The sequence below is a fragment of the Cornus florida genome, unplaced genomic scaffold (genome assembly GCF_030987335.1).
Source record: "Cornus florida cultivar Cherokee Brave unplaced genomic scaffold, ASM3098733v1 CherokeeBrave_3.0.0_Hap2_Chr11, whole genome shotgun sequence".
Lineage (NCBI taxonomy): Eukaryota > Viridiplantae > Streptophyta > Magnoliopsida > Cornales > Cornaceae > Cornus > Cornus florida.
In genome coordinates, this window is record NW_026775581.1 from 74,414,872 (window position 1) to 74,486,960 (window position 72,089).

Here is a 72,089-nt window from a genome sequence, read left to right on the forward strand (position 1 = left end):
TGGAGGAAGCAATGTCCTGGCATTCATCAAATATACGCTCCGCTTCGGTGGGTTCTGGGTCGACATAGACCCCCAGAGGTTCGATCCCCAAATCCTTGTCTACCTCATCCGGAGTGGAGCTGGTCTGTCCCTCATCCGGAACCCGGTCGGCGAAACCTTCCCGGAATCCTTGAGCATACCTAAGAGCACCGACCCTTGAGAACCGAGCGTGAAAGGCCAGCATCCCACCACCTACTCTGCTGATCGCGTCGATCAGAGCGGTACGCTCGTCCAGAGCTCTTTTTTCAAAGGCCATCCGAGCAGACTGTTCATCAGCTAGAAGGCGCTGGAGTTCTGCCTTCTCTTCTCTAATTGATTCCCGCTCGGTCTGCCAGACGCTCTTCTCAAGCTGGAGGGCGTCCTTCTCATCCTGAAGGGAATCATTCTCCTTCTTCAGGACATCTCTCTCCTGCTCGGTTTTGTCAAGCCGAGCCAGTACCTCGGTATTCTTCATGGCGAGGAGGTCATTTTCTTTATTAGCCACCTCCAGGCTGTCAGAAAACTTACGGGCCCTGGCGTTCCCCATCTCCACCTGCTTCTGCATGGCCATCATTCCGAACAATGTCTGCATAGGTGCACATTAAAAACGGTTAAGCCAATAGTCAGGTCGGGCGAAGGCAAGACCAAATAATATGAGAGAATGCATGAGTTAGAAAATAAAAGTCACCTCCATAGCAGATTGGGGAAAGCGGCTGAACACATCCTTCTGGGAAAGGCCCTTTGCCGCCTCAAGGTCCTTCGGAGTCCACATGCTCCTGTAGTAGGCCATAGCGGTCTGGCCATCCTTCAGCATGGTCTCGTTCGGTTTCATGAACGTCCCATCCGTTCGGGTGTACCGAGGGGCCCATGGCGGTAAGGTGGGGATAGAAGAGGGGCCTGAAGCAGAAGCAGAGCCACCTGCTGCAGCAGGCCCAGAGGGAGCAGGAGCTCTGACCGCTCGGTGCAAGAGAGCACCCGGCCCGGAGACCCGGGTCCTTCTAATGAGAGGCTCCTCCTTAGGATCGACTTCACTATCAGGATGAGGCCTTTTGCCTCGTTCTTTGTCCCGACCGCCCCCCGCAGCAGCAGGAGCTATGGTAGCTGGGGGGGACGCGTTCTGGTTGGCAGCAGGGGCGCTGGCAACAGGGTTAATAGCCACTGCGCTCGGGACAGTGTCAGATATGGTGGCTGAGGAAGAAGCTGACGCTGGAGAGGAGGTCGCCCCAGCAGCAGGAGTGGCTGCGGGAGTATTCTTCTTCCTGCCAAAAGAAGGAATCTGAAGTCTGCTCATGTTGTAGCCGAGTGATGAGAGCGCTAAGAGGTTGTCTGAAGTGAGGAGATCTGAGCAGGAAGGAATATCGTTCAGAACGTATTTCTTCAAGTAGTTACTCCTATCCCTGCAAACACTATAGCTCAAGTCATCACAAGGTATTCCCAAGGAACGGCATAAGAAAGTGCAAAAACGAGGAACGCATGTTTCGCAGGGGCAGTCATGTTTATGAGATTTGAATTTTTTATAGGAGGAGACAGAACAGACACCAAAGGCGCTCGGGATTGGGTAATCCTCTGCAGCCGGCGAAGACCAAGCCCCACTAATGCCCACTATGCTATCCCTCCAACCCTTCTCAGATTTTATTGTGTCAGTACATATGGACATCTTCTTGAACGGGTAGAGGTGGTAGAAGGGTTCGTTAGTACGGATCTTACTGACCTTATAGCACAGAAGGAGGTCTATGAGGTCGAGGTCCAGATTTCTGTCACGCATCAACAAGAGCATAACAGATATGATTATAAAGAAGTTGGGGTTGACCTGCAGAGGGGATATCCCCAATCTATTGAAGACATAACTAAAGAAAGGATGCAGAGGGAACCTAACAACATTCAATTGAAGGTTCGTGAATAAGATTTCGCCGGGCAGGAGGCCGGCGCCGGTCATAATGTTAACATCCTGAGGGCAAACCCTAACTTCGATGTTGTCAGGAAGTCTAAGTCTCATACGAAGAACATCCAGATCTACAACCATGGTGGAAGTGCTAGAAGAATCTAAAAGGGGGTAAATGGAAGCCTGACGAAAGTAAAAAGAACGAAACTAACCTCGGAGGACTGCAAGATCGCTGGAAGAATGACTCTTGAAGGATTTCACCAGAAAAAGCTTAGCACTGTTCTAGAAAGAGAGAGACTTGGCTGATGATGGAGACGGTAAAGGGAAGTGAAGTGGAATTCTAGAGCATTATAAAGGCGAGGGGGCCCGAGGGCCGAAGCGTCGGGAAGGCGAGAAATTCCTCGAGCCCCGGAACATTGATTCTGGATCTGACCGTCCGCTCCCCCACGTGGTTATCTCGAGCCGTCAACATCATGATGAGACGCCATCAATAATTACCCCTTATTAAATAGGGGGCAATTATGGGGGCAGTTGAGGAGGCCCCGGACGACATGGGCCAGATCCGACTCGCAAACACAACATTCAGTTCGTACAGCTGGGTCAGCCCATATAAAGACACTGCCATATGGGCCGAACGGGAGTAAGCCCATCAAAGGTGACCAGGGCTTATGGAGGAATAGGCCCAGATCCAGCAATCAGTAAATATCTTGTAAATATCTTGTAAATAGGATATGGAATGAAAAGGAGAGGATCTTTTTTGGGGTTGAGGAGTAAGAATTCTAGAGAGAGAAAGAGGAGAAGGAATTTCTTGCATCCTCACATGTATATGTATATTTGTATACTAGAACATTCCCTTTCGCATTTAATTTGGAGACCTTATTATAAGAAGGGGAAAATAATAATAATAAAGACATAGTACAATTCCCTGCATGAAGGGGCAACAGCACAGTTACTGGGTGGGGGACATCTTCCATTAGAAATCCAGAGGGTGAGCCGTTGGGTAATTAATGAGTTGGGTGGAGGGAGTTGGGATTGTTTTATGCGAACATATATACGCGGGCTACAATCAACTAGTCCATTTGTGTCACTATTTATTTATTTTTCTTATGAGATAAAATACAATTTGTTTTATATTCTATTCAGTATGTAAAAATTGAGATTAAACAAAGAAGTGTATAAGATAGGTGTAATGGAGCCCTCCCCTATCCAAATTTGATGGGTGACAATTATTTGGCTTATAATTTCTATTATTATTGGATTTTTTAAAATTATTTTATTATGATAATTTCTTGACAAAAGTCTTGAATTGAAATGGTAATACTGCCTACTAAAGAATTGAGCACGGGACTCTATATATAAATAGTCATTTAGGATTAAGGTATGAGTAGAAGAAACATGTAGCCCGGCAATTTATAAATTGTAACTTCTACTACTCATCATTATGGTGGATCAAAGTACGAGACCCATGTATAGTTGCGTGTAAGACCGGTGTGCTATTATTTTGTGGGATCTTCATCAGTATAGTAAAATGTTCTTATTGTTGACGCGGATTAGTTTCTGGTAGAATTACGGGTCCAACTTCTGTAGATTCACGTTATTGCACAATAACTCATAGCATTCTAAGAATTAGATAGGTGGACATTTTTCGAACCGGTCCAACTTCAATAGATTCGTGTTTTCCACCAATATGAGGTAATTTGCTCTACCTTAATTTCTGTCTTTTGATAAGCCTACCCACTGGCATGTACATATACTGTCATTTTAAAAATAATTTTAAGATTTGCTTAAATTTAAAAAATATAAATATAAATTTTTTGCCCTTTTTTCTTTTTCTAAATTACTTCAAGGTTTTTCGATATAAATAATTCTTAGTTTTGAAATTTTTGTCCATTCTCCTAAAAATATTTTGTGACACATCAAATGACAAAGGTGATCTGATACAATGACAATCAAATTTGGGACCGACCAAAGATTAACAACATTGTATTTAAGAATTGTAAGTTTGGCTAGAAACTCTACATATTGGAATGGGTATGGGCCTGAAGATTATTTGACAAAATTGACTGAAACCATGCCAATCTTGTTTGGAACATTTTACATTTCATTAATTATGATGTAAAATAATATTTTGAACGCTTGGACCAAGATACAAATAATTTGGGTATAAGATCAAATTAGTGAATAAATGGTGAACAAAATATAGTGCTTACAACAATTTCTAGAAAATAAAAACAAATTAAATTTGAATTATTTGGAATATGAGAGGGACACTTTAATTTATTTTAAATATATGTTGTTTAACTGAGCGTATTTGACGACCACCATTTTAGAGTGATTGTTAGGATTCAAATTCGAGTGAAAGAAAATTATATTTGTTGCCTATTGATGAATGTGCCACATTACCTGCTTGCGTGGCACCACCCCCTCTAAAAAATACACACATGGCCAGAACCTGTCTAGCGTGTCACTGAGAAAGGTTGGACGTACCCCTCTCCAGTCAGATTAGTCCCTCCGCCTTCCTTTTTTTTTTTCCATAATTTGTCCCTCCTCCTTTCTTTATTACCACTTAAGGTTCCTTCCTACAGGTGGGACCTCGAGTGCATTTCACCTTTTTCACCTCGAGTCCCCTATGCTCAAGGAGACCTTGAAGACCGAAATCTTTCGATCTCAAATTCCCCACCTTGAGTTTGAGGGGAACTTAAAAATCAAGATTTACTTGTCCCGAGCTCTTCCCACCTTGAATTCGAAGAGATCTCGAGGGCCAAGTCCAGAGTGGGATCTCGCAGGACTAAGAAGGCAGTACCCCGGGGAGACCCATTCCCCATCTTCGAGTTCGGGAGTCTAAGAAAATGTGGACAGGTGGCTGGGACTCAAGGGTTCGCCTCCTTCTTTCGGAGGCCAACACAAAGGGGAAATGATATTGATACCCAAGGTCGAGCTCTAAATAGGTCTAAAGAGATGCATTAATTGCGAAAGACAACTGACATGACCCGTATTAATTAGGAGCACCATTTCCCCTTCGAACTGAAGGGCAAAAGTGCCTCCGCCCACTGGGTAATGTCCCATCTATTAAAAAGAGGGGTCCTCGATCCTATGGACAAAAGGAAGCTCACCTCTATGACTGATGGGTATTATCCTTTCGAAAGCATTATAAATAGGAGGAGTTAATCAGCCTTAAAGGCAGAGTTAAGAAATTCTAACAACCAATTACCATCGAGCTCGAGTTTACCTGGGTACTATTAAATACTGCCTTCCCTTTCTTAATCTTTGAAATCTAAGAGTCTTTTGTGTTGCTTGGGTCCCCACTTGGATACTGATCCCAGCACTCCCGGCTTACATGGAATACATTCCTCATTCTATAAAGAATGACTATCAACATTTTGGCAACTCCGCTAGGAAGGAATATTTCACGATGTCAAATGTGCAAGATTTCAGCCCAATTGCTCAAGAGGGAGTCTCCCTGGGAGAAGAGTATGATGGGACTGCGAGCAGTGTCCCGAGAGCGCGCTACCCGGGAAGAACGATCCTCTTTCCCGATGCTTTGGTCGAAGCCCACAACTCGCTCTCATACCGAATGGAGAAGCTGGAGGACACCCAGGGCAAAGTAATCGCCCTGCTTCGAGACATCGCCAACAATAGAATACCTCGACGAGCAGTAAATCAGTGTAGCGGGTTCATTTGTGAACTTGACGAAAGTCAAATGCCAAATCATCCAACGCACCGAGTACATCCGTCGTCCTCAGAGGGAAGGCGGTTCATTAGCTCGCGTAGACGGTCGTGGGACGCACCCACTGGGGCTCGACGAGCTCTATTCAACACTCCCCTTACCGCACCTGCCAGATTAGACAAGCCCAACTCTGGTTACAGAGGGACCGTTCATAGGGAAAGGGCCCTCGACAGCACTCAACACCCACAGGAGCCGACCCAGCATTCACCGTACGTGACCTTGGCGGACCTGCAAACGCTGTTTCGAAACGAGAGGTCCATATATACTCAGAGATAAGAGGCCTGTAGGAAAGATGTGGAATGAGCTTTTAGGGTCGTACAGATTATGTGGGCAATAACGCAAGGATCAGTGCGTTTTTTTGGATAAGGGGACTTGTGTCTTATAATGAAAACGTACATCATCTTTCATAACATGATCATTGAAGATGAACGCCGTGCCAATGTTGGAAGATGGACTTCGCCACTGGAGGATTGAAACATTCTCGATTCCCACTTTAATTCAAAATCCATTTGTCTTAGCAGCATACATCTACTCTCGCCAAGTCCAAATTCTCAACAAAGAGATAAATACGCGATTGAGGAAAGATTTAATTGAAAATTTGTAGGTACGCTTTGGTGAAGAAAATGTTTACTTTATGTTGCATTTATTTATTTTTAAATTGTTATGAAGCTTATGTAATGGAATATTTATTGTGTAATGTTTTATTTTTGAAATAAATAACTAAATTGCTTGTTGATTAAATTATTTAGCAAATATGTATGAAATATTGTAAACAATACAATATCTAATATAATTTGATTTATTAATTTATAGAGGTATAAACAAGGACACAATTTTTTTAATAAAAAAAATCATATTTTAAAATAAATTTCATTTTGTTAAGGAGAACAAATAAAAAAATTTGTTTGGTTAGCTAATAAGCCGTTAAGACACTATTCGAATCAGCCAAACAGTACCTAAAACAACTATAATGTTAATAAGAACATTGAAAATTTTGAAAAAGAAAAAAAACCATTTTTTTTCAATTTTTAAAATTTTTTTTGCCCAAAAGAATCTTTAAAAAATTATTTGTGTCAATTAACTAGTACCTTAACGACTCTTTAGTCCAATTAAGCTCGACTATGTGACCTTAATACTTTGAGCGACTACAAGTTCTTCACTGTTAATTCGGCCATCAACATTGGTGCAGGAGAGGGAGACCGGTGTAAAACAGAGGATGACTCTGGCAAGATGAGATAACCTTATCTATGGGGGTGAAAAAAAAAAAAAAAAAAAAAACTTATCTATTGGGTGAGTTGTCACACTTCCATTGGTTGTTTTATATTTTACTGCCACGTCAGCAACACAAGAAGCTAAAGTTCAAAACTACGGCCTTCCTATAAAAGAGGGTCAGTCAGATGGTGTTTTACTTTTTCGGGTGAATCAATAAAGAGTTTTTTTCATTTTACCTAAAAAACAAATTATTTTCCTTTATTATTAAGCCTCAACGAATATAGAAATTTAATAGTAGGCTATAAGATTTCTATCCTTTCTCATTTTTTTTTTTTTTGGAACTAAATTTTTTTATTTTTTTTATATATTATAACCTCCTTAGCAATTTTATTTTCTTATATTATTTAATGTCCTTAATAGATTCTATCATTTCTCTTCTTTGTTTTTTTTATATTAAAATCTCTCTAAAAATTTTATTTCATTCTATTAATTATTAGGTCTAGATCAACACAGAGATTTAATGGTGAGCCCAAAATATTTCTATCATTGTCTCACCCTTTTTTTTTTTTTCCTTACACCAGCCCTAATATTAAAAAAATAGGAGATTTATTAGTAAAATATGGTCCAATTTGATTTAGTGATTTTAATTTTTCTAAACAATGAAAACTCTAGGCTTTTATTTTTTTATTATTACATATTATGTTGTCTTTTGTGTATTCAAAAAATTTAGATAGAGTATTTTGTTTTTGTCGCAAGTTGATTAGTTCAAATTATAGCATAAGCCAATTAGAAAATTAGAGATTAAAAAAATCTTAATGCTAAGTTTAAAATTAATGAAACTAATGAGCATGTTACTAACAAATATATGGATATATTCTATTAAAAAGTTAATTTATTATTATTATTATTATTATTATTATTATTATTATTTCCCTAAAACCCTAAATTATATTGAGCCTTCTTTGAGAACAGCTCTGGAGTGCGTGTATTTTGATTCAAATCCAATTGATTTTAATAATGATGTAGTAGCTACGCAATAAATTATTGAGATGATAATGTGGCAACAAGATAGAATTTGAAATTTTATTTTTATTTTTGAACTTCTACTTAGTGCATACTTGGAAAGAAAGAAACTGCACAGCATAAATTGCCTATGCACACACCCTTATTTATTTATTTATTGTTATTATTATTATTATTTTGGGTAAATAAATTTTATTCAACCAAAATGGAACTGTACCATAGCCAGAAGCCAAACACAATCCCAAAGGCAAGAAACAACAAAAACACCTAAGAAACTGTTGCAACAACTACACACAGAGTCTACACGTACAGTACAAGCGGCGACAGAGCCCAGAGCGGAGGAGAGAAAACATAGCATATACTTATTTGTACAGATATCTTATTAAAACTTCCCAGCCAAAATAGTCTAAGCCAAATTAACCACGCCGAAGTTTAATGGAAATAACACAACATACGATCACCTGCTTGAACTAAGCCAGCAGATCAATAAGGGCCACTAGAGTCCGTGTTAGAGTGAGCGAAAGGAGCGCACCAGGTGCAGCTGTTGAAATACTTGCCCATGGATTGTTGAAATAGGTATGCCTCAACTTTGCTTTGGCTTTATTCCAACATTTTCCACAATGGTGGTTCACCTTTTCGCACACATGTGAGTAATGGAAAGATGATCCCATCATTACTCCATCACCCAGCTTGTTAAACAAACAAGCCATCTCCTTCTCATCACCCAACATGTTGTCCATAATTCCGCGCTGACGAAGTACATTCACATCTTTTTCCGAGTTGATAAGCATATCCATGAGCCAAATGTAATATGTGAAATATCTGTAAGCAAAAAATTAATAATCTAACAATAATTAATTAATATTTAGTTATACATATATTTGAATGAATAGTCACTTATATATTTAAGAGTTGTGTTACTTTGTTGAAGAGTCACATATGAAGAGTTGTGTTGGTTGATAGAACCAACAAACCTCTTAACGTCTATTGGAACGGTCTCAACCCTCATATATATATATATGCGTAAAAATCTGAAATCCATTATGTGGAATGCAGTAAAAGGATAAGAGGGTTAAAGGTCGTCTCTTATATGATATAAGTAATGTTTCCGCTGTATTCCCTCCAAACTAGGTTTCTATATACAGGTATGTCTTTTATTAGATTTATGCATTGGATCTATGAATCCTATTTATATTAAAATTTCTTACATGTGGTATTAGAGCCAACAGGAACTCTGATGCATAAATTTGATTTATTTGTTAACAATACATTGTTAATAGTATACTGTGAAATTTATATGCAATACATGTTTGAGATGAAAAACAACACATATATATATATGTATTTATATATTCTGTTTTTCATGTACATGCATATATACACACTATGTATGCGTGAAAGTATCAAATATTTTAGTACAATTATATTGTATTACAAACATGTATGCCCAAAATCTTCAAAATTTATGTGCATGCAAAGATATATATATATATATACATATATATATATATATATACGTTATTATTTTGGGACAAACATTTGTATAATAAGATAGTGCATATACATGTACTGAATATGAAATACATGAATAGTTTTTTTACAATTGTTATCATAGTTGTCTTAACGTGGATGTGTTAGACAATAACGTGAATGTAATTTTGGATATTCATGTCTCTATAAGAGTGTCACGTGTTGGACAAGAACTGTGACAGACATGAACACATTCTTGAAAGAACTGTCGCTTCTCTACATTAGGCGGCAACATGAATTTCTAACATTCATGTACCAGTGTTTACGTACTGTCAATAATATCAAGTGGTCACGACTGTTTATGACAATGGTAAGTAAAACAGTACCACTTATACAACCACGTATCTTGGCATGTTTTAGTTTGGGTCACAAATATTCATTATATATATATATATATATATATATATATATATATATATATATTGTCATGTTTTTTGAATTTCAATCAATAGTCATGTCTTTGTACAAAGTCATGCATGCACCCATAAGTAGGCTTTGTGGTCTCTGCACGAAGAGTCATGCATATGGTATTTTGATTCATTCGGGAAAATTGAATCATTTTGCAATCCTAAGCACAATGCCGTTAAGTTTGATTGAGTGTTTAGTCAAAGTGACACACTCATTAAATGCCATTTTTGTTAAGTTATCATCACTAGTTGAATGCTTTATATTTTTAATGATATACATGGCATAATTAATGATTAAATACTTGGTCTCATAGCATATATGAATTGTGTAATTATACATGCTATTGAAATTATATACATAATTATGCATGTGCCTCATGTTTCATATTATTTCATAATATGTATATGGTATTTTGATTCATTCGGGAAAATTGAATTATTTTGCAATCCTAAGCACAATGCCGTTAAGTTTGATTGAGTGTTTAGTCACCAAAGTGGCACACTTATGAAAATTTTAATGGTATTTGTAGTTAGTGGTAAAATTATTATTTTGCTAAAGTTGAAGGATTGTGTTGGCGTTTAGTAGAGACAAGCAATGATCAAGCCCAAAGGTGGGTCATTGATTTTGTCCAACTAAGCGGATTGGGGTAATTAATATGGAATACATAATTGATGACTTATTACACCCAAAAAAGTATAAGTTGTTATTATGTTTTTTTTTAATTTTTTTTTAATTTTTATAATTAATTAGCTTCAATGATGAAAGTTATTTCATCAGTGGGAGACTAATATATGATAATTTTGGCCCAAATGAAATATTCTTATATGTTATGTTGATCTCATTTATAGTTAATTATTTTGAGGCATTATTTAATTAACTCTGAAAAGTTTAGTTGACCCTCCTATTAATTAAACTGTAAATGTGTGGCTTTAGTTATTTTCAAAGTCAGTGGGAGTAAAATTCATTTTTGTGTTAAATGTAAATGATAGTTGTGGCATTATTTTATATGAGATTAAACAATTTGTCTCAAACATTTGAGATGAATGTGTTGGTGAAACCTCTTTATTGGCATTAAGTTTCACCTAAATAAATCTGGTGAAATTTTTGATTGTCACAAAGAACCTATTTAGATAAAGTTCTGAAAGTATTTGACATATAACACTATAGAAGTAGAATTGCACCCATTGTAAAAGTTGAGAAATTTGGTAATCCAATTACCAAGAAAATATCAATAACTATATTAGGTAAAACACATTTCCTACGCCTTTAGGAACTGATCGACGGATCGATTATAATTATAAATCAACCCATTTTTGCAATAGCACAAATCATTGTAAAATAGGGCTATTGGTCAGGTAGGTCGAACCACTGGAATTACTAGTTTATGGCAACCAAAGTCTTTGAATGATAAAAGGGGGATATAGAGTTTTGTTGGTTTGTCACTTAGTCACTAAAATTGAAATGTGCTTAAAGCAATAAATGTAAAGAATTTAAGAGGAAGAAATCTAGAAAGAGAGGTCTAGGGAAGTGAATTCATCATCAACTATGTAAACATGCTTGCTTACAATTAACTTAGGGGACAAAATATACATGTAACCATGATATGTAGAAATGCAAGACAACTACAATATCTTCGAGAAGTTCACACATTCAAGAATTAAGTATAATTCATCAAAGGTTGGTATAATTCATCTATCTAAACTAGGGTATAGCATGAAATATCCTTCCTAAGTTATAAACTATCAAAGTCCTCAATTTGTATGGTAAGTGCACATGAAATCAAGAGTTAAGAATAATCCATCAAAAGGGGAGACCCTAAGCTTGGATTATCAAACCTTCCATACAACATGCCATTAAAATCATTTCATATTCTCATCTCCATTCTCACTATGGAGATGTAAGCCCTATAATCATGAAAACATACAATCTAAGACGAGATAATACATTTAACACCATCATTTATTGAATTGAAGAACATTTACAACATGTGTAAGTCTCTAGAATATGAAAAGATTACACACACACTTCATTCCCCAAATCAAAACAAGATTATAGCATGCTTACAAAGAATGGCTTCATCACCTCCCTAGGATAGGGAGTTAGTTGTTCATGGATGCAAGAGAGGAAGGAGAAAAGATGAAAGCCCCCTCCATTTTCATGCTTGGAAGACCCAAGACACCCAAACCCTCTTGCTCACAATATTTCTCTCTCTAAAACCTTGCAAAATGAGAGATATCTTTTTACATGATACAAGCCACCAAATATATCCTAAAAATCTTATGTATCTCCCCCAATTCGTGGCTTAGAAATCCCTAGAAGGAAGCCTAGCCATTCATTTAGTCAAAGGGGACAAATTTGACCAAAAATCATAGAGTAGGTGAGCAGATCTCTGCAAATCGGCGGGCGCCCGCAAGCGCACGAGCTCGCTGCCCATTTTGGCGGGCGCCCGCGGATGTTCTTCAACTTTGCGCACCTTTGGTAAAAAGGCCATAACTCCCTGCTCCGAACTCCAAATGACAAACTGTTTGATGATTTGGAAAGCTAACTCAAAGCTATAAGTACGTCATGTTTTAATAGAAGTCTAATTCTCAAGTTTGGTGGGTCAAAAATGAAGAGCAAAGTCAAACTTCACTGCTGCCAGGTTGTTCTGCGCATCTTTGGTAAAAAGGCCATAACTCTCTGCTCTGAACTCCAAATGAACAACAGCTTGATGATTTGGAAAGCTAATTCAAGGTTCTAAGTATGCTATGCTTTAATAGAAGTCCAATTCTCAAGTTTGTTGGGTCAAAAATGATGAGCAAAGTCAAACTCCACTGCTGACAGGCTGTAAACTTTAGCATTGCACACTTTGATATTCAAGAACTCATCAAAACATCATTTTTATTCCTTTTTGGGAAACAAACCTGAAAATATATAAAAACATGCAAATAAAGATAATCTATATAAAATAATCAAATAATGGACTTAACTACTGCAAATAAGGGCACTTGAATATGCAATATTCGGCGCTTATCACACCCCCAAACTTACATTTTGCTAGTCTCTTAGCAAAACTAGAATTAAAACACTTATTGAAATGACGACAAATCTCCTCTTTCATGAGAACGACGGTTGCATTTAGCATATGCAACAAGCCTAGGCGTCCCTAGAGGACGAGTGAAGTCTCATGATGGTTTAACAGGAATGTTACCCACAAACATCAAACATGGTGCATGAAGATGCACAAAGCTCATTTTCAAACTTGGAACATAGAGAACATTGGAGATAGAATCATTATGAAGACTTCCTTATGTATATGAAGCATTAGTAGAACAAAATGGCTAATTATATTTCAACTCTCATGTATTAACATCATAGTCTATATAAATATTTCAATTGTCATATCTATAATAGAAATCATCTCAAGTTTCAGTTAAAGTGAACCGGATTCCCAATATGCAGCTTTTACCTTCTTTCTCCAATTTCAAAACACAAGTTTTCAAATCATTGTATTTCCCTTTTAAATGAGGTCTTTAAAGCATGATTTATTTAAAATACACACACATTTTTTATTTTTATTTTTTATTTTTTTTATTTACATACATATTATGGTCGTGCAATGCCGAAGTCCCTCAAGCTTTCTAACTAACCCATGTAGCAAATGTTAGGCCAGCAACTCCCAAACCAGATGGCTTTAGGGTGCAAAGTGTAAAGATACTCCTAGGGCTTAATAACTCGAGTCAGTAAGGCTACAAACTCCAACGAACCATATTTATTTATTTTAATCTCTGTGAATGACCGTGCAATGCCTAAGTTCCTTAACCTTTTTAACTAACCTATGTAACAAGTGTTAGGCCAACAACTCCTAAACCAAATGGCTTTAGGGTGCTAAGTGTAAAGACACTCCAAGGGCTTAATAACTTGAATCAGCAAGGTTACGAACTTGAACTAGTCTTTTTCATTATTCAACTTTTCTTTTCTATATATATATATATATATTTTTTTTTTAGTTCATGCCAAAGATATCCATTCATTAGGGTCATCAATTCAAATCAACTGACTCATAGTCATGGTCAAGGTCAATCAGGTTACATGCCTCATAATTAAGTTTCCGGTGTGCATCTGTGCAGTGTGAAGCATAGAAGAGTATGATACTCGAAAATAATTTAATTGAAGCATTTATACAAACCTTTTTGAATCCATATGTTCAATAGATTTTCCTCAATTCAAAATTATCATTTATATCTATACACAAAGTATTCAACACATGCTTCAATCTCCAACAAATTCCAAAATTCTAAAATCATTACTTCCATTTTTTAAAAATTTTCAGTTTTATACAAATCTATTTGAACAAAATAATAAATGCAAACACCCTACAATACACAATACCATACACTATACCCCCAAACTTGAATGACACATTGTCCTCAATGTGTGAGACAAAGATGTATAAATAAAGAGCATAGGGGATAAAAGGAACAATAATACCAAGTAATTGAGGTAACTCCGACATTGTGGCCGCATGCAATCCCGTGAAGAGATGCCAAGATAATCTTCCCCCAAACTTGGACATAAGAACCTATCAAAACAACACTAAAGCACACAATTATAAAAGCATAGGCACACAGAAACAAACTGAAAATTGGCAAAGGAAACTAAACTATGCATATCCACAAGTTCATGAAATCAAATAAAAAATTGTCTAGTAAAATCAAAACATCTAAAAATTAAAATGAAATAAGATAAAATCTAAAATAAAATAAAATAAAATCTAACTACGAATCTCAAAGTAGGTTTTACCCTACACCAAGTCTCTCTAAAGAGTTATGTTTCCCCAAATAAGAAAGTTCTTTTAAAAGTGGAGGAAAAAGAGCTTAAAGATAAGGTTTGAAAAGAGGTAACGGAAAGACCTCAACCCACTCTTCATCCTCAATGAAGAACTTTGGACCATAGGGTTGCTTTGGATTATAGAAAGGTGGATCAAGTGAGGGCACATTAAGCAAAAACTTGTGAAGGGTCATATTTAGCGCGGGAATTTCCGGGAAAATATCATTCACACTTTCAACATCCTCCTTACACTTATCCGGTGGTTCGGGCTCAACAGTTTGTGATAACTCAAGAGAGGGAATGGAAGGAGATGTAAGCTCCCAAGAAAGAGATACATTTGATGTTGCCCAATGAAGAGAGTGAATGGGGGAAGGAATATCAAGCAAAGAATTTACTTCCCAAATAGAATTGTCAACATCAAAATCCTCACAATTGAAATGAGCCAATCCTCACAATTTAGAGGATCCTCCGTTGAAGGAGGTGTATCACGCGAAGGATTCTTTATGGGCTGTTTTGGATTTTTAAAGGAGACAATCTCTTCATCATTATTTTCCTCATTTTGAACCACAAATTCTTCAATTTTTTGTGTGGCAACAATTTGATCTTCAACCATAATTTCTTCATTTTCACATGTGGTAATCATTTGATCATTCTCATGATGAAAGTTACTAGGAGTAAGCTCATCATTCATAGAATTTTCTTTTGGATTGGCCACAAGTTCAATGGGAAATCCTTCTTCCTTTTCATGATTTAGAGCATTAACCATTTGTTGAATTTGAGCAATTTGGTCATCTAACTCAACTCTAGATTGGGAATGAGAATAGGTGGTGGATTGCATGCTAACAGTGTCATCCAACATTTGCTTGTTGGAATCCATCATTTGCTTGTTGATAGACTCAATCATTTGTTTGTTGGCAGCAATGAACTCATCCAATTGAGATGGTGGAAAAAGAGAAGAGGGCTGGAAATAATGATCATTGGGTTGAAAATTGGCGTAAAAATGCTGCCCATTAGATTGTGGGGCTGAATTTCCTATGTCATGCCACAAGAAATTTTGATGATCTCCCCAACTCGAATCATAACCATTGAAATATGGATCATTACCCGGTTCAAAGAAATTTTCAGTTGGTTGCTCTAGATAAAAATCTGAGAATTGTCCCGGTGGAAGACAATTTCTTGTATGATGTGTATGACTCGAACAAAATGCACAAAACTCATGTGGTGTGAAAAATTGAGTTGAAGGAAAATTTTCCTCCATTTAGGACTAATTCAACCTCTTGTTGGGATACATAAAAAAAAAAATTTCACACAACATATATACAACACAAACAAGATACACAACAACCTTTCACCAAAACATCTACATGCAAAGATCCCTTTCTCCTCAACTATCAACAAGATAGAAAATAAATGGCCACGACAAGGACCAATGCTTTGCAAAATAGTAAAACAGGAATAGCCTCGACAAGGGCTACACAATCAAAAATCACTAATTTAAACACATGCAAAATATTCACAATCTTGAGACTAAAACTTTGAAAAACTTACCGAAAGTCCTTAAGATTTCAGATTTTCAACTTCTCCTTAGCGAGTTTTGAGTTCCTAGGATCACACAGAAACATACAAAACACAAAAACTATACACAAAACAAAATATTCATAATTAAACTAAAGATAATTTTTAAAACCTCGGTTATAAAACCGTTTGCAATCCCTGACAACAGCGCCAAAAATTGATCGACGAATCGATTACAATTATAAATCAACCCATTTTTGTAATAGCACAAATCATTGTAAAATAGGGCTATTGGTCGGGTAGGTCGAACCATTGGGATTGCTAGTTTATGGCAACCAAGGTCTTTGAAATCACTTTTAGAATGATAAAAGGGGGATATAGAGTTTTGTTGGTTTGTCACTTAGTCACTAGAATTGAAATGTGCTTAAAGCAATAAATGCAAGGAATTTAAGAGGAAGAAATTTAGAAAGAGAGGTCTAGGGAAATGAATTCACCATCAACTATGGAAACATGCTTGCTTGCAATTAACTTGGGGAACAAAATATACATGTAACCATGATATATAGAAATGCAAGACAACTACAATATTTTCAAGAAGTTCACACATTCAAGAATTAAGTATAATTCATTAAAGGTTGGTATAATTCATCTATCTAAACTAGGGTATAGCATGAAATATTCTTCATATGTTATGAACTATCAAAGTCCTCAATTTGTGTGGTAAGTGCACATGAAGTCAAGAGCTAAGAATAATCCATCAAAAGGGGAGGCCCTAAGCTTGGACTATCAAACCTTCCATACAACATGCCATTAAAATCATTTCATATTCTCATCTCCATTCTCATTGTGGAGATGTAAGCCATATAATTATAAAAACATACAATCTAAGACAAGATAATACATTTAACACCATTATTTATTGAATTGAAGAACATTTACAATATGTGTAAGTCTCTAGAATATGAAAAGATTACATACGCACTTCATTCCTCAAATCAAAACAAGATTATAACGTGCTTACAAAGAATGGCTTCATCACCTCCCTAAGATAAGAAGTTAGTTGTTCGTGGATGTAAGAGAGGAAGGAGAAAAGATGAAAGCCCCCTCCATTTTCGTGCTAGGAGGACCCAAGACACCCAAACCCTCTTGCTCATAATATTTCTCTCTCTAAAACCTTGCAATATTTCTCTCTCTAAAACCTTGTATCTTTTTACATAATACAAGCCACCAAATATATCCTAAAAATCTTATCTATCTCCCCCAATTCGTGGCTTAGAAATCCCTAGAAGGAAACCTAGCCATTCATTTAGTCAAAGAGGATAAATTTGAGCAAAAATCATGGTGTGGGTGAGCAGATTTCTGCAAATCGGCGGGCGCACGAGCTCGCTGCCCATTTTGGCGGGCGCCTACGGGTTTCTCGCGGGCGCCCGCGGATGTTCCTCAACTCTGCGCACCTTTGATTAAAAGGCCATAACTCCCTGCTCCGAACTCCAAATGATGAACTGTTTGATGATTTGGAAAGATAACTCAAAGCTATAAGTACGTCATGTTTTAATTGAAGTCCAATTCTCAAGTTTGGTAGGTCAAAAATGAAGAGCAAAGTCAAATTTCACTGCTGCTAGGCTGTTCTGCGCACCTTTGGTAAAAAGGCCATAACTCTCTACTCCGAACTCCAAATGAAGAACCTTTTGATGATTTGGAAAGACAATTCAAGGCTCTAAGTACGCCAGGTTTTAATAGATGTCCAATTCTTAAGTTTGTTAGGTCAAAAATTAAGAGCAAAGTCGAACTCCACTGTTGACAGGTTGTAAACTTCAACATTGCACACTTTGATATTCAAGAACTTATTAAAACATCATTTTTATTCCTTTTTGGGAAACAAACCTGAAAATATATAAAAACATGCAAATGAAGATAATCTATATAAAATAATCAAATAATGGACTTAACTATTGTAAATAAGGATGCTTGAATATGCAATATTCGGCACTTATCACACCCCCAAACTTACATTTTGCTAGTCCCTTAGCAAAACTAGAATTAAAACACTTAATGAAATGACGACAAATCTCCTCTTTCGTGAGAGCGACGGTTGCATTTAGCATATGCAACAAGCCTAGGCGTCCCTAGAGGACGAGTGAAGTCTCGTGATGGTTTAACAGGAATGTTACCCACAAACATCAAACATGGTGCATGAAGATGCACAAAGCTCATTTTCAAACTTGGAACATAGAGAACATTGGAGATTGAATCATTATGAAGACTACCTTATGTACATGAAGCATTGATAGAACAAAATGACTAATTATCTTTTAACTCTCATGTATTAACATCATAGTCTATATAAATATTTCAATTGTCATATCTATAATAGAAATTATCTCAAGCTTCAGTTAAAGTGAACCGGATTCCCAATATGCAGCTTTTACCTTCTTTCTCCAATTTCAAAACACAAGTCTTCAAATCATTGAATTTCCCTTTTAAATGAGGTCTCTAAAGTATGATTTATTTAAAATACATACATATTTTTTATTTTTTATTTTTATCTTTTTTTATTTACATACATATTATGGTCGTACAATGCCGAAGTCCCTCAAGCTTTCTAACTAACCCATGTAGCAAGTGTTAGGCCAGCAACTCCCAAATCAGATGGCTTTAGGATGCTAAGTGTAAAGACACCCATAGGGCTTAATAACTCGAGTCAGTAAGGCTACGAACTCCAATGAACCATATTTATTTATTTTTATCTCTGTGAATGACCGTGCAATGCCTAAGTCCCTTAACCTTTCTAACTAACCCATGTAGCAAGTGTTAGGCCAGCAACTCCCAAACCAAATGGCTTTAGGGTGCTAAGTGTAAAGACACTCCAAGGGCTTAATAACTCGAGTCAGCAAGGTTACGAACTTGAACTAGTCATTTTCATTATTCAACGTTTTTTATTTTATTTTTATTTTATTTTTTTAGTTCATGGCAAAGATATCCATTCATTAGGGTCATCAATTCAAATCAACTGAGTCATGGTCAAGGTCAATCAGGTTGCATGCCTCACAATTGAGTTTTCGGTGTGCATCTGTGCAGTGTGAAGCATAGAAGAGTATGATACTCGAAGATAATTTAATTGAAGCATTTATATAAACCTTTTTGAATCCATATGTTCAATAGATTTTCCTCAATTCAAAATTATCATTTACATCTATACACAAAGTATTCAACACATGTTTCAATCTCCAACAAATTCCAAAATTCCAAAATCATTGCTTCCATTTTTTTAAAAATATTCAGTTTTATACAAATCTATTTGAACAAAATAGCAAATGCAAACACTCTACAATACACAATACCATACACTATACCCCCAAACTTGAATGGCATATTTTCCTCAATTTGTGAGACAAAGATGTATAAATAAAGAGCATAGGGGATAAAAGGAACAATAATACCAAGTAATTGAGGCAATGATCCCTTTCTCCTCAATGTGTGACACAATGATCCCTTTCTCCTCAACTATCAACAAGATAGAAAATAAATGGCCACGATAAGGACCGATGCTTTGCAAAATAGTAAAACAAGAATAGCCTCGACAAGGGCTGCACAATCAAAAATCACTAATTTAAACACATGCAAAATATTCACAATCTTGAAACTAGAATTTTGAAAAACTTACCGGGAGTCCATAAGATTTTAGATTTTCAGTTTCTCCTTAGCGAGTTTTGAGTTCCTAGGATCACACAGAAACACACAAAACACAAAAACACAAGAACAAAAACTATACACAAAACAAAATATTCACAATCAAACTAAAGATAATTTTTAAAACCTCGGTCACAAAACCGTTTGCAATCCTCGGCAACGGCGCCAAAAATTGATCGACGGATCGATTACAATTATAAATCAACCCATTTTTACAATAGCACAAATAATTGTAAAATAGGGCTATTGGTCGGGTAGGTCGAACCACTGGGATTGTTAGTTTATGGCAACCAAGGTCTTTGAAATCACTTTTAGAATGATAAAAGGGGGATATAGAGTTTTGTTGGTTTGTCAATTAGTCACTAGAATTGAAATGTCCTTAAAGCAATAAATGTAAGGAATTTAAGAGGAAGAAATCTAGAAAGAAAGGTCTAGGGAAGTGAATTCACCATCAACTATGCAAACATGATTGCTTGCAATTAACTTGGGGGACAAAATATACATGTAACCATGATATGTAGAAATGCAAGACAACTACAATATCTTCAAGAAGTTCACACATTCAAGAATTAAGTATAATTCATCAAAGGTTGGTATAATTCATTTATCTAAACTAGTGTATAACATAAAATATCCTTCCTAAGCTATGAACTATCAAAGTCCTTAATTTGTATGGTAAGTGCACATGAAGTCAAGAGCTAAGAATAATCCATCAAAAGGGGAGGCCCTAAGCTTGGACTATTAAACCTTCCATACAACATGCCATTAAAATCATTTCATATTCTCATCTCCATTCTCACTATGGAGATGTAAGCCCTATAATCATGAAAACATACAATCTAAGACGAGATAATACATTTAACACCATCATTTATTGAATTGAAGAACATTTACAACATGTGTAAGTCTCTAGAAAATGAAAAGATTGCATACGCACTTCATTCCCCAAATCAAAACAAGATTATAGCATGCTTACAAAGAATGGCTTTGTCACCTCCCTAGGATAGAGAGTTAGTTGTTCATGGATGCAAGAGATGAAGGAGAAAAGATGAAAGCTTCCTCCATTTTCATGCTTGAAGGACCCAAGACACCCAAACCCTCTTGCTCACAATATTTCTCTCTCTAAAACCTTGCAAAATGAGAGATATCTTTTTACATGATACAAGCTACCAAATATATCCTAAAAATCTTATCTATCTCGCCCAATTTGTGGCTTAGAAATCCCTAGAAGGAAGCCTAGCCATTCATTTAGTCAAAGGGGACAAATTTGAGCAAAAATCATGGAATAGGTGAGCAGATCTCTGCAAATCGGCGGGCGCCCGCGGGCGCACGAGCTCACTGCCCATTTTGGCGGTTGCCTGCGGGTTTCTCGTGGGCGCCCGCGGATGTTCCTCAACTCTGCGTACCTTTGGTAAAAAAGCCATAACTCCCTGCTCCGAACTCCAAATGATGAACTGTTTGATGATTTAGAAAGCTAACTCAAAGCTATAAGTACGTCATGTTTTAATGGAAGTCTAATTCTCAAGTTTGGTAGGTTGAAAATGAAGTGCAAAGTCGAACTTCATTACTACTAGGCTGTTCTGCGCATCTTTGGTAAAAAGGCCATAACTCTCTGCTCCGAACTCCAAATGAAGAACCGTTTGATGAATTGGAAAGATAATTCAAGGATCTAAGTACGCCATGCTTTAATGAAACTTCAATTCTCAAGTTTGTTCGGTCAAAACTGACGACCAAAGTTGAACTCCACTGCTGCCAGGCTGTAAACTTCAGCATTGCACACTTTGATATTCAAGAACTCATCAAAACATCATTTTTATTCCTTTTTGGGAAACAAACCTAAAATTATATAAAAACATGCAAATAAAGATAATCTATATAAAATAATCAAATAATGGACTTAACTAATACAAATACGAGCGCTTGAATATGCAATATTCGGGGCTTATCAGGAACCTAATGTATGCTCAGGTTTTGCATATGGTGAACTATAATATAGTATTTGCTATTGTAAAACATGACAAATATCACATTGATCCTGATTTGGATCCATAGTAAGCGGCAAAGAAATTTATAAGTTATCTACAAATAGTTAAGAACCATATCTTTATAGGAGTGGTAGAAACTGACTTTGCTGGTTGTCAAGACATTGTACAAATCCACTTCAAGTATTGTTTTACTACTATGATAAGTGATAGAAGTGAATTTTATTTGCATGTTATAAGGCCGCGTTTCATACATTATAAAATATCAGTTTTGTACTTCAAGTCAATAATTCCGCTGCAGTATTGTATTAAAGAAACAAGAAGGGTTTAAGGAAATCTAAATTATGACTGTTAATATCTTGTTGTGAAATAGAGAAATCAGAACCAGCTATTGTCTGATTGAGCACATAATACACAACAAAATATTATTGATCTCATGACTAAGGGTTTGCCGCTAATATTGTATAGTAAGCATGCATATATTTCTCTTTGACAACATTAATTTACTTAGTTAGTAGGAGGTTGTATTTGGCTCAGGTAAAGACAGTTTTATTTTGTGATCACATTTATTATCCTCATTTACTAGATATTTTCCATATTGGTACACATGTGGATGAAAAATTGTGATTTAAGTGTCCTGTTTTGAGACACGGTGTGTCCTTATTGAGATATGATAGGATCGATGTATGGCATGAATATTGTCTTGAATATATGCATATGCGGTATATATGTGACTTTGGAGTTGAGTTTGTTAGTATCAGTGACTATTGGTGTCTTATATCATTGATGATATAACAACGCCCTTGATCTCATATTAGTAAACTTGAAGGTACTCTAAATTGATGAAAGATATGTTTCTTATATATATGGAAATGATCATTTTGATCTTGACGTGATCAGAATTAATTATCATTAGACTAAGTGGGAGAATGTAAGCAAAAAATTAATAGTCTAATAATAATTAATTAATATTTAGTTATTAATAATTTGAATGAATAGTCACCTATATATTTATGAGTTGTGTTGTTTTGTTAAAAAGTCACATATGAAGAGTTGTGTTGGTTGATGGAACCAACACACCTCTTAATGTCTACTAGAACGGTCCCAACCCTCATCTATATATATGCGTAGAAGTCTGAAATCCATTATCTGGAATGTAGTAAAAGGATATGAGAGTTGAAGGTCGTCTCTTATATGATATAAGTAATGTTTCCGCTGTATTCCCACTAAACTGAGTTTCTATATTCAGGTATGTCTTTTATTAAATTTATGTATTGGATCTATGAATCCTATTTATATTAAAATTTCTTACAATATCTGTGTTTGACAGAAGAAGAATGCTATTCGTAGGCAATAATATTACGTAAGAATGACTCGATATAATCACTCACGCTAAAATTAGGGATTTTCATGTGGCCGTCGTCAAATTTTATATTAAAGATACTACTATCGGACTGTCATCAACTTTGAAGCTAATGCCAGCCTCTTTAAGCTGAGTCACGCAAGATATTTGTCTACAAATTTCACGACCACTTGAAGCTTCTCTGAGTGAGGGATGATAAAATCTATGCACCAAATCAACAAAATGCTTGCTTAATTTCACCGGCAGTATCATTTTCATTTATTAGTTGAGCCATTTTATGTCTACAGTAGGATTTGGGTAGCACAGAACGGATAGGTGTCAGTACTGCCATAATGGGAAGGGACACATCTTTGGAAGCTGGAATATGGGTCATCTTTAACAGTTCAGAGAGAACGAAGAAGGGAAGCTGGTTCTCGACCAACATGAGGTCACAGTAAATTTGCATTTGCATCCAAGAGGATTTGAAAATAGGATCATCCTTATCTTTTAGCTCCTCGGACTAAGAGTTGCGAAGAAACTCTATAACAAAGCAAGCATCAAGGAGCATCATTTGCACAAATTTGTTTCTCTTGAGATATATAGGGTTTGCGTAACAGAATTGAGCTCTATTCGCCAAGTCCTCCATGAGAAGGAGGTAAGGCTTCACACTAATTATTGTGTCATTATTATTAATATTGAAGCGTCGAATAAGGGAATACAAATGGCGCAACTTATGTTCTTCCATCTCTCTTAGTTTGGGGTTACCATGGTGGTAAGGACCTATGGATACCAGTATGGGTGTGTAGGCTTTTTTATTCGCGCTGCGTAGTCCCTCGTGCACTTTGAATATACAAGGCTCAGGGAATTGAGGTGGCAAACCAAGAATCTTTTTGTTCAAGCATTGTATTTCTTCAATGAGAATTTCTCTTGAAACACCGGAAGATTTTGGAAGATTATTTCCGCTTGAATCTGGAACACTATTTTTCTCAATATTGATGTAATGATCCATCACTCCTTGTTCTGTTTGATCACCTATTTATTTCATGTATCAGTCTTGTGAATAACAGTTAAATATAAGGAATTATCACTTATAAATAGTGTTAATGACTGCTATTTATTATTTTATAGAGTCAAAATTTCATAATTTCGAAAAAATAAAATTGACTAAAGTGTTGATGTGAACATAAAAAAAAACACTGCTCATTTGCTAAAAGCTACCAATTTTTGTGCATTTTTGTCTTGGGCATAAAGATACTACGTTTTTTTTGCACGCATGTATCAATTTTTTATTTTTTATTATTATTATTTTTTTGCAGCACAAAAAGTGGTACCTGATGACAAAAAGTGGCATCTGAGTGCACAAAAAGTAGTACTTATATGTCTAAAAATAGTACCTTTTGGAAGATTATTTCCGCTCAAATCTGGAACACCATCTTTCTCAATATTGATGTAATGATCCATCACTCCTTGTTCTGTTTGATCACTTGTCTGTTTCATATATTAGTCTTGTGAATAACAGTTAAATATAGAGATTATTACATTATAAATGGTGTTAATGACTCACATTTATCATTTTATATAGTCAAAGTCTCATACGTGGACATAAAAAAATAATGTTCATTTGCCAAAAGCTACCACTTTTTGTGCACGCTGGTACCACTTTCATTTTGGGCATAGAGATAACACTTTTTTGAGCACGCATGTATCATTTTTTTGTGTAGCAGAAAAAGTGGTACCGACAAAAAGTGGTACCTGCGTGCACAAAAAGTAGTACTTCTATTTCTAAAAGTGGTACCTTTTGACAAATGAAAAGTATTTTTTGATATTCACGTCAACATTTTGATTAACTTTATTTTTTTCAAAATATTAAATTTTGACTTTATCAAATGATAAATATGAGTCATTAACACCATTTATATGTAATAATCATTTAAATATAATGCATGGAAACACGAATTATTTTCACTAACACATCTTTGTATGTATATTTAGGATACATAGATGATAGCTATCTTAACTTCTATGCGTGTTTTAGTGTAATTGGTTTAATAATTGGAAGGATGAGTCTAGATGATAGCTATCTTAACTTCTGTAATAGCAACTGTTGGAACTTAAATACTAGGAGGATTTGAGTTTAACACTAGATCGGTTTTGTGGAACACTATAATTTGAGCATGTCTACATACATACTATGAATATTGTTTTGTTGCTTACATTATCACAGTTAGTATCAACTGTGGAGGTTAGGATTTTGTGATACATACCCTATATATCTGTATGTCATTTGTAAGGTGTTAAATTGAAGTTTTAATTAATTCTGTCTTTATATCAGACTAAAGGGAACAACTTAAATTGGGCATGTATATGTTATTGTTGTGACCCTGTTTATCAATGCTTATTTTATCATTGCTAACATTGAATGTTGGATGTTGGAATTTAGTTGATATATACTTGATTTATTGGTATTATTGACTACTGGAGGATTGGAAAGTAGGCACCGGTATGGGACGGTGGCATATTAAGGATGGGTTTGGTTTTTAAAACAATACCATTACCCACCTACTTGGAATAAGGATGGGATTAACTAAAAGTTAAGTCCCGTGGATTTGTATTGTCATGGCAACTACTTGTTGAGCGGCAATACCAGGGATTTTGGATGGATTTTATATATATACTGTTATGGTGCCTCGGTATGAACTTGAGCCTCAGGACCGATGGCTAGGGAGCGTATATGCATCGGGATGTGTAGCTGGCTACGATGGTTGGAGGTGTACCCTGTTTAGGTATAGGACATATGCCCACTTCGTGTGCGTTTTAGCATGTTACCTCTATTCAGGTTGAGACCGGCCTGTAGTCCAGTGAGAGTCCTTTAGTGTGACTATATATATATTTATGGACTATTAGCTATTGTTGAATTGTTTAGGATGTACATGCGTATCGGGCCTCTGTTTGGATTGTAGTAGTATAGAACTTGCGCGTGGGCCTGACCCACTTCTATTTTTCAGGTACACGACAGTTCCAGGCTTAGACGTGTTCGTGCTGGGCAGAGGTCTCTATTCACTCTTCTGACGATGTAGGGCTCTCTCTATAGTTTTATTTCTGGACGTTTATTACATTTGTTCTATCTTCCGTTTGGATGTTTAATATGGATGTTTAATAGGGGTCCACTAGAGATGGATTCCCAAGTTGTAAACTGATGGAGTTTTAGAGTTTTGGAGTTTGGGTTTGATGGATTTTAATAATTATAATATTTTGCGGATTCTATTTTGTATTCCTTCCAGCTTTAATTTCATTTATTAATTTATTTTGTATTCCGTATTCATTCTAAAATATTAATTGTTTGATATTCCCTCGGGTTTGGGCCTGGGCCTGATCAACCCGTGTCTCGGATCCGAGGGGTATTTCAGTTGGTATCAGAGCACTCCAGGTTCAAGTGTCTCAAGGATGTTTCGTATTAAGTCTTCCGCGTAGTGTTTTCTCTTGAATAGAGCTTAAGTTAGGATTCATTGTATTCCTTATGGTTCGTATAGAAAGGGTACTGACGTCTGTCTTTTCGTCTTAACAGATGGTTAACGCTAGAAATGGACAGAACATGCAAAGAACTAGGAAGGAAATGAGAACGGCACGTAGGCAACAATATCTCCTACGGCGTCAGCAAATGGAGGAAGAGCAGCAAAGGCTTGGGTTTCAAGATGACATGGATCAGTTTCAGGAGGAACAGGAGAATGTTCAACAGACTCTGGACCAGGTCAGAGATCCAGAGATTCCTCCTCACCTCAATGACCTCGTTGCTCGGGCTATAGAGGCTGGGGTAACAGCTGCACTTCGGAATCAGCCTCAGGTACAGCCGGCACCTGTACTAACACCAGTGGTTCAGAAGGATTCTTGGGGAAATGCTAGGAGCTCTTTCGCAAAGGGGAGTCCACCTGTGTTCTCAGGCTCAACCGATGCGAGAGCAGCTCACCAGTGGAAACAGGACATTGAGCGTCATCTTCGTTTGGTTCAGTGCACGGAGGTTCAGAAGCAGATGCTTGCTACTTTCAAGCTAGTTGGGGATGCACTACAGTGGTGGGAGTCAGTTACCACCTCAGAGGAGAGGATGACATTGTCTGATGATGAGTTCAGTGCTCGCTTTGATGAGAAATATTTTCCCTATGCAGTCAGGGCAGCTATGAAGACCGAGTTTCTAAGTCTGCAGCAGGGAAACATGACAGTGGCGGAGTATGAACAGCAATTTACACGCTTGTCTCTCTTTGCACCGGAGGAGGTGGATACAGAGGAGAAGAAGCTCAACAGTTTTGTCAAGGGACTGATGTGGTCTATCAAGAGAGCTATTACAGGTAGTCCAGCCTATACTACCTATGCTCAGGTGGTAGACGCCGCTCTACAACAGTATCAATTGACTGTGGACATCAGATAGGCTCGTGGTGAGAAGCGGGGAGATAAAGACTTTACTAATCAGTCAGCTGAAAAGGGGAATGGCAATGGTCACCGGCAGAATGACAAAGGCAAGTTCCAAGGACAACAGCCTTGGAAGAAGCACAAAGGTGGTTCAGATGCTCACCGGAATGGGGCACCTATTCAGAGGCAAAGGTGGACCACAGGCAGGACAGGGTCAGCCACAGGCTAACCGACAGAGGAGGCCATTTGGTACTTTCCAGGGTAGTTGTTACACTTGTGGAGAGTATGGTCATACCACCAGGCAGTGTCCTAAAGCAGGACAAGGACAGGGACAGAGACAGTATGTGCAGCAGGGACAGAGGGCGCCAGTGCCTCTACCAGCTCCACAGGTTCCACGGATTCAGGGACAGACACATCTGGCTTTACCGGCATCGCCGCAGACTCAGGGACAGGCACTACAGCAGTTGCACTATGGCAGGGTGTATAACCCTATGCCACAGGATGTTCAGGCACCTCAGACTATTGAGGGTAAGTTTCTTATTCATGGTTTGCATGGACATGTTTTATTTGATACGGGTGCTACACACTCATTTGTAGTTAGGACTTTTGTTGTTTTGTCTGGGATGAGGACGAGGGTATGCATTAGACCTCAGGGTATTTCTACACCATTGGGTGATACAGCTATTATACATGAGAGTGATGGGCCTGTGACACTAGATATTGGCAGACTCAGATTTCTAGCCAATCTATTGGTCCTGGACATGCACACTTATGATGTGATACTTGGGATGGATTGGTTGTCTCACTACCATACCCAAGTTGTTTGTTTTGATAGATCTATTATTTTTACCACACCTGGTCAGGATATGTATGTAGTAGCTATGCCACGTTCTAAAGGGGGCGGTAGCACTTATTTGTTCCATGTGGAGGAGAAAAATGAGGAGGGGATTACTGTGTCATTGGATAACATACCGATTGTACAGGATTTCTCGATTGTATTTCAGGATATTCCAGGGTTGCCACCTAGTCGCGAGATCGATTTTGTGATAGACTTAGCTCCAGACACTGCGCCTATTGCTAGGGCACCCTATAGGATGGCACCGGTAGAGATGAGAGAGTTGAGGGATCAGATTCAGCAGTTACTCAGCCAGGGTTTTATTCGTAGGAGTACATCACCTTGGGGAGCACCGGTTCTGTTTGTAAAGAAGAAGGATGGTTCGCTTCGTCTGTGTATAGATTATAGGGAGTTGAACAAGGTTACGATTCGTAACAAGTATCCTTTGCCCAGGATTGATGACTTGTTTGATCAGTTAAGGGGAGCCACATATTTCTCCAAGATTGATCTGCGTTCTGGGTATCATCAGCTGAGGGTCAGGGAGCAGGATGTTTCTAAGACAGCATTTCTCACGCGGTATGGTTCTTATGAGTTTCGAGTTATGCCATTTGGGACGACTAATGCACCTGCAGTATTCATGGAATTAATGAATAGAGTCTTCCGGGCTTATTTGGATCAGTTTGTTATTGTCTTTATTGATGACATCTTGATCTATTCTCGGTCGGAGGACGATCATGTTAGACATCTTCGCATAATCTTGCAGACGCTTTGTGAGCACCAGTTATATGCCAAGTTCGAGAAGTGTGAATTTTGGCAGCGGGAGGTGAAATTTCTGGGTCACGTGGTGTCAGAAAAGGGGATAACAGTGGATCCGGCCAAGGTTTCAGCAGTGGTTGAGTGGGGACAGCCTACATCACCTACTGAGATTCGGAGTTTTCTCGGTCTGGCAGGATATTACAGGAGATTCATCCAGGGGTTCTCCAAGATAGACGGACCACTCACTCATCTGACCAAGAAGGGTGTACAGTTCGTGTGGGATGAACACTGTCAGCGAGCTTTTGATGAGCTGAAAAGGAAGCTGACTTCTACACCGGTTCTGGCTACTCCGCAGAGCGAGATAGAGTATCTTGTTTACACGGATGCTTCGTTGCAGGGTCTTGGATGTGTATTGATGCAGGATGAGCGACCGATTTCTTATGGATCTCGGAAACTTAAGCCTCATGAGCTTAATTATCCAACACATGATTTGGAGTTGGTAGCAGTGGTCTTTGCCTTGCGTATTTGGAGGCATTATCTGTTGGGTGAATCCTTTAGATTATTCAGTGATCACAAGAGTCTGCAGTACTTGTTCACTCAGCGGGAGCTAAATATGAGACAGCGCAGGTGGTTGGAGTTTGTAAAAGACTATCATTTTTCTATACAGTACCATCCAAGGAAAGCGAATGTAGTGGCGGATGCACTCAGTCGCCGACCTGTTGGTAGTCTTTCTACTCTATTCACTACTGAGTGGAATGCTTTAAAGAGTGTGGATGAGTTATCGGATGCTTTTATGGTTTGCATGGTGGTTACACCTTCCATCATTCGCATGGTTTTACAAGCACAACTCACCGATCAGCAGTGTGTCGACAAGGTCGCAGAGATAGCTTCCGGAAAAATTCCATTCTACTATGTTGGGGCTGATGGAGGTTTAAAGTACAAGAGACGGTTAGTGGTACCTTCTGCTGATAATTTGAGGAAGGATGTGATGACTGAGACTCATCACTCTGAGTTCTCTGTTCATCCAGGAGGCGATAAGATGTATCAAGATATGAAGCGGCAGTTTTGGTGGGCAGGTATGAAGAGGGACATTGCCCTTTTTGTTTCTCAATGTAGTACTTGTCAGATGGTTAAGATTGATCATCAGAGGCCGCCAGGAGCTCTACAGCCACTACCAATTTCGGAGTGGAAATGGGAGAGCATATCTATGGATTTGGTGGAAGGGTTGCCAAATTCTTTCAAGGGACATAATTCCATATGGGTCATTGTGGATAGGTTGACCAAGTCAGCTCATTTCTTGCCTATTTGCACTGACTACACTTCGGAGCAGTTAGCAAGGCTTTACATTTCAGAGATTGTGAAGCTACATGGCATTCCATTGTCTATTATATCGGACAGGGATTCGAGCTTTGTATCTGGATTTTGGAAGAGTTTTCAGCAGGCTTTAGGTACAGAGTTACACCTTAATACTGCTTATCATCCTCAGACTGACGGACAGACTGAGAGGGTGAATCAGATTATGGAAGATATGCTTCGGTATGTGTGTTCTGGATTTCAAGGGCCACTGGGAAGAATATTTGCCACTTGTGGAGTTTGCTTATAACAATAGTTTCCAGAAGACTATTGGCATGGCACCATTTGAGGCATTGTACGGTCGACCGTGTCGGTCACCTGTTTGTTGGATGGAGGTTAGAGAGAATCGATTCTTAGGTCTTGAGTTCATCAAGGATACCTCTGAAAAGATTGCTCTTATTCGAGATCGCATGCGTACTGCCCAAAGTAGGCAGAAGAGCTATGCTGATCATCGTACTCGGGCTTTGGAGTTTCAGGTTGGGCATCAGGTTCTACTCAAAGTGTCTCCTATGAAGGGTGTTATGCGCTTTGGGAAGAAAGGGAAGTTGTCACCGGGATTTGTTACGGATCGCATTGGAGCTGTTGCTTATCAGTTAGCACTTCCAGATACTTTGGATCGCGTCCACAACGTGTTTCATGTTTTCATGTTGCGGAAATTTCTTCGAGATGAGGATCGGTATCAGCATATCGATGTTGGGGAGATTGCGTTGCAGCCGGATGCAACTTATTTAGAGCCACCGTATCGTATTGTCGACCGACGAGATCAGATTCTTCGTAATAAGGTTATTCCTTTGGTTCGTGTTCAGTGGAGTCATCACAATGAGTCTGAGTCCACTTGGGAACGAGAGGATGTCATTCGCTCACGGTTTCCTGAAATATTGGAAGAAGGTAAGAGAGAATTCCGAGGACGGAATTCCTTTTGTTAGGGGGGAAGAATGTAATACCCCTAATTTTATAAAGGATATTCCTGGTATTTAATGGTATTTAATTTATTATTTAAATGCATTTTATTTGATTATGTGTCATTATTTTTTTTATTAGGTGCTTAATTGTTTTCTTTTGTGGTGATTTAATTTATTTCTTTTGTGGTGATTTAATTTATTTATAGTTATTTGATTGGAAATACTTGTTAGTGTTTTAATTATTTAAGTGGCATTAATGGTTTAAGTGTATTTGGTTTAGTTATTTGATTGGAGTTACTTGTTAGTGTTTTAATTATTTAATTGGGATTAATGGTTTTAGTGTAATTGGTTTAATTATTCTATGCGTGTTTTATTTATGTGTGTCTTATTTGGTTTAATTGGGTTTACTAATTATTTTTGTTTAATTAGATTATTTGTGAAGTATTTAATGGTGAATAGGGTAATTAGGTAAATACATCTAACTAGGGTTTTAATTACAGTATAAATTAGAGTTTTATATTATAGCCGTCGTAGGTTTCTACGTTAATTGGATGGGCCGGTTAGGATTGTGAGTTAGACTTATATGAACCTAGGGTTTAGGAAAACTCTATAAGTATAAGGTAGATATCTGTGTAGGATTTTTTTTAAACAAAGCACACGTTTTGTGGAAGTGGAGAAGGAAAAACGCAGTTTTTCACATTCTGCCAAGGTTTGATCAAAGGTCCGATCCCGCTTCGTCCGTGGTCCGATCTAGCTGAAATTTGGAGGATAGGTTCATGACTCAGTGTCGCATAATCTGAACGGTGGAGATCAGATTTTGAGTTCGGGAATAGTGTTTCGTACCCGTGAACAGTAATCGGGTTTTGGAACTCGCCGGGATTTTTTAAGAAGACGACGTTGAAACTTTGAACAAAAGTTTCTGAGGCAAGATTTTATCCTTACTCTTTCCCTTAGGCTTCATACTCTTTGCACTCTTAAATGATTCCAGGATTAATGAAGATTAAACCAAACTAAAATGATATCTGTTTTGCTATGAAACTAGTAGTTACAGTAGTGTTGTATGCTTGTTCAACCTAGACTAAGCATGTTTGTGGATGCATTGTGGTTCTGTGGTTCACGTTTTTCCTTACCACTGCTAGTATAAATTATTGGAAGGATGGGTCTAAATGATAGCTATCTTAACTTCTGTAATAGCAACTGTTGGAACTTAAATACTAGGAGGATTTGAGTTTAACACTAGATCGGTTTTGTGGAACACTATAATTTGAGCATGTCTAAATACATACTGTGAATATTGTTTTGATGCTTACATTATCACAGTTAGTATCAACTGTGGAGGTTAGGATTTTGTGATACATACCCTACATATCTGTATGTCATTTGTAAGGTGTTAAATGAAAGTTTTAATTAATTCTGTCTTTATATCAGACTAAAGGGAACAACTTAAATTGGGCATGTATATGTTGTTGTTGTGACCCTGTTTATCAATGCTTATTTTATCACTGCTAACATTGAATGTTGGATGTTGGAATTTAGTTGATATGTACTTGATTTATTGGTATTATTGACTACTGGAGGATTGGAAAGTAGGCACCGGTATGGGACGGTGGCATATTAAGGATGGGTTTGGTTTTTAAAACAATATCATTACCCACCTACTTGGAATAAGGATGGGATTAACTAAAAGTTAAGTCCCGTGGATTTGTATTGTAATGGCAATTACTTGTTGAGCGGCAATACCAGGGATTTTGGATGGATTTTATATATGTACTGTTATGGTGCCTCGGTATGAACTTGAACCTCAGGACCGATGGCTAGGGAGCGTATATGCATCGGGATGTGTAGCTGGCTACGATAGTTGGAGGTGTACCCTGTTTAGGTATAGGTACATATGCCCACTTCGTGTGCGTTTTAGCATGTTACCTCTATTCAGGTTGAGACCAGCCTGTAGTCCAATGAGAGTCCTTTAGTGTGACTATATATATATTTACGAACTATTAGCTATTGTTGAATTGTTTAGGATGTACATGCGTATCGGGCCTCTGTTTGGATTGTAGTAGTATAGAACTTGCGCGTGAGCCTGACCCACTTCTATTTTTCAGGTACACGACAGTTCCAGGCTTAGACGTGTTCGTGCTGAGTAGAGGTCTCTATTCACTATTCCGACGATGTAGGGCTCTCTCTATAGTTTTATTTCTGGACGTTTATTACATTTGTTCTATCTTCCGTTTGGATGTTTAATAGGGGTCCACTAGAGATGGATTCCCAAGTTGTAAATTGATGGAGTTTTGGAGTTTTGGAGTTTGGGTTTGATGGATTTTAATAATTATAATATTTTGCGGATTCTATTTTGTATTCCTTCCAGCTTTAATTTCATTTCTTAATTTATTTTGTATTCCGTGTTCATTATAAAATATTAATTGTTTGATATTCCTTCGGGTTTGGGCCTGGGCCTGATCAACCCGTGTCTCGGATCCGAGGGATATCTCAGTATATAACAAGGTGATGCATAAAAAGATTGATAGCAAGTCACGTCCCAAAAATGGAGCATTGAGCCACATGGACTTTACATTAAATGGGTTTTCACATAATTTTGTTGTGGAAGAAGTTCTGGCCTGAATAGAGGATTGTTCAGTGGTCCAAAATTGTGTCTTTGGTTAGCTATATTCCTCAACAAGCTTGATTACAAATTTATTTATTTATTTATTTATTTATTTATTTATTTATTTTAATAAAAGTTAAAGCAATTCATTCATACACCCTATCTCTATTGAGGCTCGAACTTTTTACCTCTCTTTGAAAAGTAGAGGCTTGATACTGTTGAGCCACTAATCCGTTGGTACAAGCTTGATTACTTGTCTAGACTGAAGCAGGAGGGAGTGCTAAGGATAGACACCAGTGTTGGTCATATTTGGCCTTTCTTAAACAATGAATGCCATATTTAATGGCCGATGGAAATTAGGATACCTATTAATTGCCTAAAATAATTCTTGCTGCTGCTACATATGAAATTTGGAAGGAAAGGAACTGCAGAACTTCTGAGAAATCAAATTATTTATACATAGCAGTTAATTGATACAGAAATGTTATTGAAACTTCCCATTCGGGCTAGTCTAAGTAAATGAACCGCATCAATGTTTAATAGATATAACATAAAATATAACCTTGTGAACTAAGCAAACTGAGAAATGAGGGCTACTACAGTCTGTATCAGAGTGAGTAAAAGGAGCACGCCAGCTGCAGCTGTTGAAATACTTGCCCATGGGTTGTGGAAATAGGTGCGCCTTAACTTCGCCTTGGCTCGATTCCAAGGTTTTCTACAATGGTTTTTCACCTTTTGGCATACTTGTGAGTAATAGAAAGTTGGTGGATTTATCATTACTCCATCGCCCAGCTTGTTGAACATACGAGCAACCTCCTCATCATCACCCAACCAGTTTTCCATAATTCCTCGGAGACGAAGTATATTCACATCTTTCTCCGTGTTGATGAGCGAATCCATAATGGACCTATAATCTGTGAAATATTTGAGTTCGACACTAGAAGAATGCTGCTCGTAGGCAACAATGTTACGCAAGAATCTCTCGGTGTCATCTGTCACTTTAAATATAGGGATTTTCAGGTGACCATGCTTGAAGGTTATATCAAAAATGCTAACATCCTCACTCTCATCAGCATTGAACCTAATACTAGCCTCTTGAAGCTCGGTCACGCTAGGCATCCGGGTACAGATTTCATGACCACTTGAATTAGATACAGAGGTTCTGTTTGAATTAGAATCCTTCCCAAACAAGGGAAGATAAATATTATGCGCCAAGTCAAGAAAATGCTTGCTTTCACTAGCAGGTTCCTTCATAACCAGTTGGGTAATAGCATTCCAAACAGACGTTTTATGAGGTAGCATCAGAGCTATAGGAGAAATTGCCATCCCCAAGAGGGGAATAACTATGGAATTTTGTTTAAAGATCATGTCAAGCAATTCAAAGAGAAGGAAGAAGGGAAGCTGGTTTTCAAGCAATATTAGGTCGCGGTGGATTTGTGTTTCCATCCAAGATGATCTGAAAATAGGGTCCTCCTTATCTCTATACTCTGGATAATGTTTTTTCAAAAGAAACTCGATAATAAAGCAAGCATCAACGAGCAACATTTCCACAAATTCCTTTCTCTGGAGACCTGTGGGGCTTCAGCTTTATCAGCCAAGTCCTCCATCTGGAGGAGGTAAGGCTCCACATTGATCATCGTGGTGTCATGAATATTATCATATCGTCGAAGAAAGGAACGCAAATAACGCAACTTATGCTCTTCCATTGCAAGTAGGTTGGACGTTCCATGGTGGTAAGGCCCTATGGATACCAGTATGGGTGTGTATGCTTTTTCATTCACGCTGCGTAGTCCCTCGTGCACTCTGAATATACTAGGTTCAGGGAGTAGAGGTGGCAAACCTTGAATCTTTTTGTTCATGCGTTGCGCTGTTTCTCGAGTAACAATTTCATTTGAAACACTGGAAGTTTCTGGAGGAAGATTTCCACTCGAACTAGCTTTATTAGTTACTTCAGTCGGATCTGGAACAACTTCTTTCCCACTATTGGTGCAGTGATCCGTCATTATCGTGATCTATATATCACCTAGTTGTTTTATATATCAATCTTGTGAAGATCAGGAAAATGCATGGAAACCAATTTATATATATTTTCACAAACATACATGCGTGTGTATATTTAGGATGCAAAACAGGTGAATAAAATATGTGAGAATACGAAGAGAGAATCTTTTTAGTTTTAGATAGTAATCTTCTTTTCTTTTCTTTTTTCAAATTCTCAAACATGTATTTTTTAGAATTGTTTAATGTCTCATATTAGAATTGTCAAAACATTTTCAATTTTTGGGCCAAAAGTTGAAACACCATTATGGTGTTTTATCATGTTTTGGGTACTGTTGGCCCAAATAATTACCGTAGCGGAGGAGGTAAAATGACCCAATTTAAACCAGACTTGCAACATGTATATAAACCATGCTTAAAACATTCTAGTCATTTATCATTTTCTCAGTTCCCAAACAAACTCGGAACTAATTTACCTTCTTCTCTTATTTTTTGGTCTGATTTTACGCTTTCGTTTTTGACGCCCAATCTCAGTCCTTTTCGAATTCTCGCCGAAAACCCTTGGATTCCAGCAATCAAACAAGAGAAGATGGTGTCACCGGAAGAGAATTCGAATTGGCTTTTAGATTACGCCATCATCGAAGACATTCCTGTCCTCGGCGGTAACCTCCCTGCCCTCAAACCCGATTTTCAATGGCCCTTTTTTTTCTACGCTTCTAGAAGTCATCTTTCAAATAGTTTGGTCTTCTAGGCATTTTTGTCAAATGAGGCTTTAAGGTTCTATGATTAGTTTTGAATACATGGGCTTAACCTAAAAAAAAAAAAAAAAATAAGCACAAATATATTTGATTTGTAATGACATCTAGTTCCCCGAAAAAATGTCAAGTATATAAGAAAATTTATATTTCTTTTCTATGAGGAGTTTTTGTACTGTACGTGGAAATTCTTTTTGGAAATTTTTAAGAGTGGACATTGTTGGAAATTCTTTTTGAAAATTTTTAAGAGTGGATCAGGTGGGTAATGGATGTTGTTGTAAATTGGCAACTTCCATTGACTAGTTTGGTACTCATAAATTTTTCAATTAAATCAATTGAGTTTATCTGCTATGAAGTTTGTGTGTTCAAAATGATTACTATTTATATAGAAATAAATTTATAAATATACTTAAAATTTATAAAAACAAATTAAAAATAATGATAACTAAAAATGTATTTTGTATTTGTTTTATTTTTTTAGGCAACCGTTGAAGTGACCAAACATGTTTTGTTTTTAAAATTCTTGAAACGTATGACATACCAAACATGTTTTGTATGTTTCTGTTTCTGACATTTTCATAACAAAACATCGTTCCCAAATGTGTTTTTGCCAAAAACAAAACGCGTAAAACAAAGCGCATGCCAAACAGACCCTAAGGTTCATAAATAGGGGAAAAGATTGATTAATTACTAGAAGGCTGGACAAAATTTTTATTTTTTATTTTTTATTTTTTAAGTTGGACCGAATTTTGGTTAATGACACTTGGCTCTCAACTTTTTGATCACTCCTTGGCAATAAACCCTTTAGATTTTTTAGTTTCGTAGGTGACCATTTCGATTTCATCCCTACTGTTGAGAAAATATGGGTCAGTGCAACAATGGAACTTTTATGTTTGTTATAACTCAAAACCTAATAGCATCTCTAATGGTAAAATACTAAATTCCGATGCCAAATTTATATTTTGACAGTGTTACAGTGTCAAAATGTTACATTTTAGCAATTCTACTCCAATGATGCATTTTATGCAAAATGCTATTTTTGACACAACTACTATTCTTTTTCAACTGCCATTCCCACCATTCATATTAGCATCAGTAATGTTAATATTAGGCACATTCCAAGTTAAGTTGTAGATATTAGAAGGAAGTTAAAATTAAACTTAATTAAAAAGAATAAAAAATCTAAAATATCTGGTAAAAAAAGACCCAAATATATATATATATATATATATATATATATATTTCTAAAAAAGAAAAAAAATTATATAAAAAAATTTATATAATAATATAATCTATACATACATATATTTGATATAAAAAAATTATATAAAAAAATTTATATAATAATATAATCAAAATATATAAATTTATACATACATATATATATATATATATATATATGTATATTATATATATTTGATCATATTATTATTAAAAATATATATATATTTAGGGCAAATCATTTCAGCCTCCCCAATAGCCTCCATCTCTATTCTTGTTCTCAACTCTGAAATCCCCCCCCCCCCCCCTCTCTCTCTCTCTCTCTCTCTCTCTGTGTGCAACTGCAAACTATAAAATCAACAAGAATCAGGAGTTCAAAACCCATATCTTTCATTTTCCATCGCTCGTTGTCCCAATTCGGGTTCACCATTCGCAAGCTTCAGCCACTGTCTCTCAACTCTCAAGCTTGTCCCCTTCTCTCTCTTTGCAACTGCTAACTTGTACGTATGTGTTTTGTTTTTTTTTTTTTTTTTTTTTTCTAAATCAACTAATCAACGTCTTTAATTCTTGTTTTGCAAACTAAATCCTATTTGGTGAAATTTTTTATGATTTTTTTCAAAACCAGAGAGATCCATTTTCAATAAGATGATATTGAAAAAAATAATTAAAAAAAAAAAAAAAGAATTACCATGATGCAGAAATTAGACAACAGAAACAAGAAAAAATCCACAAAATTACCGATCTGAGAAGAAAGAGATAAATATATATATATACACACACACATATATGAGAATGAGGGGGAAGAGAAAGTACAAAAATAGACAACAGAAGCAAGAGGTGGTGGTTGCCGTCGATGGCCGGTCGTTGCAAATGGATGAGAGCACGAAAGAGAGAGAGACGGATAGGATTGAGAGATATAGAAATAGCTATTGCTATAAGTTTTGCTAGATTTGGCACCAAAAATGGCAAAGGCAAATTTTGGCAGTTGAAATAGCAGTCCATTGGAGATCCAAATTTTAACCCACCTGCTATATTTTGAATTGGCAGCCCATATGGCAGGTGGGTTGGAGATGCTCTAAGGCTTATTAAGATGAGCTGAAGAAGCTAAATTTAGTTGCTCATTGAAGCTTTAAATTATTTTTTAAGAATCTCAAGTCTGTCAACTAATAACCAAAAAAGATTTCTTTTTACTAATGGATTGAACATATATTTCAACTAATAACCAAAAAAGATTTCTTTTTACTAATGGATTGAACATATATTTCTAAAGAAAGAGGAGTCCGGCAGGTCACTGCTTTTGGCAAAGGTCAGATCCCCATAGAATATTTTGGACCCCTCTAATCTAAACTAGATTGAAAGTTGTGGATTGTAATGAGCTTGTCCAGAAAATTACCAAGAGAATTAAAAACTGGGTTAACAGATTTATTTATTTATTTATTTGTAAGTTGGTAGGGTTCATCTTATTAAAGCTTTCCTATTCTCCATCAAAAAAAAAATTCATCCCAAAGAGTTCTAAATGACATCAACCAGGCCTTTAAGAAAAATTAGAAAATGCTTTTAAGTACTATGAGTTGTAGTGAATTGATGGATCTAGAAATTCATACGAGGAGGGCAAATTTATATAGAGGGGTTTTTTCATAATTTCAGTGAGAATAATTTCAAAATTTTATTAATATAAATATAAAAAAAATATAAATGTAAAATATAATAATAAAAAATTTCAATGGAACGAATGTCCACAATGAGCCCTTCACATATCTGTCCCTCATTATGCATTCAAAATATAAGATCCCACTCCCTCGTGTGTTACAAACTAGACCAATCAATAGTATCTGGTCAAGTAATTCTCTTTAAAAGTTCGCCTAAGTAGCACTACTGTAAAGAGTCATGAAAAGGGAATGTCATCAACTCCAAGGAGCAGAAGTTGTATGGGATAAAGTGTGCAGTGGCTCCCAGCCTCCTGGCGTTAGCCCGTAAAAAGGAGAAATAATACCTGTACTAAGGTAAAGTAATGTAAGTTTTCTCTCTCTCTCTCTCATTAAGGTAAAGTAATGTAAGTTGCTGATAATTTTAGAGTTGGACTGTTAAAAAATCAAACGGGTGGGTAGATACAATTTTTGGAGTAATTTCAACAAATTCGTTTTGACTATAATAAGGCCATACTTTGATTTGAAACGACCCCAACTTTAACAAAACCCTACTCTAATTTGACACAACCTAATATGCAAAACTACTTTAACAAGACCATACCCTGATTGTATTTTATCAATTTTGAATATTTCGGGTTCTTGCTAGAAGTTTGAACAAATGCCATTTTTCTTTTTATTTTTGGTATTAGTTGCTTTTAATAATTAGGCTTCTCATCTTATTTTCTCAAAAATTTTAGAGGGAGTTAATTTTTAAAATTTTCTTGTGCTGTTAGCATTGTTACTTATCTTATGTTCTGGTTTTCTATTCTAAATAGGGCATATTTCTCAAAACTCCCAAAACTATCAATAAGTGATCATAAAACTCTAACTAGTTTTTAAAACCCCCCATAATATAGCAACGTTATCATGTTACCCCAACTCTGGCAATTGGCCGTTAAGGGTATGTGAAATAACTAAATTACCCTTATTATATTTCCTTTTATTTAAAAAATAAAAAAATCATATTTTTGAAATTACAATATTATCCTTTAACACAAAAGGATAATATTATTAAATAAAATATATTTAACAACGTTATCAGTTTCATTCTTCTTCAATCTAAAATCAATAGCAGAGTCCAATGACTACTAAGAACCACATTTTGTATCATAGGCAATGAGGCATTTGGTGTTGACCGAAGTGCAGATGATCATAAGTTACAAAGAATCCATCATCGTATTTAATAGACAGAATTAGATGTGACGGTGGAGTTATACTTTCCCACATATCGTTGATTGGGTCGAAAACCTCATTTCTGGACCTTTTCCACTGCCAAAGACATAGATCTTGTCATCAGCGATGACTGCGTGAGGGCACCACCCCGTAGCGTTCATCGAAGCAACATACCTAAACTTCCTCAATGACATATCGACGGGACGAACTTCTTCAGAGTAATAGCCATCGATTCTATCACAACCTCCAATACTGTAAATGGTTGGGCCAAAAGCGACACAGCAGCGGTGAAGAACTCCATCAACATGAAGACCGGCAAGACCAAGAAGTTTAAACACCATGAACTCCGGCGAACTTCAGTTCAGTACAGAGATCAACCAATCGCCGTAAACAGTTCCTGCGAGCTTCATTAACAGACCCAGAAGTTCCGGCGTGCTCTTGTTTAGGCAAACTTCAGTTTTGGTGCGTCAATCCGGCGAATATAGAAAGTTTTCTCAACCACCGACGCTGACGGAGATGGATTTGAGTCTTCGAACGTCATCCATTCACGAACCAAAGATGGATTTGGATTTCGGAACATCATCGATTCATGAACTAAACATGGATTTGGGTTTCGGACCATCATCGATTCACCAACCAGAGATGGATTTGGGTCACGGAACATCATCGATTCACCAACAAAAGATGGATTTGGGTTTGCTGTTCCTATCTCGATCGTCAGCCAAGCCGCCTCAAGTTTGTGTATTTATCGTATTTAAGAGAAAAATGGGTTCAGATTATGAAATGATGACAGGTAGAATTCAATGGTTTATATATATATATCTGTGTGTGTGTGTGTGTTTTGGTTTATATAGGTGTATATCTATATATTGGTTTGTATATCTAAACTTCACGATTGTTGTTCAAAGTGAGTTTATGATAGTTAAGCCTGTCCAGAAGGGTGAGCGGAGATGGCGGCGAGTAGAGAGAGAATGACAAGGAAGAGTGAGAAGATGACTAAACTGTGGGTTTTAACTGTAACAAATTTGGGGGTATTTTCGGAATAACACGTATAAATATATTTCACTGGTTCTTCAAGGGTATTTTCGGTATAATACATTTAAATACACATCACTTCTTTGACACATGTGACAGCAGGGGTATTTTCGTCACAAAAGTCAATTTGTCAAAACATTTGTTAACCACGCGCTGGGTTAACGGGACCAATTGCCAGAGTTGGGGTAACATGATAACGTTGCTATATTATTGGGGGTTTTAAAACTGGTTGGGGTTTTCTGATCACTTATTAATAGTTTTGGGGGTTTTGAGAAATTTGCCCTTATAAATATTGCTTGTATTATACTATTCATTCAATTATCAATTATATATTAAAATTTTTTATTTTATTTTTTTCAATTTGGTGGATTCAAAATTATTCATTTTTCTTTGTAAACATTCATAACTATAGGATATAACTTCTTTATAAAGTTTAACCTAATCCATTATAGGATAACCTCTTTTTTAACACCCAAGTAGAGGCTGAAATAGAATATAAAAGAACAGAAATGATGTCCAATTTTTCCAATTTAGATTAAATAAAAAATCCAAAAAAATTCAAAACTCTTTCAAACGCGCCAAAAGTAAAAACATAAAATAAACGCCTCATTGGAAAGGAAATAAATTTTACACTACATCACATCCAACCTGGAAGTTGCAAAGCATATGTTACCAAAACTAACATTATTAACAAAGTGTCAACTCTTTTTTACATTTAAGAAATCACAACAATGCTTGTGTCCAATTCAGGTTGAATGAACTTTATCTAACCTAACGTGACCAAATAGATTTAAAATAAATGTGCAAGAGTAAAAGTTAGGATTAAGTTGGAAATTGCCCAGCTATCGTATTTAACCCATTTATGTTACTCTGTAATCAAGCTGCGCGAACAATTCTTGCAAACCTCCATTTACTCCAGCGCCAAGCTTCAAATAGGTGACAGTTCAGAACTCCAACAACTCAGTCCGATGAACAAGCGAAGCTTCAAGTAACGAAACCCAGCTTGAAAACTGTGTGAATGGAATCCGATGGTGGTGAAGAACTGAACGGCGGCGTATCTATGGTCGCAAATTTGAACCGTCAATAATGAATGATTGAACGGAACGACAGACTGTAGACATGAACCAGCGATGAAAAGGTAAGCAAAGATGGTTGGTAATGGCGATGCTACGATGGCGTTGAACAGAACCGGCGAAAAGCAAGGTTGCTTTTACCGGTGTTCAAGAATGACGCGATGAGCTCGGCAAGGATGGCGAGCAACTATGGACTGAGCTTGGTGATGATGAGCTCAAAGTTAGGCCGGCTTGCTCGGATGATGGAGGTGAACAATACAGATGGTCTTTTTTGGAGAGAGAAAAAGAATAGAGAGTCAAAAAAAAAAAGGCAAATCTCATAGCAATGGGTTTAAATCTATAGTTGGGCAATATTCAACTTAATCCTAACTTTTGCTTTTGAGCACTTATTTTAAATTTATTGGGCCACATCAACAACTTGGGTTGGACACAAGCATTATGCAAGAAATTATATATCAATTAATTGAAAAATAAAGAATCATAAATTACCCACCATCAAGGCAAAAATTTAGAAAATGGAATCTACTGCAACCAACATTTCAATAAACACTATAACACTTGAGAAATCTGTAACTTTGGAAGAAAAATGAAATTCGATCAGCAAAAAAAGGTGAGATTAAAGAAATGAAACAATTCGCAACACAAAAATCTGAATTATGCAACAGTAACAAATAATATATGAAAGTCGAGTGATAGTCGCTTAGATTTTATGCGGAAGATTGAAAAATGAAATGGAGAGACGAGATAAACTAACCTTGTGATTGAAGAACTCTAGCACTGATGTGTTCGAAGACGAAAGAAGTTTGAGTTGAGCTAGATTCTTCCTTTTCACCTTAGATTTTATAGAATCTCCCGTAAGTGCAGAGTCGACCTAAAAAATTGGAGTCAACTAATAGGATGTTTAGACGAAAAGTAAAAATAAACATGTCAATGAACAGTACCCAAAAATTGTAACGACCCCTTTTAACTAGCCATTTTGTCCCTCAATTATGTAACATTTTAAAGTTACAAAATATGTTTTCATATTTTTTAATCCCAGAATCTTATAATAAATTATACTTTACCTAACATGCTTCCAATCACAAATAAACTCGCATTACAAGAGGAAAATTGTTTCTATTTTGAACTAAAACAAAAATACATACTAGACCCAAGTGTATGTGTGTTACTACATGTAGAGCCTTACAAAATTTTTGTTTGCTAATCTTATTTGATATTGAGATTAAATCCATTCTAAAATTCTAAATTCGTGTCTTTTAAAAATACACCATCTTTTTTTTTTTTTTCACGAACCTTTTTCTCACGTGTAAAATTTGTGGCAAAAGGAATTAATTTTGCCACAAAATTAATCAGTGCTAGCATTATATAGTATTCTGGGCAAACATAAACTGAATATCTATACTCGCACAAACACTTACATCGAAGATCTATTTTACTCTGTTAAGATATAGGGATGCAGGTATATTTGCCATAAATGGTAAAATAGAAAAAAAGAGAAAATAAAACAGGTCAAACACTACCAAAATTTTTTGTTTCAGAATTATGCTAAATTGTTTATAAACAAGTTGTTTTACCTTCTAAGTTTTTGAAAGCTTACCCTAGCTTCAGCAATCCCCTTTGATCCTGTCTCGGCACTTATCCTCAACTGGTTCCTTAGGCTCGCTCTCCTTTGTTGCCTTATTCACCGATTGAAAAAAATAAATAAATAAATAAATTATGATTTAAATTTATACATGCAAAAAAGAAAAACAGAAAAGTAGAGTCTAACATAATTATATAGTCCTAGTCAATCACCAAACAACATATAAATAAATTAAAATTAATTAAAATTAATATAAATTTGACATCTTTATTTATGTATAATTTTTATTGGGTCCAATGATATATCCTCTATCTTTTAAAGTTAATGTAGATAATGAGAATTCGAATCTTCAAAAGAGCAAAGTAGATATGTGAGTTTCTTATCAATGACCAAGGAAAAAAATATATGTATAATTTTCTAATTAGTGGAGATCAATCATCCCAGACTATGTAAATAATTTACATGTCCTAAAAAAAATGTGTTAATTTTTTATTTGTCCACTTTATTTTTTCGTATAATATATATCACATATTTTTATTATGTCTTTGGATGGTAACTTTGTAGGGGAGCATGCATGTATCACATATCCCTCTAAAAATTTAAAATTATTACGTATAAATGATATTAAGGATCCATATTTGCCCTTTAATGGAATCAAAGTCTCATAATTTTGAAAATATGAAGTTGATCAAAATATTGACGTGAATATGGAAAACACTGTTTACCTTCAGAGATGTATCATTTTTTGTGCACCACTTTTGTTTTGGGCACAAAAATACCACTTTTATGTATATATGTATCACTTTTTGTGCAAGTATGTATTATTTTTTTTTTTTTTTTTTTTTTTGCATAACAAAAAATAATACCTATAAATATAATTTTATTAGAATAAATATATTTTTTCATTTTTTTCAAAACTACTAGACTTAATCAAATAATAAATATCGCTTCTTAACACCATTTATACCTAATAATCCCAAAACTTTAAACTCTCCAAAAGTTACACGTGCTGGTTTTTTTTTTATTTTTTTAACACCGAAGGATAGTATGAAATCAAAATCCATCACATCAAATAAATAGTGTATACCGTAAAATAAATCTATATATATATATATATGAATAGTGTATAAACATATAAATATAGAAAGTAGGTGAATAATGTCAAAAGCACAGCAGCTTTTATCATAAAAAGCATTCAAGTGGGGGTCCGGATCCTTAATAATTGCCAGGATTGATTAATAACGACAAAGAGGGTAGAAAAAAGTTAGATGAGTAGAGCACGTCTCTCTGTTTTATGTAAGAATCCTAATTTAGCACAGCAGCTTTTATCATAAAAAGCATTCAAGTGGGGGTCCGGATCCTTAATAATTGCCAGGATTGATTAATAACACGACAAAGAGGGTAGAAAAAAGTTAGATGAGTAGAGCACGTCTCTCTGTTTTATGTAAGAATCCTAATTTTAGTCAAACTCATCTCAAATTGTCTTTGGATAGTAACTTTGTAGGGGAGCATGCATGTATCACATATCCCTCTAAAAATTTAAAATTATTACATATAAATGATATTAAAAGTCCATATTTACCCTTTGATGGAATCAAAATCTCATAATTTTAAAAATATAAAATTGATCAAAATATTGACATGAACATGGAAAATACTGTTTACCTTCAGAAATGTATCATTTTTGTGCACCACTTTTGTTTTGGGCACAAAAGTACCACTTTTATGTATATATGTATCATTTTTTGTGCAAATATGTATTATTTTTATTATTATTTTTTTTTTGCATCACAAAAAATCATGGACAATGCATGAAGAAAAGGGGTAGATAGGATGGTGAGTGTTTTGAATTCAATGTCAAATTATTTATGAATCCATTTGAAGCTCATCTCTATAGGATCATGAATATTATCATCATTCACATATTCTTATATCCTTAGTAATAGACTTTGCACTTCATTCATAGATATTGTCATATGAAGTCTTTGCTAAGAAAGGGTTAGTTCAAGCTTGCATAAGCTTTGAAAGAACTCGCAACTTGAGCTAGAAATGCTAGGACCATGCACATTAATCATAAGATTTACTTTGGTGTCTAGAAAGAAAAGGAAAAGGCATTGAACTTAATATTTCATCTTTAAAGCATTTGTTGCCATAATTTAGTAAATGACTCTAGGACACAATGAACTTGATATTTATCATCCTTATATGTCCCTAGACTCTTAGAAATAGGTCTTGAACTAAATTGAACCATTCATCGAAGTCCTAGGTGTTAGAAAGATGGTTATCTCAAAAGAAGCAATTTTCAGCCCAGAAAATTTTCAGACCAGCTTGCACTCAAAATGCTATAACTATTTGTGTAGTTGGAATTTTTACATAAGGCCAGTGGAATTGGAAAGCTGACTTCGAGCTCTTGAGTTTAGACTCAAATTTCACCTAAAAAGGATTTGAATTGAGAGAGATATAACCATCACAAGATGACTGATTCTGCTCTGCGAAAATTCTGACTAGGTTGCACTAAAATGGCCATAACCATTTCTGTGTTTAGAATTTTTGAGCAAGGCTAGTGGCATTAGAAATCTTACTTCAAGGTAATAAATTTAGACTCAAATTTCACCTAAAAATGATTTGAATTGAATGAGATATGAGCATTACAAAATGCATATCTCTGGTCTGCGAAAATTCTGACTAGGTTGCACTAAAACGACCATAACCATTTCTGTGGTTATAATTTTTGAGCAAGGCCAGTGGATTTAGAAAGCTAACTTCAAGGCAATAAATTTAGACTTAAATTTCACCTCATTTGGAGTTTCATGGACTGAGTTATGTCCATTTGAAGTCATGCCATTTTATGTCAAAATCCAAAACAAGGTGTTGCCTCCATGAAAACTAAAGCAAGCACATTTTATCAATTGGAGCCGCCTCCCATTTTTATTGGAGCCGCCTCCCAATTATAGGAGCCGCCTCTTTGCACTCCAGTAGCCATTTTGTGAATTGGAGCCGTCTCCCAGTTATTGGAGCCGCCTCCCATTTATTTGAGCCTCCTCCAATTTTTTTGTAGAGCCGGCTCTTCTAAGATATTTGAATCTACAACGGCACTTTTCTGCATTTAAGTCTTCCAACTACTTCTAACAGACATATTAAGCTACGGCTGTCTATATAAGGAAGGCTCATTTTGCTGAAGCAAATAGACCACCATTTTGAGAGACATAATATTACATTTCAAGAGAGCTTTTATTCTCTCATCTTCTCATCTCTCTCATTCACTCTTATTCTATCTTGAGAGATTCTAGCAAAGATTAAAAGGGCTTTTGCTCTTGCTTTAATCTTCATAGAGTTCTTGCTCTATTATTTACTTGAGAGATTATAAAAGCTTACATTCTTCACTTATATCATCTTCTCTCATTCATATCATTTATAGAGTTTGAGCTTCACTTATATTCATATATACTCTAGTTGAGAGCTAAAGTTTGTACATCAATCTTTGAGAGATATTTCTTGTGAGCTTGCACTTGTATATCTATCTTGAGAGAGATTCAATCTTGTATTTCAATTACAATCTTTTCTACAAACTTGTAAGGGTTGGTGTGACCCAAAAGAAGCCTAGGAGAAGGGTGTTCTCCTAGCAAGGAAAAGAAGCAAGGTCTTGCTTCATGTAAAGGTTTGCTCTCCACACGCAAGGAGAAGCTATATTGGATTGGGAAGTCTCAAGAGGGATCTTGGGCCGAGGAGTAGGAGTTTCCGAACCTCGCAAAAATCGCCGTGTTGTAGTTTGCAATTTCTCTTCCCTTTTCTCTTTTATAATTATGCTTTAATTGCTTATTCCATATCTTGATCTCATATCTTGATTATTGCATAATTACATAAATTGTTGAATAGAAATTGTATTTCTATATATTGCGAAAATTGTCCATTGTTTGGCATTGACTCTATTCACCCCCTCTCTAGAGTCAATTCTTGGGCAACAATTGCTATCAGAGTCTAACTCTAATTAAAGGACTTAATCATCTTAGAGTACGATCATGGCCAACAATGGTAGTATCACACACTTAAAAGGACAATCCAATGATCAACCTCCTTGTTTTGATGGAAATGATTATATCTATTGGAGAATTAGAATGAAAGCCTTTCTAAAAAGTATTGATATTGATTTATGGAAAGTTATTGAAATTGGTGATCATATCCCAACCAAAGTTATTGAAGGGAATGAAAATCCTAAATCAAAAAGTGAATGGGATGAAAATGATCATAGATTAGTTCAATATAATGATTTAGCCACATGTTATCTTTATTGTGCATTAAGCAAAAATGAGTTTAACAAAATTATCTTTTGTAAAACGGCTAAAGAAATTTGGAACTCACTTGAATTAGCATATGGAGGATCAATTCGTGGTAAGGAATCATATATGCCTATACTTATTGAAAAAGACGTGTCTTCCATCATAAATGAAAATGAATCAAGTAGTGAGATGCATTCTAGTTCTACTAACATTACTAATCATTTGAACTTTCTTAGTAGAACTTACTCTTCTTCCTATAGTGAAGAAAATGAAGCAACTCAAAAGATGAGTATAGTTCTCCAAGCGTCTAGCAGAGAAGCAAATGGCATCAAAGAGTTGGACAAACTTTGTCTCATGGCCAATGAAGATGAGGTAGATTCTAATCAGAAATTTTTTGATTTAGAAGCCTCTTATAATGAACTAGTTGATGCACACAATGAATTACTTGATGCATTTAAAGAGTTACAAAGTGTGCTAGAAAAGGTGCTTGTTAAATGTGCTTCATTTAAAAAGGAAAACCTTGATCTCTCTCAAAGACATGAAAAAGTTCAAATGGAAAATGACTCTCTGAAAAAGGAAAATTATTATCTTGTGCAAGAATTAGAAAAGATTCAAATTAAAAATGAGTCTTTAAAGAAAATCATTGATGATCAAGATGACATTTTAGTAAAGTGTACCAAAGAAAAGGAACACTTAAGTACTATGCCTAGTAATCAAAGAAGTGTCTTTTACAAAAATGAGATTGTATATGATCCTCATATTAAAGATGCATATTTATTGAAAAAGAGAAAGTTCTTAAATGATTCATTGGACAAAAGTTCTTTTCAATATCCTACATGCAATTATTTTGGACATATAATTCAAAATTGTCCATTTAGAAAGAGGATAAAGACTAAGAGGATTTGGGTTCCAAAAGGAACTTATGTTCCATTGCCTAACTTATATGGACCCAAAAAGATTTGGGTACCAAAAGGAGAATATGTAACCTTTCCTTGTAGGGTTACTTGATTAAAGGATTATGAAGGAAGCATCTCTCCTTGGAAGAACTCCAAAGGCAAGGTAATCGGTAAATGCTAAAGGATATTTTCATACTCAAAATTGCTTGTCTATATACTTCCATGATATGTTGAAATCATCTATGAGCATCAAAAATGAAAATGTATTCTATATGAAGAATCCTTGAAATGAGAATTATACTAGACCATTGAAGATGATGTGCATTATAGAATTTTTATCTTCTTGGTACAATTACTCATTATTTATGCAATTTGTCTTTATACATGCCCTCATTGATTGTAAAATAATTGTTCATGTATTACATTATTTGAAATTGCATTTGAAGATTTTCACTTGAATTCAAAGAAAATCACTTTAAAAAGTGTGAATCTTAAGAAGGAACTTACCTTCCCATGAGCTAACACTCTCTGAAAATGAAATTTATTTTTGGAAAGGAAAGCTCTTCTTTAATTGTTGAATCCTTCAAGGATTTCAAAAATGGGGCACTTAATTCATTTTTGCCTACTTAAGAAGAATCTTATTCTTCATATCAATTCTTAAATTTGATCATGGATAATGCACATGGAATTACGTTATGATCCATTTATGAAATTATGCCTTCCACTCAATTGTTACTCATTTCATATACGTTCTTTGGATTGTATTTTGCCATAAGCATACATACATATTGAATTGACAAATGCACTAGCATGCAAAATGATTTAAATTAGCATGTTGAGTTAACATGAACTCTTCTAAAGATTAAAACTCCTTAAGCATCATAAAAATAAAATTCATATATCTATTTGACAATTTAGTCTCGGGAATAAGATTATTCAAATAACATTTTGTTCTAGCTTAGATGACAAATGTGATAATTCAAGTGTAATATGCATTTCTAAAAATCTTATTCAGCATTTAAGGTCAAAGCATATAGAAATTAGGTACCATTTTCTCAGGGATCATGTTTCTAAGGGCGACATTGATCTTATAGTTGTGAATACGAAAAACAATTGGCTGACATCTTCACAAAACCACTCCAAGAGGATAGATTTTGTTTACTCAGAAGGGAAATTAGTATGATCATAGAACAGAATGTCATGCAGTGAAGTAGCAGTAGCAGAGCCGGCTCTAATGCAAATAAGAGCCGGATCAACTCATTCAAGAGCCGCCTCTCCAACCTGCATCCAAGAAAATCACAAATTTCATGCTCTCGGCATCTCTAGAGCCGGATCAACAAAATTCATGAGCCGGCTCCCCAAACCTGCATACAAACATTATGTCTCGGGATCTCTAAAAAAAACTCTAAGAGCCGGCTCCAAAAGAAAATCAAGAGCCGGCTCCAATTTTCCTTGAACCGGCTCCAAAAACTAAGAGCCAGCTCCAATTTTCCTTGAGCCGGCTCCAATCAACTAAATCTCTTTATATTACTCTCGGCACTTCATCATGTGAGTTCTCACCTAAAATTCTAGAGAGCAAAACTGACTTGGGGCTTCATCTTGTTTTGAGCATTTCAATTGAAAGTGAGCTGACATGAAGAACACTCGAGGGACCAAAGAAAGATATTTTTCTGAGTGTTTAATCTGCCAAGAGAAATGAATTTGATCTGCGTATAGCTCTAGCATGCGTGTACAGTTTGAAGATGAATAGTAATGCTGATTGGTGCTGATTTTCTTGTGAAAAGAGAGGCTGAGGTGATTCAAATTTTGCTGTGGACACTTCTAAAGGTTGAACAAAGTCTGAGCACACATAACTTGGTGATATACAACTGTTGGAAGGGCTTAGGACTACATATTGCAGCTGGTATTTTCTATATCTCAAACCTCAAGCTTTGGTTATTTTTTGGTTTAAGTTTCTGGAGCTGAGTATATATTGTCATAATCTTGCAATGCTATGATTTTTAAACATCTGAGCATGATTAAAATGTTGTTTTAAGGCTATCAATGTTGAGTTTTGAACTAAGGAGTGACCTACACTAGTTTTGTACCTTGAACCACACATGTTTTAGCTTGTAGTAGTTTTGCAAGGCTGGTTTGGATGTTGAAAATGCATTATATTACTGTGATTGTTGTGCTACTCATTTGAGCATGAATATATAGTTAATATACACTTGAGAGAACCATAATCCAAAATTTTGAAGTGGTGAAAAACCAAAAATACCTTATAACAGTGCTGCAGCAAAAATCTGGTATATATGCTGATTTTGGGCTTTATAGTGATGAAACCTTGCTATAATCTGAGAGGCAATGATGTGAGCAAGTGTTATATGATGAAATTCAGCTGTGGGAGCTAAATTCAAGAAGGACCAGCCACGAAATTATAGATTTGCCCTCTAAAACCTAAAGGAAACAGGTGCAGCAAATTCACCTGTTGCAAGCTGTTGTTTGCTGTCCTTTTTGTGCTATAAATTGTTGATTCATTGATCCTAAATTATGTCCAAGCTTCAGTATAAGTGTATTTCATCTATGTCAAGCTGAGGGAACCTTTGACAAAAGAGAAGTTGACTATTTTACCCCTCAAACCATAAAGTTACAGGTGTAGCAAATTGCACCTGCTGTGAGTTATTATTTTGTTATTTTATTAGCTACAGTGTTAAGCCCTTGTTGATATAATTTGTCTTAGCTATAGAAAAATTTTAATTCATTATTTTCAAGCTGAGGGAGTCCTTGGTTGTTGAAGTGTTTGTGTCTTCTAAGGCAGTGCTTGATAAAACTAAGATTTGTGGTTTTTGGTTCTAATAGTGCTGCTGTGAGCTTAATATATATCATACCTTGCTATATAATTTGTTCTGAATTTATAAGCAAGTGTATTTGGCATATTGAAGACTGGGGGAGCAGTGTTTGGGTGGTCCTAGAGGCTAAATTACAAACTTACCCTTGAGAGGTGAAGTTGAGGGTTTTGAAGAAGAAAAGGCTATTGTGCACTTATTTTGAAATACATTGCTTCTTTGTTCAATTAGTTGCATAATCTTTGAATAATATATGATGTAAATGGAAGCATATTGATAGGGGGAGATTATTAGTAATCTCTTGTGAATGAATATTGCATGTTTTACTAAGCTTCATTGACTTATCTTGAAATTGACAAGCATGCTACAAATTGACTTTTTGGTCATTAGATTCATTCCTATGAACTTTCATGACTTTGATGATATTTCCCTTTTTCTTGAGGATATCAAATGTGAAGAAATATATTAGGGTAGAAGTAGTCTTGAGTTCTAAAATTTGCCTCTAAAAGGTTGTTTGCCTTTAAGCTTATTCTAGTTTATGCTTCATTTTTGTTTCATGTTTGATTATGTATACTTTTGTATATGACATGAACCTTAAATGATGATTCGAACTCATGTTGTCAATGAAATTGGCCTCTTATGATATAATTGTTTATATGTTTCATCCTAAAACATATTATAGTAACAACTACTACAGCCAATTCTTGATTATCATTACGTCACCATGTCAATTCTCTATGCTAAATGATCAATACTAAAAGAAGATGTTTTGACCTCCCACCTTTTTGAGATGCCAAAGGGGGAGAGAAATGTGATGTGTTAAATGATCGAAAATGATTTATGATATATCAAGCATGCCATGTTCAATGAATGCACTTTGATAGGGGGAGCATTTTTCAAATGCGACTCCATTTGCTTATGAACACATCAATGTTTTGTCATCATCAAAAAGGGGGAGATTGTTGACCTTAAGGATTTCATCCAATGACAACCTAGGTGTTTTGATGATAACAAACCATTAATGGTGTTTAAGGACTAATGTTTACATTGAGTGTTATATAGATTATTCACATTCAAAGAATGACCTCAATGAAGTACCAAAGATCATTCAAAGTATTCCATTACTCAAGATCACATAAAGGAAAGAAATGGATACAATGAAGACATGAAGTTGCAATGAACAAAATGCAATGTCCAAAGGTAGCTTGGACTTCAATGAGCAAGAAAGCAACTCAAAGGAAGAAAGAAAGCAATACTACCTCAAGCCTAAACGATCATGGACAATGCATGAAGAAAAGGGATAGATAGGATGGTGAGTGTTTTGGATTCAATGTCAAAGTATTTATGAATCCATTTAAAGCTCATCTCTATAGGATCATGCATATTATCATCATTCACATATTCTTATATCCTTAGTAATAGACTTTGCACTTCATTCATAGATATTGTCATATGAAGTCTTTGCTAAGAAAGGGTTAGTTCAAGCTTGCATAAGCTTTGAAAGAACTCGCAACTTGAGCTAGAAATGCTAGGACCATGCACATTAATCATAAGATTTACTTTGGTGTCTAGAAAGAAAAGGAAAAGGCATTGAACTTAATATTTCATCTTTAAAGCATTTGTTGCCATAATTTAGTAAATGACTCTAGGACACAATGAACTTGATATTTATCATCCTTATATGTCCCTAGACTCTTAGAAATAGGTCTTGAACTAAATTGAACCATTCATTGAAGTCCTAGGTGTTAGAAAGATGGTTATCTCAAAAGAAGCAATTTTCAGCCCAGAAAATTTCCAGACCAGCTTGCACTCAAAATGCTATAACTATTTGTGTAGTTGGAATTTTTACATAAGGCCAGTGGAATTAGAAAGCTGACTTCGAGCTCTTGAGTTTAGACTCAAATTTCACCTAAAAAGGATTTGAATTGAGAGAGATATAACCATCACAAGATGACTGATTCTGCTCTGCGAAAATTCTGACCAGGTTGCACTAAAATGGCCATAACCATTTCTGTGTTTAGAATTTTTGAGCAAGTCTAGTGGCATTAGAAATCTTACTTCAAGGTAATAAATTTAGACTCAAATTTCACCTAAAAATGATTTGAATTGAATGAGATATGAGCATTACAAAATGCATATCTCTGGTCTGCGAAAATTCTGACCAGGTTGCACTAAAACGACCATAACCATTTCTGTGGTTATAATTTTTGAGCAAGGCTAGTGGATTTAGAAAGCTGACTTCAAGGCAATAAATTTAGACTTAAATTTCACCTCATTTAGAGTTTCATGGACTGAGTTATGTCCATTTGAAGTCGTGCCATTTTCTGTCAAAATCCAAAACAAGGTGTTGCCTCCATGAAAACTAAAGCAAGCACATTTTATCAATTGGAGCCGCCTCCCATTTTTATTGGAGCCGCCTCCCAATTATAGGAGCCGCCTCTTTGCACTCCAGTAGCCATTTTGTGAATTGGAGCCACCTCCCAGTTATTGGAGCCGCCTCCCATTTATTGGAGCCTCCTCCAATTTTTTTGTAGAGCCGGCTCTTCTAAGATATTTGAATCTACAACGGCACTTTTCTGCATTTAAGTCTTCCAACTACTTCTAACAGACATATTAAGCTACGGCTGTCTATATAAGGAAGGCTCATTTTGCTGAAGCAAATAGACCACCATTTTGAGAGACATAATATTACATTTCAATAGAGCTTTTGTTCTCTCATCTTCTCATCTCTCTCATTCACTTTTATTCTATCTTGAGAGATTCTAGCAAAGATTAAAAGGGCTTTTGCTCTTGCTTTAATCTTCATAGAGTTCTTGCTCTATTATTTACTTGAGAGATTATAAAAGCTTACATTCTTCACTTATATCATCTTCTCTCATTCATATCATTTATAGAGTTTGAGCTTCACTTATATTCATATATACTCTAGTTGAGAGCTAAAGTTTGTACATCAATCTTTGAGAGATATTTCTTGTGAGTTTGCACTTGTATATCTATCTTGAGAGAGATTTAATCTTGTATTTCAATTACAATCTTTTCTACAAACTTGTAAGGGTTGGTGTGACCCAAAAGAAGCCTAGGAGAAGAGTGTTCTCCTAGCAAGGAAAAGAAGTAAGGTCTTACTTCATGTAAAGGTTTGCTCTCCACCCGCAAGGAGAAGCTATATTGGATTGGGAAGTCTCAAGAGGGATCTTGAGCCGAGGAGTAGGAGTTTCCGAACCTCGCAAAAATCGCCGTGTTGTAGTTTGCAATTTCTCTTCCCTTTTCTCCTTTATAATTATGCTTTAATTGCTTATTCCATATCTTGATTATTGCATAATTACTTAAATTGTTGAATAGAAATTGTATTTCTATATATTGCGAAAATTGTCCATTGTTTGGCATTGACTCTATTCACCCCCCTTCTAGAGTCAATTCTTGGGCAACAAATATATCACATGTTTAAATCTAATATTTTGCAAGGAATAAATATGTTCATCAAATCCGATTAATAAAATATTTTTAATCAACCAAAATAAAAATTATAATTTGATACTCAAGGTGATAGGTTTATGAATTTCAAGAGGAGAAATAGAAAAGAACTCGCCTTTTCTTTTCCAAATTCGGTCTCCTCTTACGTTCTTTGATCCAGCCTCCTCTTCGTTAGCCTTTCTTCTTCTTTCTTTAACTCTCTTATTTTTCTAATGTGAAAACTCCTAACCCTAAAGTCTTATGTGTATATATAAGCACATTAAAAATCTAAATCATTTTCCCAGATTACCATATAAAAGAAATAATATTTATCTTTTAAATAATATATATACACACCTATATTTTAATATAAATATGTATATTACCTTCCATATATAATCATTAGTTAAATAAATTATATATTCCTATATATCAATATATATAATTATATATATATATATATATTGACATATATACCCCTCCACATGATTATATATATATATATATATATATATATATATATATAATTATGCAAAGATAATTATTAAATATCCTCATAACCATTGGCCTTTAATAATTAACCCAATAAGGCTTCCTTTAAGCCCAATACCATATCCGTTGGTCCAACTTCCCTTAAACCCAATCCAAATAATTTAAGTACATAAAATAGTTAAATTAAATCTAATAGTTACCGACAATTAACAATAAAGTTATACAAGCATAAAATTATATAAATCAAATAAACAATTCACTCATTAGTATTCCACAAATCAAACACCATAATAATTTAACAAATAAAATTAGAAAATAGAATTTAATTAAAAAATCACAATTTATCTACTCACTTACTTAAATAAAATAAATCATTTAAAAATAAAGAAAAGTAATAATTAATTTTAATTAATAAATTCTTTAAAAATATCGGGGTATTACAGGGGAGATTGTGAAATATATATTTTGGGGAGATTGTGAAAAATATATATTGTATATTAACTAATTTTGTTGTCAAAACAAGTCCAATCGAGTTGTAATTTTCCGGTTCACAATTTCAAGCTTGAAGATCGGATGCAAATTTGAAAAAGTTCAAGTGTTCATGGTATACTATACTCCGAGATAATGAGAACAATGCTTTATGATGTTTTGAGAGGTAGTGAGAACATTTAGAAAGGGTTTTGGAAGTTTTTAAGGGAGATTTTACATTCTGTCCATCTTGAATGGGTTCAAGAATAATCTAACAGGTTCAACATCAGCAGAATAGTAATCTGGCCATCTTGAACCGATTCAAGAATAATCGAACAGGTTCAAGGCATCCTGACAGTTACGGTAACTTGCCTTTCTTGCTTAGTTTGATTCCTTTTTGGACTAGACTTCCTTCCAAGTCCTATGTACGAATTTTTTCATATTTTCAGAAGGACTAGAACATTCTAAACTCCATATAAACCTTGTCATACACATAGGTTTATTCGTGGCTTTTGCATAAAAAATTCAGATCTAATTGAGAGCCTTTTTGAGAGATATTTTTATTCAGAAAATTAATTTGATTTTTCTGATTTTATTTTTGAGAGCACACACATAAACACAAGAGTGATTTAGGAGTGTTGTTCTCTATATCATCGGAATTGAAGCATAATTAAGATTCAGAAATTCTGAAAAATAGAATTCATTCGTTTTTCATTAAATTCAGATCTAGAAGAAAAATGGTGAAGCGATCATACTTTGAAGGGGTCAGAGTATTCGTGGAGTGTTGTCTGATCTACCTGTAACTCTTCTTCAGAGATCGAGAGTAAGTCTGAGGTCAAGAGCTATTGGATGGGGGAGTCGCAAAGCCAGGGATTGTCAGCAATTAGTTTTTGGTAGAACGATAGGGTATGAAACTGAGTCAAAGTTCGGTATACTTTCAAACATAGTGGATCGTTTATCTCAAGACTAGAGAGTCCAACGAGGTTTTTCCTAATACAATTGGTCTATTCTACCAATTGGGGTTTCCTCGATAAAATCCTGATATCACCTCTCAAACTCTGTTTACTTTATTTGCACTTTATTTTTGCTTTGTGATTTGACTCTAGTTTTATTTTGGTAAAATTAAAATAAGTAAAAATTGGATAAAAGAGCAAGTTTAATCTATTCATCATCCTCTAGGTTATCTATCTATATTATATTCTACAAACATTCCGCTGCGCACAAACTCTCAACATTGAACAACCCAATTTTTCACGTAATCAACACGTGATCAAAATATGTCTTCATGTACGTACTCCACTTCGAACAATGATCTCTTCATAGCTCCACCTAAAATGAAACACTATGATAAAATTGAGAAACACTTTAACAATTTCCATCTTTTTCTCAAATGCATCATTCTTTTTCTTATCGTTCTTCGCCGCATCACTATATTCATCTATTTTTAGCAAATTCTAAGTTCAAATAATTAGACTTGGAATCTACTTTCGCATCACCAAAGTGAACTCTTCTTGCTTTTGGGATAAAGGTTGGTGCTCTTGCAATTGTCAACACTTCTTCCTTCTCTTGTTGTTCTTGATTATTTATTCTAGTGGATCTTGAAACAGACTTCCATTCCATCTTTGCAATTGCTCCACCTAGCATAGTATTTCCCAACAAAATATAGAGATTGTTGACCTTCCTTCCCAAAAGCATAATACGTGGCCCTCTTCTAATCTTCATCAATCCATTTTTCACTTCACACCAGCAACCTTTGGAATCCAATACTCCCACAGAGATCACATTCCTTCTAACACTTGAAATATGATGTATATTCGTTAGAGTTCTTACCAAACCATTCATTGTCATGATTTTTATTGTTCCAATTCCCATAATATCGCAAGAGGCATTATTCCCCATAAATACCTTACCACCTATAGGTTTGTAGGTAGCAAACCATTCTTTATAAGGGCACACATGAAATAAACAAGCAGAATCAAATATCAATTCATTAGCTTCTCCCTTATTATTAATGATTGATAATGCCTCATCATTATCATTCTTTTCTTTCGTTTCTTCAGACAAAACAACAACAGCGGATGTACTCTTCTTTCTTTCTGGACAATACCACTGAATATGCCCCTTTCTTCCACACTTGTAGCATCTTTTCTCTGACAATGGCACAAGGTTTCTTGAAGCTCTAAATCTCTTATTCTCTTAAGTAATAAGAACTTGAGTCTGAGCATCACGACTCTCTTCATCATTCAACTTTTCATTAGAGAACAAAACACTCTTAACTTGTTCCACCGAGATGGTGTCTCTCCCATAAAGCAAATTATTAAATAAATGCTTATGGGTAGAGTGTACTGACGTTAACAAAATAATTGTTTTATCCTCATCACTTAACTTGATATCAATGTTAGACAAATCACAAATAATTTTGTTGAACTCACCAAGATGTTCTTAAAGGCTTACCCTATCTCTTTCTCTTGAAGAATACAATTGTTGCTTTAAAACTAACCTGTTGGTGAGATTCTTTCCCATATACAAATTCTCTAACTTCTTTCATATGTCCGCTGCTGAATCTTCTTTTATCACATCATACACAATATCATTCGTCAATGTTAATCGAATTGCACTCATTACCTTCAAGTTGATCTTCGCCCAATCTGCATCTTCCGTCTTTGCTGGTTGCTTACCCAAAGCATTTTCTAGACTACGCTAAATCAGTAAATCCCGCATCCGAACTTACCAAAGACTAAAGTTCTTTCTTCCATCAAACTTCTCGACCACGTACTTCAATCTGTAATAGTTGTCGCCATGGTTCTGATACTAGTTGTTAGGGTTTCACATACACAATTGGCAAATATAATAGATAAAAAATCACATATAAGCAAAAAAAGAGATTTATGTAGCTTGTCAAATTGCCTAGACTATGGGCAAAGAACAACTAATTTTACTTCAAAAACTTGATTACACATTATTTTCTCTCTCACAATCTCAACTCTCTTTTTCTCTCTACAATTTTCTCTCTCATACCCATATTTATTTATAGAGTCTTCAAACTTAAATCCTTGTTAGACAAATATTAATTTGCCTACAAGGAGTTACTATATCAGTCTCCAACTCTAAAATAGATGTACAACTTCTTTCCTAAATCTTCCGAAAATAATTAGGAAACTGTTTCTCGTAGCTTCCAATAACTCATTGTCCAAGTTGAACCGCTACAGCCCCAGTTAAACAAGTTCAACTTTGGCAGTTGCCAAAGCCAGAACATTATACGTGCATATTGAACAGGTTAAGCACCATTTGAATCGGTTTAACTTTGGCAGTAGCGAAATATATGCCAAAATTTACAACTTTGAACACCCCAATTCTTCACGTAATCAACACATGATCAAAATATGTCTTCACATACGTGCTCCGCCTCGAAGAAGGATCTGTTCATAGCTTCACCTCAAATAAAGTATTATGATGAAATTGAGAAACACTATAACAAAAACACCCCTAAAGTATAATCTGCGTAACAATTTTACCCCCTATTTAAAAAAAATGTGCAAAAAATACCTCTAATATTTTCACATTATTGAAAAATACCCCTCTGACATAAATTAGTGTTGTAATACCCGTTTTGCCCTTTTATTTTTTCGAAAATGCTCAATGGGATATATATGCTCCTAATCTCATAGTATAGGGGTGTTATGTGCACATTACCTTGTTATTATTTTTTTTGAAACTTTTTTCTCTATATATATCTCCAAACATTTTTATTTTTATTTTTTTAACTTTGAGAATTTTTAGAACAAGGATTTGAATTTTTTGAGATTCCAGTTTACTCTTTTCTACTAATTTTTTTTTTTTAATGAAAAAAAAAAAAAAATCTCAATATCAGTGTGCATTGATTTTCGGAGTTTGAAATTTTTTTGTTTTCTTTAGTTTGCACTTTATTTTTGTTTTTTATTTTTATTTTTTATTTTTATCTTTACTTTTCTTTTATACTTTTATTTTTGTTTTTTTTTATTTTTTTCTTTACTTGTCCATTGCCGGCGTCCTCCAATAATGTCATTTTCGTTCATTTTTATATAAAATTATTTACTTGTATATTACGGTTTGTTTTAATAAAATTATTTATTTTTATATATTTTATAAAATGTTTGACTAAGGGTAATTTAGTTAACTTAGGGTTTAAATTAGTCAGAGGGATCTATTTGTATCAGATTAAAACTTTAGGGGTGTTTTTTACACAATAGGGGTATCCTCCAATAGTGTCATTTTCGCTCATTTTACAAAATTATTATATATTTTATAAAATGATTCAGTAAGTGTAATTTAGTTAACTTAGAGTTTAAATTTGTTATAGGAATCTATTTGCACTAAATTGAAACTTTAGAGGTGTTTTTGGCACTTGAGTGTGTGATATGCACTTTAAACATATTTTTAAGAGTATTTTCTGTACTTAACCCATTATAAAAAAGATAAAAAGATCTACAAGTATGGGCAAGAAAGTCCACAAACCCAACATCAAGGCCCAACTAGCCCAGGAAAAGCCATGATGTGAGGATAGCATATCGGGAGAGAGCGCTACAACCAAACAAGCCTCCACCACCACCAAACTCATTTGCGATTCAATGGATCTCATACTTGATCTCTACAAGTATATTTAAAAGAAAATTTTTAAATTTTAAGGATTTTTATTTTTAAAGTTCTAAATTTTAATAAATAAATAAAAATATAGCTTTAAGAGTTGCAATGAGAAATATATTTTGACTTAAAAAACGAATTATATAGGTGTTCATCTTCAAAGGATAAAAAGTAGGTATATGACAAACCTGCCCCTCTCTTATATTACTATATATATTCTAAATAATTGAGATGATTGCAGAAAATTCAAGCGCAAATTCGTTTATTTGGTTAACCATCTACCCATTTTTATATATCTTTTGAAAACAGTTCGGGTTTTTTAATTTGGTGCAAAAATTTCTTAAAATGATTCTAATGTCCTCATCAAAAAAAAAAAAAAAAAAAAATTATAGCCATTGTAAAATGACGAGTTTGTCCAATTTTTAAATGACCTATTATTACACACGTACGTATGACTACGTACTTCTCCCACGTAGCCACCTTTGCTCTCTTCTTTACTATTTCCCTTTTTTTTTCTTTCTTCTTCAGTACCGCCGGCAGCATCCTGTTGTTGGCGAAGAAGCTATGCCACCGACAGCAACCAAGCTCGGTCGCTGCCGTCTTTTCCTTTTCTCCGGTAAGATCGCTGGACCATGCAGTGGTCTTCAGCGACCCGCTGCTCCTTTCATCGGCAAACCAGGTCGCTGTCTCTTCTTTTCCTTTTCCCTATTTTTTTTCCTTTCAACGGCGACCCGCTGCTCCTATCACTGGTAAACCAGGATTTGGTCAAAGTATTGCCTTTCTTGTCGAAATGCACCAATTATTTCCTCTTAATTGTTTAATCAAATTCCAAACACAAAATTGACCCCCAAAACCTGAACTTTTAGTTACCAGATCCCCAAACAAAACCAAACCCCATTACTCACTTCAAGAACTGAGAGTGGCAGTTTAATGCTGCCATCGAATCGGCGAGTAAAAGCGAAGATGGTGAGAGTGGAAAGATGGCAGCAAGAGCCAGAGAGAGTAATGGGACAAAGCTTTCCATGGATGATTGATATTGATTTCTTACTACTAATATCAGGGAGAGTTGCGAAGGTGTGGGCTAGGCCAGCTTCAAAGTGTGGTTTATATAGAAAATGATTCTTCAATAGTAATAAGAAAGACAATTTTTTTTATTTTTTTCCTTGGAACAACTCCGGTGTGTCACGCCACGTGCTAGCTACCACATAAAAATGCAATGCATTGTCATCGTCATCTCGGGCTGTCTCATTGTTATTTAACCATATCTTTTCACAATTAAATCCCTTGTAACTACTTGGCTTTCCGGAACTGAAGGTTAATGTGTTTCAGCCAATGAGAGAGGGGAGGGAGAGAGGAGGGTGTACAAGAAAAAGGGTTGGGGAAGGGGCCGGGTTTTATACACATAATCTGATACAGTGATGGACAAGGAAATTTTATGGGGGCGGCTTTTTAATTTATGGGTACAAATGATTGGTTCATTTTTATAATTTTAATAGGGTTTTTTTTCATAAATTTTAAAAAAATTAAAATATCAAATGAAAAAAAAAAAAAATCAATGGGGGTGATTTGTAATTTAGGGAGGCCATTTTCATAAATTTTTTTAAAATTAGGATATAAAATAAAAATATTAAAAATCCAAGGGGGCATTCACCCCCTGGTCACATGCTGGGTTCGTGGCTGATCTGAGATGGGCAGCGTGGGAATGGAAAAGGGTAAATTTGGATTTTAATATATATATATATATATATATATATATATATATTTGTCAAAAAGTAGTCAGAGAAGAGTATTTTGAAAATTAGAGACTGACTTGCAAACATAACTTGCAAACATTAAAATATATATATATATATATATATAAAGGGATGTATTGTGCATAAAACTTATAGTGTAAGGGGGTGTTTTGCACTTTACCCTAAATATATCCTTTGATTTGAATATTATAGAATATAACAGCATTGTTTTAATTCCCAAGCTAAAATAGAATATAACAAGGATTCTCTAAATCCAGGTATATTTCAAGGATCAAAAGCCAAGCTTCCACAATGTAAAATCAATCACCTACAAAACATGAGGTAACTTACAGAGGTTCTCAACAATGAATAGGGGATTTTTCTTTTTCTAATTTGCTTAAGAAAAGCAGAAAGATGCAATTCTTCAATGTATGAAAATGATTTTTCTTTACTCGCCTGTTTGTTCTGAAGGAGGAGAAAAGGATGAAATGTTACATGAATGCAATAGACAATTCTCATTTGGCACTTGCTCAGATTCCGTATATATATATTTTTTGCGTCCAACTTTTATTAACCAAGCAAAAGCAAACAATGTTACAAACAAGAGAGAGACAGAAAGCCAACATGTAAGACCCGTGTAAAAAAATATATATCATATACATATATTTATTAATTTAATTGTTATCTCTGTATGGATTTAAACAAGATATTGTGATAGAGTTGGTTAAATAATTTAGCTATATTATCTCACCTGACTCCCTATATCTCTATAACTCTTCAGTGCAATAGAGGAAAGGACCAGAGAGAGTGATCTGACATCATGTCTTTCTGCAGTAGCCGAGGGAAGGAACGATAAGCGTGAATTCGCGAAAGAAGGAAGAATTAATTATACCTTTGTAATTTTATATATATTCGTAACTTGGATATATTAATTTCTTAGTGAACTTATATGCATAGATTTGCAAAATTTGTTTCCTTATGGGTATGATTGATCATAGAACCCAATTGTAATTGTACTGTTATAACTTAGATTAGGGGATTTATATGTGACGTGTATGTGTGTGAAGTGTATGTCGAATTCATATTTGATCACTTTATGTTTAGCTTTGGATGTATAAATTGGACTTATTATAATCTATAACCTTTATAATCCATTCCTAAAATTCTTGACTGATTATTTTTATTATCAGATTTAATTAATAGTCACTGAGTAAATATAAATCTTATCTTTGAACTCTTCCTATTCCATTATGTAAATAAGTAACTAGAAACGTAGGAACAGATGGTTTGGATATATTTATATATATATAACTCTTCCTATTCCATTATGTAAATAAGTAACTAGAAACGTAGGAACAGATGGTTTGGATATATATATATATATATATATATAAGCTTTGTGTATGTATTATTTGTATATAAATGTAATCCTGGTACGTAACTACTTGATACCATGACTTTATTGATGAACCGAATCAAGGCACAGAATGTCAGTTGTATTTGTTTTAGTTTACTAAATCAGTTGGGAATTAGATGTAAATTGAGGACATGAATTGTGTGGTAGGTCCATTAACTTTTATACTTTCTTTGGAAATTCTAGTTTAATAAACTAGATGGGTGAATGTATGAATGAAGACATGATATAATAGTGGAAACAATGGGATTTAAGTTGGAACAGTGATCAATAGTGACTGGTAGTGAAATTTGGAACAAGTTGTTTTTGCTTTAAATCATTTAATTAATTATTATTTTTATATATTTTGTTAGTATTTAAAAGTTAGAGAAATTGGAGGAAAATATTATTAATTTTTCAATAATTATGATACCTTTTCAGAAAATTGGATTTAAATGTTATAAGCTTAAATTGTAAGGGCTTGCTGATTTTGAAATGATGGTGAGGTAGTTTTACCAATTTAAAATATGATATATATATACAAATTATTTTTTTTCAGTACTATAATGGAGAGTATGGGAAAACTATAATTTTACAGGGACTTATTCCTAATGTTAGGTTGTGTTAAGAATTTTTATACTCTCACTAGTTGGGTCTTTAGTGTAATGTTTTTTTTAAAAAAAAAATAAAAAAAAATTAATTAAAAGGGTATTTGGGTGCATTAATTATTATTATAATAATGTCTTTCATATTTTACCATAATTAATAATTAATGGATGAGTTTGGATTAGTTGGAGGGGTAGTCAGGGAGTAACCTATGATGACTTTTGGGTATGGTCAGAGACCTGCCTAATTGGGAGTGCACTACTATTTTATTATGGCCATGGGTCTAATGAGCTCTTATTGTGTGGACGTGATCAGGGATCATCTGGGAGTAGACTTACAATCCAGCCACACGTGTGTTTTCGGTAGTCAGAGACTATACGATTCACACCACTTTATTGGATGGGAGCCCGGGTCGTATGTGAGATATGTGAATTTATTAAAAATAAATGATGGTTATTGTAGAGTTCATAATTAACTGGGATATGCATATTTAATTAATGCATTTATTGAGTTGCTTATATATATGGGAATACAAGGTAAGGTTAGTTTGCTGAACGATTATTGTGTTTAGCATTTCTTGCTGAGATTGTGAGCTCACCCCATTATCACATTTCAGGTACTCGTAAAGTACGAACATGATGGAGACACATGACGGGGACGGATTTTAGCTCGTTGCGCATTGATTTATTTCAGCTCGGTTTTCCTTTATTATGATTATTGTAATAAAGTTAATGTTTTATGAAACTTTATCGAGTTGATTCAGTGATCATAGATGTTTTGTTATGTTAGAGGGAATTTCACCTCTATTTATGAACTTGATATATGTTTGTCAGACACTCATGTTTAATAGTTTGGATGATGGAGATTCATTATAGTTATATTTTATAATGGATGCATACAAAACAAATAGTCTTTGTGTTAAAATTTGGGGTGCAACAGTTTGGTATCAGAGCCTAGGTTAAGAATTACCTGGCTAAGAGAAATGACAGTAACAATAGGAGCATATACTTATATGAATTATCCGCACTCTTACCATGCCCAGTGTAAAGTATAAATTACTTGTGAGACTTATCATTGACACTCTTTATTGAAAATAGGATGTCAGGAACTGGAAGAGGCAGAGGACGACTTGCTAGAGGCAGAGGTTAGGGAGGTGCCGGTCGTGGTGGTGTTGACTATGACGATGTTCAGTTAGAGGATGCACCTCATACTCTGAATCCTATGATTGGATTTATCAGAGATATATGCAAATTGGAGGCTGTTGAATTTGTTAGAGCTACCGATCCACTTGATGCTGAGAAGTGGATTGAAGATATGGAAAAGTATTTTGAGATGATGGACTGCACTGAGGTGCATAAAAGGAAGATTGGTGCATTTCTTTTATCTGGTGAGGCGCACCAGTGGTGGCAGTTAGAGACCAGGATGGTTGTGGACATTGCAGCTATGACCTGGGATGACTTAAAAACTCAGTTTAATAACAAATACTTTCCACAATCAGTGAAGGAGAAGAAGGCAACTGAGTTCATGCAGCTGGAACAGAATAATGATATGTCAGTCTGTGAGTATGAGAGGAAGTTTACAGAGCTATCCTGATTCACTCCTCACATTGTTGCGAATGAGTTACACAAGGTTAGAAAGTTTGAGCGAGGGTTGATCTCTCATGTGAAGAAGTTTGTGGTGGGTCATCGTTATGACACTTATGCTAAAGTGGTGGAATGTGTCATGGCGATAGAGGAGAATAATAACATTGCCTTTCAGAAACAGAAGGAGTGTAGGGCAGAACAGAAAAGTAAAGGGGCTAGCAGCTCTCAATAGAATCAGAGCAACTCACAACAGAATCAGAGGTTAATATTTACCTCAGTGTAATCTAAACCATTATATTAACAAACAATTTTTTGTAAAAAAAAATAAAATAATATACTAAATAATAAAATAAATTACCAATTAAAATAAATTCTATTATACACAAAATTCTTCAAGCTAAAAAAAAGTTAACAATTAAATATAACATTTTCGAGCCTGATTATCCCTAAACCCAATGTGAGTTTCTTTTTGGAGATATACTTGTGCATTTACTCTCTGGAGTAGAGTTCTTCTTAACAGGAAAGGAATGATGAAGAACCGGGCCTAACCCGAGAGCTTGAAGTCCATACGGCCCATGCCTATTATTGGAGACGTGGGAAGGAAAGATAGAATTAGAGATTTTGACTTTTACTATTATTATTATTTGATTTTAGGGTTTCTATTTATGGTAATAGTTTGATTAGGGTTTTTCTTCGATGCCTATTTACATACATAAGAATTATGGATGAGTTGTTAATTTAAAAGTATACATAAATATACTTGTAGAGGCATAGTTGAATTGCCAATGTATAAATAAATATATTTACAGAGGCATAGTTGAATTGCCAATATATAATTAAATATACTTAAAGGAGGCATGGTTGAATTGTTAATATATAAATAAATATATTTATAATGACATGATTGATTTGCCAAAGCGTAATTAAATTGCTATATGTTAGATGATTAAAATTTCATCTAAGGTTCCCAATTTGAATTCTATGCAATTCTCAGCACTCATTTCCTCAAATCTCACATGGGTCCTCTTTCTTTTCTTCTTCATCAATTTTTTCTCTCTCATAGTCCGATCCTCGAATCTCCTTTTCTGTGGCAACTCCACATCGCCACCAAAGACCAACTAGGTCCCAACCTTTGTCAAAGAAATGGAAGTTCTCTCACAACTCGTCGCCACCAATCACTAGGGTCACAATGTAGCGAAGACAAAAACTTGTCCCAGCAGCTTTCACGAGCACCCTAGTGAGGTCCACGCGCGTCCCACGCGCCATAATGCTCCTGCATGCGCTTGTACATGCCAGGAGAGAGTGGCAGCGCGTGCCACGCCATGTGGCGCTGATTAGATCTGGCGCGTGGTCCTCACGCGCCAGTTAATTGGAGGTGCACCTTATGTGTGCTGTACCCGATAACTTCCAGCCGCCATCATTTGATCATATGGCCAATGATCCGAGTGCATCGCTTGTGGGTGCACCGCGCCGCACCGGATCGGCCGGCCATCTCCTGTCATTGCACTCACCGCCGACGTCCCTACAAAAGCCTGAAACCCTACACAATGCTCAATTAGCGGCTTCAATACAAAACCTAGTCCTTTCAATCCTCTTCCCACCCATATCAAATCCTAGCCCTAACTTTAATCCTAACCCAAATCTTAACACTAACCCATATCGACAAACATCCCCCACACGCCTTTTCAATTCCTCACTATGTGGAGCCCAAATCCACCAATTGTTTCTGTTGCCCAAGAATTGACTCTAGAGGAGGGGTGAATAGAGTCAATGCCAAACAATGGATAATTTTCGCAATATATAGAAATACAATTTCTATTCAACAATTTAAGTAATTATGCAATAATCAAGATATGAGATCAAGATATGGAATAAGCATTTAAAGCATAATTATAAGAGAGATAAGGGAAGAGAAATTACAAACTACAACACGGCGATTTTTGCGAGGTTCGGAAACTCCTACTCTTCGGCTCAAGATCCCTCTTGAGACTTCCCAATCCAATATAGCTTCTCTTTGCGGGTGGAGAGCAAACCTTTACATGAAGCAAGACCTTGCTTCTTTTCCTTACTAGGAGAACACCCTTCTCCTAGGCTTCTTTTGGGTCACACCAACCCTTACAAGTTTGTAGAAAAGATTGTAATTGAAATACAAGATTGAATCTCTCTCAAGATAGATATACAAGTGTAAGCTCACAAGAAATATCTCTCAAAGATTGATGTACAAACTTTAGCTCTTAACTAGAGTATATATGAATATAAGTGAAGCTCAAACTCTACAAATGATATGAATGAGAGAAGATGATATAAGTGAAGAATGTAAGCTTTTATAATCTCTCAAGTGAATAATAGAGCAAAAACTCTATGAAGATTAAAGCAAGAGCAAAAGCCCTTTTGATCTTTTACTAGAATCTCTCAAAAATAGAATAAGCGTGAAATGAGAGAGAAGAAGATGAGAGAACAAAAGCTCTCTTGAAATGTAATATTATGTCTCTAAAAAATGGTGGTGTTTTTGCTTCAGCAAAATGAGCCTTCCTTATATAGACAGCCGTAGCTTAATATGTCTGTTAGAAGTAGTTGGAAGACTTAAATGCAGAAAAGTGCCGTTGAAGATTCAAATAATTTAGAAGAGCCGGCTCTACAAAAAATTGGAGGAGGCTCCAATAAATGGGAGGCGGCTCCAATAACTGGGAAGCGGCTCCAATTCACAAAATGCATTCTACGACACACAATTTGGCTACTGGAGTGCAAAAAGGCGGCTCCTATAATTGGGAGGCAGCTCCAATAAAAATGGGAGGCAGCTCCAATTGATAAAATGTGCTTGCTTTAGTTTTCATGGAGGCAACACCTTGTTTTGGATTTTGACGGAAAATGACATGACTTCAAATGGACATAACTCAGTCCATGAAACTCCAAATGAGGTGAAATTTAAGTCTAAATTTATTGCCTTGAAGTCAGCTTTCTAAATCCACTGTCCTTGCTCAAAAATTATAACCACAGAAATGGTTATGGTCGTTTTAGTACAACCTGGTCAGAATTTTCGCAGACCAGATATATGCATTTTGTAATGCTTATATCTCATTCAATTCAAATCCTTTTTAGGTGAAATTTGAGTCTAAACTCAAGAGATCGAAGTCAGCTTTCTAATGCACCTAGCCTTACTTAAAAATTCCAACTACAAAAATAGTTATAGCAGTTTTAGCATAGGCTGGTCTGGAAATTTTCTGGGCTGAAAATTGCTTCTTTTGAGATAACCATCTTTCTAGCACCTAGGACTTTGATGAATGGTTCAATTTAGTTCAAGACCTATTTCTAAGAGTCTAGGGACATATAAGGATGATAAATATCAAGTTCATTGTGTCCTAGAGTCATTTACTAAATTATGGCAACAAAGGCTCTAAAGATGAACTATTAAGTTCAATGCCTTTTCCTTTTCTTTCTAGACACCAAAGTAAATCTTATGATTAATGTGCATGGTCCTAGCATTCCTTGCTCAAGTTGCGAGTTCTTTCAAAGCTTATGCAAGCTTAAACTAACCCTTTCTTAGCAAAGACTTCATATGACAATATCTATGAATGAAGTGCAATGTCTATGAAGTGCAAAGTCTATTACTAAGGATATAAGAATATGTGAATGATGATAATATGCATGATCCTATAGAGATGAGCTTCAAATGGATTCATAAATACTTTGACATTGAATCCAAAACACTCATCATCCTATCTACCCATTTTCTTCATGTATTGTCCATGATCGTTTAGGCTTGAGGTAGTATTGCTTTCTTTCTTCCTTTGAGTTGCTTTATTGCTCATTGAAGTCCAAGCTATCTTTGGACATTGTATTTTGTTCCTTGCAACTTCATGTCTTCATTGTATCAATTTCTTTCCTTGATGTGATCTTGAATAATGGAATACTTTGAATGATCTTTAGTGCTTCATTGAGGTCATTCTTTGAATGTGAATAATTTATATAACACTCAATGTAAACATTAGTCCTTAAACACCATTAATGGTTTGTTATCATCAAAACACCTAGATTGTCATTGGATGAAATCCTTAAGGTCAACAATCTCCCCCTTTTTGATGATGACAAAACATTGATGTGTTCATAAGCAAATGGAGTAGCATTTGAAAAATGCTCCCCCTATCAAAGTGCATTCATTAAACATAATGTTATAAAATGGCATGCTTGATATATCATAAATCATTTTAGATCATTTAACACATCACATTTCTCTCCCCCTTTGGCATCTCAAAAAGGTGGGAGGTCAAGACATCTTCTTTTAGTATTGATCATTTAGCATAGAGAATTGACATGGTGACGTAATGATAATCAAGAATTGGCAATAGTAGTTGTTACTATAATATGTTTTAGGATGAAACATATAAGCAATTATATCATAAGAGGCCAATTTCATTGACAACATGAGTTCGAATCATCATTTAAGGTTCATGTCATATACAAAAGTATACATAATCAAACATGAAACAAAAATGAAGCATAAACTAGAATAAGCCTAAAGGCAAACAACCTTTTAGAGGTAAATTTTAGAACTCAAGACTACTTCAACCCTAATATATTTCTTCACATTTGATATCCTCAAGAAAGAGGGAAATATCATCAAAATCATGAAAGTTCATAGGAATGAATATAATGACCAATAAGTCATTTTAAGACATGTTTAACAAAAAACAAGATAAGTCCTTTAAGCTTAGTATAACATGTAATGTTTATACATAAGAGATTATTGATAATCTCCCCCTATGAACATGCTCCCATCATATATTATTCAATGATTGTCCAACTAATGGAACAATGAAGCAATGACATAACGTGATAAGATAGAGAGTTGAATCATGCTAGCAAATTCAAATCACATAATCCAAACAAGCCACTTTTTATGAAAATCTTCATATAAACATTTTAAGATGAGTATCATGATGAGATTATCATAATAAATAATTATGCCTAAGGATAGTCATAATTATGCCAATTGTTATCAAGAATGACCCATAATACCTGCTATGATGTAGATTTTCATAGTATAAGAGCAAAGTAAAAAAAAAAAACATAACAAAAAAATTAGTTTCTCTAGCAAGCCATTATAGAATATTCACCAATGATTGATTAAAGTGATGAAAACTTCAACAATTTTAAGGAATGCATTATAAATTCCTATTCTTACTTCTCATGAAATGGCTCTTCAAAGAAGATTTTATCCTTAAGGATCTTAA

At 35.3% G+C, this 72,089-nt stretch overlaps 1 protein-coding gene and 1 pseudogene across 1 annotated transcript; both read right to left on the reverse strand.

Moving 5' to 3' along the window:
- Positions 1-8,076: 8,076 nt before the first annotated feature.
- On the reverse strand, positions 8,077-45,072 carry LOC132281305 (UPF0481 protein At3g47200-like; annotated as a pseudogene).
- Positions 34,558-35,313, reverse strand: LOC132281306 (uncharacterized). The gene has a single exon (XM_059783021.1). It carries the CDS (start codon positions 35,311-35,313, stop codon positions 34,558-34,560), a length of 756 nt encoding a protein of 251 aa, XP_059639004.1.
- Positions 45,073-72,089: the final 27,017 nt, after the last annotated feature.

What these genes read in the sequence shown, in the direction of transcription:
- LOC132281306 (XM_059783021.1), bottom strand. Translation starts at nt 35,313, where the DNA reads ATGGCAATTTCTCCTATAGCTCTGATGCTACCTCATAAAACGTCTGTT.